General features: G+C 49.9%; 3 protein-coding genes across 3 annotated transcripts; 1 reads left to right on the top strand and 2 right to left on the bottom strand.

Moving 5' to 3' along the window:
- Positions 1 to 1,481: 1,481 nt before the first annotated feature.
- On the bottom strand, positions 1,482 to 10,038 carry MRPL21 (mitochondrial ribosomal protein L21). The gene is made up of 7 exons (XM_080911166.1): positions 9,824 to 10,038; positions 8,128 to 8,185; positions 7,211 to 7,296; positions 5,362 to 5,525; positions 4,766 to 4,818; positions 3,698 to 3,801; positions 1,482 to 1,709 (listed from the first exon to the last, which is right to left on the bottom strand). The coding sequence occupies exons 1-7, from the start codon at positions 10,023 to 10,025 to the stop codon at positions 1,645 to 1,647; spliced, it is 732 nt and encodes a 243-aa protein (XP_080767292.1). The 5' UTR covers positions 10,026 to 10,038; the 3' UTR covers positions 1,482 to 1,644.
- A 39-nt stretch (positions 10,039 to 10,077) lies between these two features.
- On the top strand, positions 10,078 to 30,148 carry IGHMBP2 (immunoglobulin mu DNA binding protein 2). Its single transcript, XM_080911165.1, has 15 exons — positions 10,078 to 10,284; positions 11,400 to 11,569; positions 12,978 to 13,167; positions 13,347 to 13,444; positions 15,862 to 16,025; positions 16,214 to 16,414; positions 17,683 to 17,830; positions 19,663 to 19,837; positions 22,508 to 22,690; positions 22,933 to 23,051; positions 23,465 to 23,559; positions 24,349 to 24,472; positions 25,537 to 26,385; positions 28,867 to 29,036; positions 29,405 to 30,148. The coding sequence occupies exons 1-15, from the start codon at positions 10,178 to 10,180 to the stop codon at positions 29,606 to 29,608; spliced, it is 2,997 nt and encodes a 998-aa protein (XP_080767291.1). The 5' UTR covers positions 10,078 to 10,177; the 3' UTR covers positions 29,609 to 30,148.
- Positions 30,149 to 51,203: 21,055 nt separating this feature from the next.
- Positions 51,204 to 52,169, bottom strand: MRGPRD (MAS related GPR family member D; the record flags this gene model as incomplete). Its single annotated transcript, XM_080912964.1, has 1 exon — positions 51,204 to 52,169. One exon carries the CDS (start codon positions 52,167 to 52,169, stop codon positions 51,204 to 51,206), a length of 966 nt encoding a protein of 321 aa, XP_080769090.1.
- Between the last annotated feature and the right edge of the window lie 751 nt (positions 52,170 to 52,920).

A 52,920-nucleotide genomic window follows, 5' to 3' on the forward strand; every position in this document is an offset into this window, starting at 1 on the left:
CCATGTCAGGCAAACACACAAGTACTCTAGGTGATCTAAAACACCTGTCCTCATATGCACACACACACATAAACAAATAGTAAAAGAAGCTGGACTGGGGATGGCTCTGAGTTCAGATCCCCAGAACCATGTATAAGTCACATGTTTAATCCCAGTATATCTACAGGAAACGGGAGGTAGAGACAGAAGAGTCTCCATGAGCTCCATGGTCAACCAGCCTGGCTTATACAGTGGTTAAGAAACTGTCTTAAATGAGGTGTAAAGAATGTACAACTCCTGAGAATTGTTCTCTTTAAGGCATATGTACCCTGAGGGGTCTGAGTTCATCACAGACACACGGACTAAGGGGTAAAGGGGAGGGAGATATTGAATGGTTGGATAGAGGTTGTGGGTTGCTGAGCACTTCACAATCAAGGCGTGTCTACCACCTTCCTACCTAAGCCAGTCAGCAGCCAGTCAGGGGTCTGTGAAAGAGGCCTGTTCTCCAGCAGCTTCTTCCCCTTTCGGGCTTCAGGGCAGAGCTGGCCAGTGGGATGCTGCCCTCTACTGCATACAGAAGGAGCTGCAGGGGAACCTGGGTGCTGGGTAACTGCTTCCCACCCCAATCCAAAAGCCCCACTTTCCAGAGTTAGACAGCTAGGCATGGTGGTGCATGCTTGTAATCCCAGCACTAAGAAGGCCGAGATGGGTTTGCGTCAAGTTCAAGGCCATCCTGGCCTAAGAGGAATGATACATCGATACCTACTGTGTCTCAAAAAACCTGAAAATCTGAGTGAGGGCCATTTTTTAGGAGCAGCTGGGAAAAGTAGGACAACTGTCACATGACTGACTGGTCACAGGTTACTGTCACTGGAAGTTCCTGTGGATGGCCTGCGCTTCTTCTCTGACTCCATGCTTCTGGTTTGGTCCTTAAAGTCTGTGTGACCTTTCTTGATCTTCCCCAAGGTGGGCCTGACTCCCAGGATCCCAGCTCTGGAGCCCCAAACCCTTTCTAGAATCGAACTCTCTACTCTTATTGTAACTGTGCTCCCTCCATCTGGGGGCTGCTGGACCTCTGTCACAGAACGATGGAGGCAAAGGGAGCAGCTGACACACAGGCATCTCCTGGCCTGTTGCAACTTTCACCCTGAGACAGGGTCATGGAAATCAGGCTGGCCCAGGACTTATTGTGTAGGTGAAGGTGACCTTTGACTTGGGAATCCTCCTGCCTCAGCCTCAGGGCCTTTTGCGTGCTCGGGCAGTAAGTACACTGTCACTTGAGCCGCATGCCCAAATCCTAGCAGCTGTCCCCAGTATGGGTCCCCCTTCTGCCTGCTACCTCTGCTAGGAATACCATTCCAGTCTATAGGCAGCAGCTTGTCCCAGGGTTGGGGCGGGCCTGGACCCAAGCTCACTGTTAGGGCTCAGGGTGACGTTTGTTCTGCCGTGGCTAATGTGCCCCACCAATCAGCGTGAACCGGCTTTAACTGCAGGCCACAGGCTCAGTTTCCGACAGAATATTTATTTGCTTTGCTTTCATTATCAGACAGGGTCTTGCTGTGTAGCTCAACCCAGCCTGGGACTTGTGACTCTCCTGCCTCACTCTCCTGAGTACAGACCTGAGTTATCAAACATCTCGGAACTTCTTAAACGTCGACTCTGCGGTCACAGCAAATGAGGTGCAATCTCAATGGTGTTAATCCGGAGGATGGTCTGTGGGTTCACAATGACTGAAAGAGAGAACCTTGTCATGAACTGTCTCATGTCCTTTGGACAGCTCTCTCGGGGGCTCAGATCAACACAATAGTGCATTCTGCCTGGCTGCTGGCCAGGTCCCTTGTTCCTACTGTTTATTTGATGTGTACCAATCACCTAGCTCACTTCATAGGCTCCACCTACAGTTGCAAATGGGGGCCCCAGTGGCCTATGCTATGGTCAAGAGTCTGCTCCTACAGCCACCCTGACCTTATTAAGGCTTCCTGCTCACTTTGAGTGAGGGATGGGAGAGGCTCCCTTTTAACACAGATTGTGGTGCTACTGACTTGGGTACACACATGAGCCTACATCCCACTGCCTAGGACTACTTCACAGTGGCCACTATTACTATTTTGGGGAATATGAGGGAGCTGATTTAAAATATTTGTTTAAATTGCATTTATTAAGTATGTGCATGCAAGTTGCCAGTGTGTCTGAGTGAGTGTGAGTGTGTATGTATGCACACACTTATCCGAAGACAACTTGGGAGAAACTAGTTCTTTCCTTCAACCATGTGGGTTCTGGTATCAGCAAGTGTTTTTGCCTGCCAAGCTATGTCCTTGGTGCTGGGCCTGACTTGAGACAGGATCTTGCTGTGTTGTCCAGGCCGGCTGGGAAACCCTGTAGCCTCCTCAGCTCACAAGTGTGAGCATCAGACCTGGCCTTATCTGCTGTGCTGCCACTCTGCCATCCTGGGCCCTTCCCTGGGGCTCCTCTGTTTTGCAGGGATTGATTGGTGTTCTCTGGCCTCTATCTGTTCATGGACCACCTACTGCTTTGAGGATGTCAGATGTCTACATCAGAACAAAGCGGGCAATGGGGACAGGCCATACCTATTAGGGCCTAGTAATTAGGTTCTCCCCCCAGGGAAGGGAGACTAACTCAGGGGCAAGGATACCAATGTTGATGTTCCCTCCTGCCCTCCATGTTCCACTTGGCCTTGGCACCATACCTAACACCTGGTACTGATCACCATGACTTCCACCACCCCAGGATTCTTGCCTAGCCAGACCAGCCATCCCAAAGGGAAGCAGTACCCTTAGAAGTCACTGTTAGATTTCACCTGCCCTCTCCACAGGTCAGCAGCCTCATGGCCCCACTCTTCCCTGTGGGAGAGCTTGTCTTGCTTCCTGAATAGTCCCAAGGTAGCTCTCAGCTGATGCTAAGGGCCCAGCTTGTAGCCTTCTCTCATGGGCACTAGGCACTGTGGCCTCACCTCCAAATACCCCTAAGCTGGCGGTTCCCCTAGCTTCTCTCCTCACACTGGTTCCTGGGGTTTCTTCAGCATCCTCAGCTTCCAGACTTCAGATGAGCCTCCCCAGTTCCTTAAAAGTCAGCCAGCTGGCCATAGCCTTGAGCACTCAGAGATGTTCGTATGTGGTACCTCCATGACACTGCTGGGACCTATTCCTAAAGGACTGATGCAGGTAGCATCATCAGTAGTGAGGATGCAGACTGCCTGGCCTGGTGGACTAACTTTAAAGAGCACAGCTGGCTCCCCCGCTTCCTGCAGAGGTCATGAACCTGTTCCTGAGCGTCTGATCATGCCTCACTTTGAATTACCTGTGATGTCGCATGCACAGCACATATGCTGACAACATGACACTGCCTACCAAGAGATTCCTTGTCCTGTTAGTACCTCAGCCCGACCTGTGCAGTGTGAACTATTCCCCGCACATGTGGGAGCTGCTTCCAGTTTTCGAGACAATCTAATATGCCACTGCTGTTCCCAGTGTCTCAAGGTGAGTGCCATGCTGGCTTTACAGCTGTTATATGGTCTGCATGGTGCAATGGGGCAGTGAGTGGTCCTGGGGACCCTTATCCCACAGAATGTTGGCATGGCTGACCCCACACAATGCTGGCGGGCATGACATCACCCGTGCACAGCCCAGCTACTTGGCAGGAACATGGTCACAACTACAGTGTGCTGGGAGCACAGGGCTCCAGGACGTCCCACACTTACTTTTTTTCTTCTTGAAGTTTTTCCTTTTCTTAAATTTCATGTTGATTTTGGGCCATGATTCTGTCTTTTCAATGACTGTGGCTTCAACTCGTACGAGATCCTTTCTAGAAAGATGGAAAAGAAATGACACCGTGACAGTGCACCTGCCTGATTGCCTTTCAACTTCACAACCTGCAGAAGCTCCCCAAAGATTTCCTGGTTTTGCAGTGGGGGTCTCATGCAGCCCAGACTAACCTTGAATTCTCTCTACACACAAGGAATGAATCTGACCTCTGACCCTCCTACCTCTGCTTCCTGTGCCCCACATATGGTTCACTCATTTTGAAACAGTGAGAAAGCATAATGAAGAGTATTAAAATATCTTTTAATCAGGTATGACTGGAGACACCAGTATCTGGGAGGCAGGCACAGAAGGATGGCCATAAATTCAAAGTCAGCCTAGTATACATTGTGAGTTCTAGTCTAACCTACACAGTTAAACTCTGACTCAAAAACCAAAACAAGACACAAACAAAAACCAACAAAGAAAAAAAATTTTCAATTAATTTTGTGGTGTTGAGAATACAATCCCAGGGCCTCAAACATAACCTGAGCCTAACCACCAGTCCTTAAGATGACCTAAAAGACTACACTGACTGCTGGCTAAAGGTGGTGCATGCATTTAATGCCAGCACCCAGGAGGCAGAGGCAGAGGCAGGTGGGTCTTCTATGAACTCAGGGCCATCCTGGTCCACAAAGTGAATTCCAGGACAGCCAGGGCTACATAGAAAGACCCTGTCTCAAGAAGGGGGGGGGGGGGGGGAAGAGGGAGAGAGAGAGAGAGAGAGAGAGAGAGAGAGAGAGAGAGAGAGAGAGAGAGAGAAGCTACACTGCAATGGATTAGTGACTGACTAGTCACCCAGCTTGGTGTCTCCTGGGACACCAAACACCCACTGAAATTGTACAGGAAGGTGTTGCATTTAACTTTTACAGTGATGTTTGAAAACCCCCACTGGGCCTGACCACACTGTGTTCAGCCTGTGAACCAGCTCAGCCCTGAACCAAGCCCAGGATTTAGAAGCTCATTACCTGAGGAGCGGCTTGCCGAGGAGTGTGAAGTTGTCTGCCCCAACCAGCAGGACCTGAGAAGATAAAATATAGTATGAATTCCTGCCTCCTCCCAACTTCACATAAACCACTGGGAGAGGGAGCAGGTGATGCCTACATGCTGAGACTGGACAGGAAATTGAAAATACAGAAAGCTCCAAGGCCCACAGTGGAGGGAGAGAAATGACCTCTGCAAACTCCTCTGACTTCCACTACCCACTGGAGAGGTAGATGCTGGAGGATTAGGAGCGGTTTGGTCTATACAGCAAGTTTGAGGCTAGCCTGGGGATACAAGAGACCTTGACTCAATATGCTGCTAGAATCTCCTAACCTCCCTACAACAGCAGGTCCTAGAAAGCTCACTCCAAGCTCAACTGGCAGTTTATGTCTGTGATGGAGGCTATAGATCAGTTCGGTGGACTGCCTGCACCAGCCCTAGGCTCCCTTTTTCTCTACCCCACACTGAATCCACCCCCCACCCACTGGCTGTGACTGTTGTTTAGTGCAGCTGAGAAAACCCTCAGCAATGCTCACTGGGTGCCACTGTCCCTGAGTCCACAACACAACGTGTGTCTCACCTTCTCCAGCCGAATCCTCTCTCCACACTTGATGTCCAACTCATTTTCAATTAGAATTAGGTCCTCGGCGGTCACTTTCCATTGGTGGCTGGCAAAGTGCACGACAGCAAAGAGCCGGCCATACTGGCCTGTGGCGATCAGCTCATTCACCTTCTTCACAACCTCTGCAGGACAGTGGGCGGCAATCACCGAACAGGCAGCTGGCTGTCCACTGGGCTCCCTTGTGAGGAGTGCTCCGGCAGTCTGTCCAGCCCTGCTTATCCACCCAGTAGGCAGGTGCTGGGTTGGGCTGGGGCTCTCAGGAGCACTGGCAGGAAGTGTTACTTCTGCAGTTCTGGATCAGAACCCTCATGTTTGTTATTTTTAATCAATTAAGAACCAGTGCACAAGCAGAACATGATGGTGCACACCCATAATCCCAGCATTTGGGAGGCTGAAGCAGGACTGCAGTAAGTCTAACCTGGACCACATCCAGGGTGAGGACTGTGAGTCTAAGAAGTCAGGACAGTCCTTCTGCAGCCCTAGGAGCTGGATTCTATGTCCCTGAGCTGGCAGGGCTTCCTGTCCCCCTCCCCCCAGCATCTTCCCAGTTTCCACCTTGTAATGCCCTCTTCAATACAAATCGCCAATTTGTTGCAATATCCTCTTCAACCCAAATAAACCCATTCAATGAAGACACAACTCAGTAATTAGGAACACAAGCTGTGTGTCTATATTGGGCAGATTTACCACTACACTCTCTACTACCCTCCTAGGAGATCCCTTATAACTTGCCAACCGGCCTCAGTTCCTTCCTCTCCCTTCCTCCTTTTCTCCTCCTCTTCCGTTTTACTCCCTGACTCCTCCCCTTCTGTTTCCTCTCCTTTTTCCCACCTCCTCTCGCTGTCCAAACATGTACTGACTTAACATAAATCTACACTGCCTTCCCTCCACCTTCCTTCTCTCCAAACTTGGTTCTCTGTTCCCATCATCACTGCTCTGGCTCACATCACAGTCTCTAGTCCACACCTTTGCCCTGAGAAGACACCCACTGAACATAGACCCCCAACTCTAGGCCAAGGGCTGGACACACAGGAAGACATAACAACCCCTGCCCTGGCGAAGGGCAAGGCCTGAAGCAGCTCCTGGCATCCCTAGTGAAGGCTCTATGAGGATGCACCAAACAAGCAGACCTCTCCGTGTGGTGGTTCCCTGAACAGTGAGTGAGCACTGACAGTCAGCAACAGAAGTGCTCCAGAGAGGACAGGCTGTACACAAATACTCTGTTCCTCATCATGACTTTCGTGGATTTTGATGTCTGCGGCAAGTCCTTCAACCAATCCGACCTCCAGGGTGACTATACTTAGCTTGAACAGGATCTCAAAAGGTACTTTAAAATAGCGAAGATGCCTTGCAATGATGGGAACTTCTGTTTTTGGGAAGCTGAGACACGACTCTTCAGCTGGCAACAGCCACACTGCCCTTTCCTGAGATGTAGCAGGCCAGACATGAACTTGTGATCCTCCCAATTGAACACTGGGATGTCAGGGTTGCACCGATACATAACATAACTAGAGATGGAGGTACACCCACTACTCCTCCCACCACCTGACTGCCTTGTGGCGGATGGTAGGGGGCTGTTTATGAAGAGAAGGCTCATCATAAATGTTGGTGCTTACCAATCAAAATAATGTGAGGTCTCATGTGTGCTATCTTGCTCTGTGGAATAATCACCACAGTGGATCATGGGAATGATTACTCGGTGCTACCCATTCATTTTCCTTCTTGTTCTATTCTTTTGAGAGACAGCCTTACTCTGTAGCCTAGGCCAGCCTCAACCTCCTCCTGCCCAGCCCCTGCAAAGCCTTACCTGCATGGTGTCTAGTCTCTTCAACAGGGTCCGGCAGAACCACTTCTTGCCAAGGTGGTGAACTCAGGGAAGTCTTAGGAACATATCTGCAAAAGTCATTTCATAATCACATATCACCTGCTCATGAAAGGCAGCTTCAAGTCCCCAAGGAACAGCTGTGCAGTAAGTATCAAGAGGGTGTGTGCAAGCTTGCTCTGGAGGGGTATAAAACCCACAACACTGATGCTGGCTCTGCATCACTAGCATTCCAACCCTCTGTCCCCAGGGAAGTCTGTAGACTTCAGACTAAGCCTTGACTATGTATGCCATTCACAAACACACAGGATAGCTCTGTACACATCTGTGCAATGAATGGACACTTTGTCACCATACCAGTTCTCAAGAGTCCCTAGGAACATAAACTCCATGGTCCATGGCCAGGCAGTGACCTTGAGGGACCAGGATTCCTTAGAATCAAAAGGCCTCTGCTGCTGAGAATATCCGCACAGCAGGGACACTGATATCTTTTGGACAAACTAGCTGTATGTCAGAAACTGTTCTGGGGTGGGTATGCATATATGTATTCTATGCACACAAGCATGCATTATTTCTGTTGGGGACAGAATTGTATGTATGTATATATGAATGATGTATGTATACACACTCATGCTGAAGGTAGAACTCAAGGCTTCAAGTACATTGGCCAAACATGCTATCACTGAGCTACGTAGAGATATTTGTTGTATTTTGTTTTAAAGGCAGGGTTTTTTCTATGTAGCTCTGACTGTTCATCTGCCTTTGCCTTTGCCTCCTAACTGCTGGAATTAAAGACTTATGCCCCCAAGTCTGCCACCACACCCAACCTCAAATGTAGAGATGTTTTAACTTGAAGGTAACATTTACAGATAAATCACCAAACCCACATTTTGGTATTTTACCCTTGTGGATACGAAGCACTCTGTGAATTGAATCTTCGAGAAGCAGACCAGAGGGAGGCTGTAAGAACAAGAGAAACATGGTGGGTAGTTACTGTAATGACATGCACAGACCTGTTGCTGATATACAGTTTAACCTACTATATTACAACCTGCCTCTGAAAAAAAGTCCAGGTGAAGACTGAAGATGTTTGGTAGGGAAAGTGCCTGCTATCCAAATGTGAGACATTGGGTTCAGGTCACCAGCATTAAAATAAAAAGCCAGGCACAGCACCGCCCTTCTGTTACCCCAGACCAGGGACTAGAGACAAAGAGATCTTGGGGGCTTGTTGATTAGCCAGTCTAACCAAATGGTCAGCTCCAGGTTCACTGAGGAACCTTTAGAAATAAGGTGAAGAGGGGCTGGAAAGATGGGTCATTTGTTAAGTGTAACTGATATTCTTGTGGAGGATAAAGTTCGGTTCCTATCACCCACATGGAAGGCCATAGTGCCTGCAATTCCAGCTCCAGAGATTTGTGATAAGCCAGCATGCTTCCATCTTAAGCTGGAAAGCCATCTTATAGTAAAGAAAAACTAGGTTCATTCCTGTCTATGACTAAATCTGTTTCTCAAGGCCTGGGTTATGCCCCACCTTATACTGCCAGTTCCCGAAAATGGCAGCTATGCCCTTGTTTCAAAGTTACTATGACCACCTGTTGTTACGACCACCTTGCAACCACACCTTTTGCTTTAGAAGGTTAGTATGACCAACTTGTTAAGCTTATGTTCGGCTTCTGTAACCCCACCTATTTGCCTGCCAATCCCACCCTCCCCCCTTTGAAAACCTCCTACTCCTGAACTATAGAAACCCTTACTTCATCCATGTCCAATGCTGACTTCCTGAACCCTGCCTTAGGCGAAGGCAGCCTGTGTACTCAAGTGAAAAAAGTTTGTTTTAATTATTTTGGCCATGATAATTTGAGTTGGTGGTCTTTCTCCTGGCAACTATGGATTAACATCTGACCCCCTCTTCTGGACTCCAAAGGCACCTTCACTCAAGTGCACAGAAAGGACACCCCCCCCCCCCACAAAACATCACAATAAATCTTTTTTTAAAAACATAGAAAACGAAAAGGTAGGAGACAATAATGGCCACCTGACACCATCATTTGCTTTCTGTACTGTCATTGCACCCACTGCACACATACACACACAAAACACATACACAGCTCAAAAGGTCTGGGTCAACTAAACTAAGGACACATGACTTAGTTACTAGTTATGCTTCAAGATGGCTCATTCAATGGTCTAAGGTCCTAACATTAAAATCACCCACTCCTTTCTTGAACATCATTTTTTTTTTTCTGATCCAAGGGTGGCTAGCAGCCTGAGGACAATTGTCCACATTCAGGCTCTACTTAGCAGCTTCTAAATCGCTTCTTTCTTTAGGTATGTATGACCCTGGGTAGGTCACTTCTCTAGGTCCTTTTGTGTCTCTGTACTATAGGACCTACACTTAAGTTTAAGAGCACTTGTCAGTATTAAACAGTGAGTTGAAGGAACCACGTTTTCATCTCAGGTACTCGTACTCCAAGTCCCGTGCAATATTCACGACGCTCGCAACCAACACACCAGGTACCAAGGCGAACTCAGACACACATGCGGCAGCCGGCGGAAGCACCGCTAGTTTCCTCCCTCACCAAGCCTCCCTGGTCTCACCAGGTCCGGGTCCTTGGGATGCCAAGACGCTACGGCTACACACAGACAGCAGCCGCCCGACGAAGCCGGGCAATGCCGAGGCCGCTATGGCAGCCGCCATTTTCCCACAGTCCAACCGGAAGCGGTGCGAACCTTGTGCGTCAACGCACAAGCCCAGTAGGGAACACCTTGAGGAGAGAAACAGGGATCCTACTGTAATCATTGGCTTGGCAAGGAGCACAGGAAACGGGCCGGTCGGGAATCAGTGTCCTGGCTCGCAGCACGGGTCCTTGCGGACTCTGGTCCGGTGGGAAACACGGTCCGACAGGAACACGGGTCCCATAGAACTTACTGGCTGAGCAGGAAGCATCAGTCATGAGCTGCACCGAGGAGCAGATGGCCTCGTCCACAGTGGAGAGTTTCGTGGCCCAGCAGCTACAGCTGCTGGAGCTAGAGCGGGACGCCGAGGTGGAGGAGCGCAGGTAGGTTTGATTGCGGGTCCCTGGACCTCTGTAGCTCTCCTTAGTCACCGCCTAGAACCGGTCTAGTGTTTGCTGGGTTAATGGGCAGCACACGGAGTCGGCCCTAGGAGAATACTGTATAGCGGCATCACTTCGGGGAGTCGAGGCAAAAGGATCGGGAGTTCAAGGTCATCTTTGGCTACGTAGCCAATTTGAAGTCAACTCGGGCTACAGGAGATCCTGAAGTGAAACCCACCCCACTTCACCCCATCCCACCCCATCCCCCAAAAGAAAGAGATTTCACAGGGTGATCAGTGCTAGATGTGGGGAGTGGGACAAGTTTTCCTCGGGAACCAGGAAAAGATAGATAGATAGAGAGAGAGAGAGAGAGAGAGAGAGAGAGAGAGAGAGAGAGAGAGAGAGAGCGCCTGAGAACAGCCTTTTAGAGGAAAGTCGATCGATGAAGCCTATGTTATGTATGGTGCCTGAGCATTCCTGAAGAGCTGTCTTGTTTCAGGAGAATATCACCAGGCCTGCAACAGATAGAGCCACCACTTCTGTATACCACAGTGCAATCCCTGCAAGGCATTTCCCTAAGGATAGACAAAGGCTGATGAAGTAACTGGTCCAGGGTAACCCATATGGAGGCAGGACTTGGAGCCAGTCTGCGATTACATTGGTTAGTTGAGAATCTGCCAGTCATGAGGAGTGAGAGTTTTTGCTGCTCTGTCTAGGTGACTATAGAATTATGTGCTAGAATTTCCCATACTCTGTCTGTAAAGGCATGTGATTCCCACACCATGTGTTTGCTGTGAGAGTGAAGTAATCTGCTTCAAGCTAAACTAGGACCTTGAACCACAGTTAAGGTGTTGGTGGAAAGAAGCAGAGAGGAAGTCAGGTATAAATGGGAGGGCCCCAAAAGACCCGATGACAGATGGCAAAGAGACATGATACAACTCTGGGTTGGCTGACCGGGAGCAAGCGAGGTGATGCTTTTCGTGGGAGCTGTGGGAGAGAAAGGATTGGAGTAGAGCAGATCCGCAGTTCCTCTGGGTCATATTTGGTGCTCATAAGCAGAACCCCTTTCCTACTTGTGCAGGTAAAACAGTGAAGCTGCTGTCCTTGTTGTCTTCTAGGTCCTGGCAGGAACACAGTTCTCTGAAAGAGCTTCAGAGCCAAGGGGTGTGTTTGCTGAAGCTTCAGGTATCCAGCCAGCGGACCGGCTTGTATGGACAGCGGCTGGTCACCTTTGAGCCCAGGAAACTTGGGCCTGCAGTGGTGCTTCCCAGCAACAGCTTCACCTGTGGTAGGTGTTTGGTGTAGCCTTGTATTGACCATTGCTGGTGGTCACAGCAAGCTTGTGCTCTTCCAAGGGCTCGAGGACTGACCCAGACAGTCCGGGGCTCTGCAATGACAACCTTTTAAGTACTGGTTTCGTTGTTGTTTTGAGACAGGGTCTGAAATTTCCTGTGTAGCAGACAATGACTTGGAGCCTTGAACTCCTAATCTTCCCGTCAACCTCCCAGGCGCTGGGATTATAGATCTACACCAGCATACCTGACTTTTTGTTGGTTTTTGGAGACAAGAATATAACTAATTGTATAGCCCCAGTCCATCTGGAACTGTCCATGTAGACCAGGCTGCACTAGAAGTTGCAGTGAGCTTTCTGTCTGTGTCTGTTGAGCTCTGGGATTGCAAGTGTGCACTACCACATTTGGCTGCGAATACACTACTTTTTGGTTGCGCGGCTTGGCAGCTTTCTCTTTGCAGTGTCTGGGATAGAACCAAGGCCCCTGGTGTGCTGAGTAGGCACTCTGGCCATTGCACTGCACTCTGGAGCTTTTTGACCACATGCAAGGGTTACAAGTTGGCCTCAGCCCTGGAAACTGAGAGACAGCAGAGCTGCCTGTTGCAGCCTGTTTTGAGTGGCGCCTTTGATTCTTTTGACTTCATAGACTCTTAACAGTTTCCAGTTTTCAGATGAGGGGAATGGGATAAGGAACCTGCTAGTGGGTGTCAGACCAAGGAGAACTTGACATCTTGACCTTGTTAAAGGAGCTACATTCAGTCTGCACCCTTGGCAAATGGGAGCAAGAATGCTTGGGGCTGTCAAGTGTGAGGGAGCAGGATGGAGGATGCACAGCGTCTCCTCTGAACCTGTGTGGAGTGACTGGACGGTGAGAATGATGGGTGGTGATGGTAGCAGGAACCGGGCCTCCATGCAGAACACCAGCAAGCTGAACTGGTGTGGTGCGGACACTGCTGTTGACCAAATCGAGGGACGTGGCTATTGTCAGTCTGAAGGACAATCTCAAGGCTCAGTCGTCACTCAGAAGTAGCAATCTTGAGATGAGGGATCCTCCACAGAGTAGAATTTGGGGAGCCTGATACACAGCTCAGCCTCTGTCCCAGGAGCGTTCCTGTCCTGTCCTTTTGGTTTTCTAGAGTCAAGGAGATTCAAGGCACGGGTGAAATTCATACCACACATATAAGTTAGCTTCAGGGAGAAAGGGTGCTTGTCACCAGGATTGATTGACAACCTGAATTCAGTACCCAGAGTCCACATGGTGGAAGGAGGGAACAATTGCCACAAATTGTCTTCTGACTCACACATGTGCACCTAACACAAAGATAAAATAAATAGATGCATGATAATTTGACATATACTGGAAATGCTCATATATTATAATAGTTAGCTGCCTTTGTTTCTGCAGGTGATATCGTGGGTCTGTATGATACTAATGAAAGCAGCCAACTGACCACTGGGGTCTTGACCCGCATCACCCAAAAATCAGTCACAGTGGCCTTTGATGAGTCCCATGACTTCCAGTTGAACCTGGACCGAGAGAATACCTACAGACTGCTGAAGCTTGCCAATGATGTCACCTACAAACGACTAAAAAAGTGAGAGTTCCTGACTGAAACCAGAGGGCCTTTTCCTTGGATGGGACTCATGGGCACCCTTACTTGTGTTGAGGGAGGGAGTGGCCTGTCTGTTAAGGAGGTGCTGGGTGCTTTCAGGTGATGGTGTCCCTGAACTGCTGTCCCAAAGAGCTCTTCATTTTGGCTCTGGTTCCTCACAGAGCTCTGCTGACACTGAAGAAGTACCACTCCGGGCCAGCATCCTCGCTCATAGATGTCCTGTTGGGTGATTCCACCCCAAGTCCGGCCACTGAAATACGTGAGGATTTCTAATTTAATTTTGTGTGTGAGTGAGTAAGAGTGGGGGTGTGGGGGTGGGGAGAAAATGGATCCATATGAGTACATTGCTTGGGGTACATCAGAAGAGGTCATTGGATCATCTGGAGCTAGAGTTAGAGGTGGTTATGAACTGTCCATCCATCATAGGTGCTGGGAACTAATCATAGGTCATCTGCAAGAGCAGTACATGTTCTTAACCACCGAGACATCTCTCCAGCTTTAACTTTTTTCTACCTGAAATGACGTAGGGCAGTGTGGCAGTCTGTTTGAACAAGGGTTTATGTTAAGTTTGAAATCTCTTGCCCCCTTCAGCTGTGCTTCTCTGAGTGACTCTGGGCTCTAGGCCATATTCTCTGGACTCAGTACTGAAGAAGTTCTCATTATAGAACTTGCTGTATAGCCAGAGCTGATCCTTCTTCCTCCGTCTCCCAAGTGCTAGGGCTGTAGGTGTGCACCCACACACTGTGTGTGTGTGTGTGTGTGTGTGTGTGTGTGTGTGTGAAACCACACACTGTGTGTGTGAGTGATATGTGCACGTGTTTGTGTGCACCTGTGGTTGATACCAAGTGTCTTCCTCAGTCTCTCTCCACTCTGTCTTTTATATGTTTACTACTGCCACGTGTGTTGTGTGCATGCAGAGATCAGAGAACAGCTCTGTGACTTGGTTCTCTCCCTCCTCCTTTATCTAGGTTCTAGAGATTGGACTTAGATTGTCAGGCTTGAGTGACAGTACCTTTACCCACTGAACCATCTTGAGACTCCAGCTTATTTTTGAGGCAGGGTCTCTCACTGAACTTGGAGCTCACTGACTAGCTAGGCTGACTGACCAGTGAGTTCCAGGACATTTAACCGAGCCCAGCTATTACATGGTGCTGGAGACCCAAGCACGAGTTCTCATGCTTGTGTGACAAGCACTTTACCCAGTGAGCCATCTATTCAGCTCCACACCACTCCACACTTTTAAAGTGATACTTTTATTTTTTTTAATTTATTTAAGATAGGTCTTGTGGCCTTGCAGTGGTGGCACAGGCCTTCTTTAATTCCAGCACCCAGGAGGCAGAGGCAGGCAGATCTTTGAGTTCCAGGCCAGACTGGTTTACAGAATGAGTTCCAGGACAGCCAAGGCTACTCAGCAAAACTCTGTTAGTAAAAAAAAAGAAGATGGAGCAGGAGGAGAGAGGGAGGGATGGAAGGAAGGGAGGGAGAGAGGCAGTAAGTGAGGAAGGAAGGAAGAAAGGTTTTGTGTAACCCAGGCTGCTCTTAGTCTCAATTTACATGGCCAGGAATGGCCTTGAACTCCTGAATACTAGGATTGTGGACATGTGTCACCATAAGCCACCTTAGAAATATATTATCTACCTTTAAGGGCTGGTGTGTCCTGATTGTAGCTGTTATCTAGTTAATATGTTGTGTGCTGTGGAATGGGCCAGAACCTTGAGATTTGGCCCTCATCTTCTCCTATGATGGTTTGCAGGCTCATTGCCTTACAAGTCCAGGTCAGCATCCTTTTCCTAAGAGCATGGCGCACTCATCCTCTGAGGTGTCTCTGGGACAGAGCGGAGCAGAAGACATTAGGGCTGGGGCGCCTGGTATATAAGTGTAAGAACCTGAGTTTAGATCCTCAGAATCCAAGTGATCTTTCTGGATGTAATTTTAGCACTCCTACATGAGATGGGAGGTAGAGATAGAATTTCTGGAAGTTCAGAGGCCAGCTGACCTGGTCTACACATGTCTCAAGACAGAAGACATGGATGGACACTTGAGGTTATCCTCTGACTTCCACAAGGATACTGTCTGTCTCTGTCCCCCCCCCCCACACCCCCACACACCACACATATGCATGTGTGCACAACAGATGACTTTTTTAAGGAATGCATCTTTAATCATAAAATGAGGGGAACTAAACAGCAGGCTGGGTATTGCTTCCTGTTCCTGGAGAACTCTTGGTTTGAAAATTAGAGCTTAGAGCTGTAGCTCATTTGTTAGAGCGCTCGCTTAGCATGAATGAAGCACTGGGTTCCATGTCTAGCACCGCTGACCCAGGTGTGGTGGTGTAGCCATTAATCCCAGTGCTGAGGAGGCAGGAGATCAGAATGTCAGGGTCATCTTCAGCTACTTAAGAGAGCTTGAGGCTAGCCAAGGTTATATGAGACTTTGTTTTAAACAAACAACAAAAAACAAAGGTACAAGCACACCTCTGTGCAGAGGCAGGTAGGTCTCTGAGTTTGAGGCCAGCCTGGTCTACAGAGTGAATTCCAGACCAGCCAAGGTTATACAGTGAGATCCTGTTCTAAAGAATGGAAAAATAGCAACTCTGCACTGTGCATCTTGCCTGAGGTGCAGCCTGCTCTGTGCGCTCCTTATTCCTGACTGTTGACAATGCTGCTTCTCCCACAGCCCCTCTCACTTTCTACAACACGACCCTGGACCCTTCCCAGAAAGAAGCCGTGTCTTTTGCACTGGCCCAGAAAGAACTTGCCATTATCCACGGGCCTCCTGGCACTGGGAAAACCACAACTGTGGTGGAAATAATCCTTCAAGCTGTGAAGCAAGGCTTAAAGGTGGGCAGAGGGCGGTGCCTGACATTCAACCCAGGCCACATTCCAGGAACTAGAACCCATGTGTTTGCTCCGTTACCTTGTCAGTGTTCATGCTCTGTCCTTTAAGGGTTATTGTTTGATTTACTATCCTAGCAAGTGGTTTTAATTAGGGAAGAAGTTGCTAGACGCCTCACTGTGTGTTTCTCCAGGTTCTGTGCTGTGCTCCCTCCAACATCGCTGTGGACAACCTGGTGGAGCGTCTGGCTCTGTGCAAGAAGCGGATTCTGCGCCTGGGTCACCCTGCCCGCCTCTTGGAGTCCGTTCAGCAGCACTCACTGGATGCAGTGCTGGCACGCAGTGACAACGCCCAGATTGTTGCTGACATCAGAAGGGACATTGACCAGGTCTTTGTAGGTATCATGGAGTCAGTGTCTCTGGGCATGAGTTTGCCTGAGCTTTAGTCGTTAAGAAGTGCATGTTCTGTTCTGCCCAGGTTCCTCCTGTTTATCTTCTGCCTCTGGTTGTTTGCTTGTCCTTTATAATCCAGGGCTGTAGATGTGGCTCAGGTACTATGGCTTCCTAGCCAGCACAAGGCCCTGGGTTCAACCCCAGCACCACAAATTGAGCATGGTGACTCAAACCTGTCATCCTAGCACTTGGGAGGTAGAGGCTGGAGGCACAGAAGTTCAAGGTCAACCTGGGTTGCACCGTGAGTTCAAGAACAGTCTGGGCTTCTTGAGACAAACTGAACTACTCTTTAGTTTGGACTGCTTGCTGCGGGTGGAGAATTGCACTGGGCATTAGTAGGAGCATCAGGAGTGTGGAGTAGGTGAGAAATGCTCCTGAAGAAAGTGTTGCCTGAGCTTGGGTGGCACAGGGCAGAATGTGTGCAGGTGTGTGCATACCCTTAGCTTTTATCTCCGGCACTGGAAGGGAAACCAGTGGAAGCAAACATTTCCTCGATGCCTCCCCGGCACTGCAGGTCAACTGGCTGGTTCTGGCAAGAAGAAAAATACTCAGACAAGTAGTAGTCCCTTCTAGAATCGTTGTCCCATTTTACCTCCATACCAGGACACCAGGCCTTGCAGAGCAAGATGGGGTGGCTCCAGGCTAAGTGGCTCAATTCCAGAGGATGGTGCTCATAAACTGGATCTCTAGTTCACATACCTGCCTGGCTTTCCTGTTTTCCTGAGCTGGACTGTGCTCTCCCGTCAGCAATTCCTCTGCCGCTCCTGGCACTGCTTTGTGTCCTCAGCACTGTGGAATGAGGGCAGCAGAGAGGATGCCAGGGCAGGAGTCCACCAGCTCCTTGAGAGAATGAGGATCTAGGTGTCACCCTGGGGGTAGATGGTGTGCATGGAGGTGGGGACAAGGCTAAGTGTGCTGCAACACACGGCATCACCCTGCCCACATGCAGGTAGGAGCGAGCTCAGGCTCTTGACATTTCCACCCAATCCCTAGCTGGTGCGCTCTCGTATGGAACACCAACTGTCTGTTGCGCATGGTCACAGTTATGGTGACTGTCCCTTCCAGCCCCTGTGTCAGGTGGGATGTGAGGCACTTAGGCAGTGGTGTGTTTCCTGCACAGTGATTCCTGCTGTTTAGTGCTGTCCCAGGGATGTGCTGAGCTGCAGAAGATGCACAGTCTTGTTGCAGTAATCATAGATTTTTCTCCTAGGGCAAGAATAAGAAGTCCCAGGATAAGAGGGAGAAAGGTAATCTTCGAAACGAAATTAAGCTGCTAAAGAAGGAACTGAAGGAGAGGGAAGAAGCAGCCATAGTTAAGAGCCTCACTTCGGCAGATGTGGTCCTAGCCACCAACACAGGTGAGACGAGCCCTCCTGCCAGCACAGCCTTGGCCATGTCTGCAGCAGCTGCTGCTCTTTCTGGGACTCAGAGCCTCCAGGCTGGGATTCACTTTGTAGGGAGTCTTGTAACTACAAAATCAGTGTCTTTCACAGACACAGGGCTGTGTGTGTGTGTGTGTGTGTGTGTGTGTGTGTGTGTCTGCACCCATGCAGAGGCCAGAGGAAGACATCAGGAATCTTGTTTAATTGCTTTTTGCACTGTGTCTCTAAGACAGGGTTTCTATTGAACCTGGAGCAGGGCCGATGGCCAGCAAGCCCCAGAAGTGCTCCAACCTCTAACCCTGATGGTGGCTTGGTTACAGGCACCTGTGGAGCCCCTCCCTTCTTTTTACATGGGCACTGGAGAGTTGAACTCTGGTCCTTATGTTTATGAGCATGTGTTCTTACGCACTGAGCCATCTTCTCCACCCCTCTCCCTGAAGTATTTAGAATATGTCGGCAGCCTAAGGGCTCACTCTGTAACCTGGCCTGGAACTTAGTTTGTAACTCAGACTGACCCCAAACTCCAAGTGATCCCCCTGCCTCCATGTCTTGAGTGCTGGGATTGTGTGTGCCATCACACTCTCCCTTTCTTTTCTGACACAGGCATTTAGCTCTTTTAGCTCTTCTTGTGGCACCTTCTAAGATTTACATTTTGGTTTTCACTCATGTCAAAGTGTTAATTTGCTTTGTGGTTGTGGAGAGGGGATGTCATGAAGGCTTGGTTTCTGTTTTGACCCAGTTACTTAGTGTTGTGTGCTTACCAAATAACTGGGGATTCCTGTGCTGATTTTCTGTTGTGGCTTTCAGCTCGGCTCCACACGTATCATTTACAGATGATACTTGACTTGGCCAGTCTGTTGAGATTTGCTTCTCCAGCCCTCCAGAATGTTCTGTGTGTACTCCGTGGGAATGGAGGCTCTGGTATTGGTGGGCTGTTGTGAGTGTTTGTCATATCAGGGTGTTGGTAGCCTGCTCTGCAGGCTCAGTCACTTCAGAGTGACAGGATTGGAGTGGCAAGTGTACAACCACGTGCTTCTCCAGGCTCACCACTTGAATCTCTGTGAGCGTCAGGTTAGGTTGTCTTTTTGATTAAGTACAAAGTTCACCATCATGAGGAAGTGGTCTCATTCATTTGTTTGGTTTTTTTGCTTTTTAGATTTTTTTAAAGATTTATTTTAATTAAATATATATGCACATGAGTGCAGGTGCCTTTGGAGGTCAAATATATCCGATCTCCTGAGCTGGAGTTACAGATGGTTGTCAGCCACCTTTCCTGGGTGCTGGGAATTGAACTCAGGGGCTCTGCAAGAGCAGTATTGCTGAGCCATCTCTCCAATTCCCAGTTTTTTTAAACACTTTCTGAGACTGGTTCTCATGTGGCTTCAGGCTGCCTCAAACTTGATTTGTATCAGAAGATGACCCTGAATTCCTTATCGTCCTGCCTTTTCTTTACAAGTGCTGGGACCACAGATGCGCACCACCAAACATCCTCATGTGGCTGTGTGTTCTTCCACTTGATTGTCTGCTAGTACTTGGGTTTTTTCGTCTCCCTTGTTTTAGTTGAAGTCCCAAATAGGATATTTTTATTTACTTTATGTGGGTGGACATATATAGAGGTCAGAGGACAGCTTGTAGAAGTCCGTTCTCTTCTTCCAGCACGTGGACCCTAGGGCTTGAACTCAGGTCATTAGGCTTGGTGGCAAGCTCCCTTATCCATTGAGCCTTCCCTATGACCTTCTATATTGTAGATTTCGTATAAGACTAGGTTTTGAAGCAGAAATGAATGAGCTTGGTTTCCTTTCCTCCAGGTGCATCCTCTGATGGCCCTCTGAAGCTGCTGCCTGAGGACTACTTTGATCTGGTGGTGGTGGACGAGTGTGCTCAGGCCCTAGAAGCCAGCTGCTGGATCCCCCTGCTGAAGGCCCCAAAGTGCATCCTAGCTGGAGACCACAAACAGCTGCCACCCACCACTGTTTCTCACAAGTAAGACACTGACCTGTCTGCTCTGCTGGCTCTTCCCTGCACTCTCCACTGACCCACAGAGACGGCCTCTGTCACATGGCTCTCAGCTGCATCGTTTCTCTGTGTGAATCTTTGGTGTCCACGCAGCTGAGCTGTGGACTGTGCGCTGTGTGAAGGTGGGGCTTGTGTCTTTCTCATCTCTGTGGCTTCAGGTCCCAGGGTGGAGCTGGATTGTCCTTGTGCTTACTGGAGACTTGCTGCTTTGAGAGCCTGGGAAGATGGGCAGGCTTGGTGGTGGAGCTAGGAGAATCTCTCTGGGCTGCACATGCCAGCCTGTGGCAGTTAACTCCCAGCCTGCTGTGGCTCTGCAGGGTGGCTGTTGGATTCCTTCAGTAGGACCTGTGGAGTGGCCCAGCTCAGCCTCTCTGCTGGCAGTCCCTTCACATTGCCTTCCGACCCTTTCACTCACTGTCTGCCACTGACAGCCTCCTCAGGTCTCAGTGTGCCCCTGCCTCGCTGTCCCCTGTTGTAGTATGTGTTTAATGTCACTGGGGGTTTCTACCCTGCCTTAGACCATTCAGTTTCCAGATAAAAGACACAACCTTATATTTATGATAAGTCTTAGACAACACTGGAGAGGGTGGGTATCAAAGCTCTGAGCTATTTTGTCTACTTCCCAGTCAATGACCCTGAGGTATGACTTGCTATGTTCTACCTGGGCTGCTGTCAACTCCAGCTGGCTAGCTCTCATGGCAGTTCTCACGACCCCCACCCCATGGCATCTTCTCTTCTCTCCACCTTCTCTCTCTTCCCATTATGGTCCTCCCTCAAATGTCAAGCCCAGGAACTGAAACTCCATCTACCTTTCTTCCACCCAGCTATAGGCTGTCAGCATCTTTATTCAACCAATCATTTTAAATTAAGGAGCAAGGTTACATAGTATCACTTGCTGTATGGGGAGGAGTTTCTTGTCCCTACCCTCCATTCAGATGGCCCCCTGTGGAGTTTCCTGCTTCCACTCTACTCAGCTGGTACCCTCAGTCCCTTTTTGATGTTCTGGTACCCTCAGTCCCTTTTTGATGTTCTCTTGGTTTTTCTCAGCTTGACTCCCTGACAGTGTCTTGTGATTATCTTCCCATGTAGAGAGCCCACTGTGGGCCTGTGTGCAAAGTCTGACGCGTAAGTCACCAAGAACAGACACCTCCGGCAGCCAGGGCCCTCAGCCTTGCTTGTGGCCTCTGAGGAGGCGTTGATCTGGTTTCTGATGCATTTGAAATTGCCTCTTTTCTGTATGTGTGAGTGTCTGGCTGTAAAAGAATCTAGGAAAGATGTTGTGTGGGAGCTGCCAGAGGGAGTGGGTGGCCCTGGACGTGAGATGCTCAGGTTAGAGTGTATTATAAGAAAGGTACTTCTAGCAATCCCTCAGAACCAGACTTGTGTGTGTCTGTGTGTGTAAGGGGGGATCTGTGAGGGGGAAGAGTGGAGGATTATGGGTAGCATGAGAAGGGCAGGCCTCTGGGCAGGAGTACCAAGGCTCATGGTGTGTACCTGGTGACTTCTGCAGCAGATAGTTCTGTCCTCAGGGAGCTGTGGGGCGGCTCTACCTGTGAGAAGATAGACAGTGAGACCCTTGGAGCAGCTGGGTGATATCAGGGCTGGGTGATACATTTCTAGGTTTGTCACTGTGGCAGACATGGCATGTCCTGCCTTTGGCCCTAGTTACTTTGGTGACAGAGGTCCTTAAGAATCAATTAAATCCCAGGGCTCATCAGGGCTCTTCCAGAGGACTCAGATTTGCTTCCCAGCACCCATAAGTCTATAACTCCAGGTCCAGAGGATCCAACACCCTCTCTGGCCTCTGTAGGCACCTATGGGATACAAAAGTGCAGCCAAACTCCTGTACACTAAAATAAAAAATACTTAAAAAGAATCCGTTGGTTCTCATCTTGAAGGACCTCATACATTCTCAGGGGGACTCTGAGGTGGAATGGGGTGCTTTACATGGACTTGGACATTTCATTGTGGAGAGAGCTTGTCCTTTGGCTGAGGTGGAAATGCTGGAGAGAATGAGTGCATCTGTCCCTGGACAGCGTGGGCCTGGGATGGCCTCAGCTGAGTCGGCCGGCTGTAGTGGAGGCTGCTACCCAGTGGAACACATTTGGGGCTTGATTTGTTTATTTCGAGACAGGGTCTCAAGTAGCACAGGTTGGCCTTGCATTCACTGTGTGGCTGAAGGCACCGTTGACTTCTTGACTTCCTGAAGACTTGGTCCAGGCACACTTCCCAGTGCCCAGGAAACAATGTAGGCTTGTGGTGTGCAGTGCTGGAGCCTTGGTTCTAAATGGAGCTGCCTGGTCTGAAGGCTTCAGGGAGGGTCTGTGTCTGATATACCTGCCTTTCAAGGCCACTGCAGATGGTGGCTCATGTTTCTTTTCCCATCTCTAAGCAGCAAAGTATCCTCAAATACCTCTCTTGTATCTTTGACATCTGCCAAGTCTCTGTTGCTCTGAAAGAGATGGATGTGTCCTAAGTTCTGGTGGTTATGTTTTCCACTGCAGCTCAGCCCAGCTTTCCCTTCCATCATATGGGAAGCCAGGGAAGTATTGGGTCCTAAGATGGAGGACCATTTCCGTCCCCTCCCAGTGTCACATCTGAACTCAGCATTCTTTTCTTTTCCCTTTTTGGACACAGGGCAGCACTGGCTGGGCTGTCCCGCAGCTTGATGGAGCGTCTGGCAGAGAAGCATGGTGCTGCCGTGGTAAGGATGCTGGCGGTACAGTACCGAATGCACCAGGCCATCACGAGCTGGGCCTCGGAGGCCATGTACCATGGAAAGCTTACTGCCCATCCCTCCGTGGCAGGACACCTCCTGAAGTGAGTGACCTTGCCTTTTGTGTTTCCTGATCCTTCTGCCTCACTTGGCTCCAGCCCCAGTTGGCCCTCTGTGTCCTCTTAAGGGTTTGGGATGGCAGAGGCTGTGAGAGCCACTTTCTAGATAGTTGTCTGGGCCTTCCTGGGAGCTCGACCCGTCTGGCAGCCCTTCTGTGGTTTTGATGGGAAGGACCGGTATTTTTGTGAAGGAAGTCAGTCTTACATTCTACCCACTCCTATGCCAGGGACCTCTCAGGTGTGGCTGACACAGAGGAGACAAGTGTCCCCCTGTTGCTCATAGACACAGCTGGCTGTGGGCTGCTGGAGCTAGAGGAGGAAGACAGCCAGTCCAAGGGAAACCCAGGTGAGTTGTGAGCCAGGCCTTGTCCTTCTCAGACTGATTTTTACAGCAAGTCACTCCACGGGCTGGAAATGATGCCTCAGCAGTTGAGAGGAGGAGGAGAAGGAGAAGGATTCTTCTAGAGGATCCAAAGTCAGCTCCCAGCTTTATGCTCATCCAGAGGCCCAACTGATGCCTGGGCTCCTAGACTGGGAGCCTTCCCCATACTCCTGAACATGAACCCAGCTGCTTGGTTCGTCTTAGGTTGAGAGTCTCTCTAAACCTGCAATACTCAGGTCCTATGAAGCTTATCTGCCAGGCCTGGTGACCCTCTGGTCAGCTAGTGTCCCTCAGCATAGGATCTGTTCACAACAAGCAGAAAGCTCAGGAACAGGCTGCATAGGGCCCTCACTGAATGCTGCCCTCTTCCTCCCCAGGTGAAGTTCGCCTCGTCACTTTGCACATCCAGGCTCTGGTGGATGCTGGGGTTCAGGCAGGTGACATCGCTGTCATCGCCCCCTACAACCTTCAGGTGTGAGGGATCCCCTTGTGTTTCTTTGTATCATTAGACTTAGCCTACTTAGCTGAGAGGGCAGGGAAGTTTTTTTGGCTATGAAGTCCAGGGTTATAGTGACCAGGTCTAGGGCCCAGAGGACACCAGAAGAGACCATCTGTGTTTCTGTACTTCACATTGCTACCATCCTGAAACAAGGACAGCCCCACGCTGTCCTTGTTTCAGGCCAGCATTTCCAGATGACATACAGACTGTGCTGATGGATCAGCTAGGCCCAAATTGTGTCCCCCGTCCCCATCCGGTTGGTAGGAGAAACTTGTTGCCTGCATAGTTCAAGGTCCTAAGAGGCAGCATCACCCTATTCTGGTCACCAGCATCACACGTGAAGCTGTCAGAAGCAAGGAGATGCCGTAATGCACAGAGAATGCTGCCACCTTCTCAGTCCCCTCTTCCTAGTATATGAGGTCTCCAGCGAAGTTTACACTGCTCTGTTGACATGTCCTCCCAGGGTGCTCCCTGACTGCCCAGGCTCTGCCGACCCTGAGGGTCAGTACCATACTCCTTGGTCCTGTGCTGTACGTGAGCTCAGGGCAAAGGCTAAGCTGTGGTGCTGCACATGCAGGAGAGTTCCACGTGCCCTCACAGTCAGCACACTCCCAGGCTAAGAAGAGGAAAGGCTACAAGCCTCAGGGCAGTTTGCTGCTGTTGTAGTCCCTGAAAAGTACCCACAGAGGCCACTCCCAGACATGACGGATCTTGCAATTCCCTGACTGGGTGATAACATCTCCACCCTGCTTTCTGTTTCAGGTGGATCTGCTCAGACAGAGTCTCTCCAACAAGCACCCTGAGCTGGAGATTAAGTCTGTTGATGGCTTTCAAGGCCGAGAGAAGGAAGCTGTGATCCTGACCTTTGTCAGGTCCAATAGAAAAGGTATGTAGCACAGCCCCTGTTTGAACCTTGTGCTTACTTAGCCTGGGAGTGTGCTGACTGTGAGGGCATGTGGAACTCTCCTGTGTGTGCAGCATCTGGGAGTGTGCTGAATGTGAGGACATGTGGAACTCTCCTGTGTGTGCAGCATCTGGGAGTGTGCTGAATGTGAGGACATGTGGAACTCTCCTGTGTGTGCAGCATCTGGGAGTGTGCTTACCATGAGGACATGTGGAACTCTCCTGTGTGTGCAGCATCTGGGCGTGTGCTGACTGTGAGGGCATGTGGAACTCTCCTGTGTGTGCAGCATCTGGGAGTGTGCTGACTATGAGGGCATGTGGAACTCTCCTGTGTGTGCAGCATCTGGGAGTGTGCTGACCGTGAGGACATGTGGAACTCTCCTGCATGTGCAGCACCACAGGGCTTAGCATCCTCCCTGAGCTCACGTACAGCACTGGACCAAGGAGCATGGTACTGACCCTCAGGGTCGGCAGAGCCTGGGCAGTCAGAGAGCATCCTGGGAGGACATTGAACAGAGCTTCTCAGCTTAGAGTCAGGGAAAGAAGGGCATGATTTCAGCAAAGGGAATAGACTCAGTCTGGCCAGGACTGGCCAGGGAGCAGGTGACTAGGATGCAGGCTGAGACATGGTGGACGCCAAGTGATTTAGTCACCCTATCCAGGCAAAAGAACCCCCCACCCCACCCCCATGCCCTAGAGCCTGTCTTTTAGCCTTGAGACATGGTTTTTGTGTGGCCAATGACTTGCCATGCATCGGGAAAACTGCGTCTAGGCACTAGTGTCTGACCTTGCGAGGCCTTGGACGCAGGCTGGAGGTGGATATGGAGAGAACTGGCTTTGGCAGAGTTCCGTACTGTGTCCAGGCATGGGGAAGAGGCTGAGCATCCCAGGCAACATGATTGCACAACTCAGGCAGTGTGTGCAGGGGTGTAAAAGGGCAGCTGCAGGTACCATGGCTGATGATGTGACCAGTCCTGACTGTCCCTGAACAGTTATTCTATTCCTGGCCTTGAAACTCTGCCTCTTTCACCCCTGGCCTTTCTTCAGGTGAAGTTGGTTTTCTGGCTGAGGACAGGCGGATCAATGTTGCTGTCACCCGGGCTCGGCGGCATGTGGCAGTCATCTGTGATTCTCACACCGTCAACAACCATGCCTTTTTGAAGACCTTGGTAGATTATTTCACAGAGCATGGGGAGGTGCGCACAGCCTTTGAGTACCTAGATGACATCGTCCCTGAGAACTACACCCATGAGAGCTCCCGAGGCCACAGCCGTGCCCCCAAACCCAAGTGCCCCACCACCTCCGTCAGAAAGCCTGGCAGTGATCAGGAGAGTAGACAAGAGGCCAGAGCAGCCACTGGACATGGCCACAGGAAGCCAAGCGAGAAGCCCCCGGGCTCTCAAGTCCAGTCCCAGCACAGCACCAAAGCAAATGGCTCCGACAGAACTGGAGGCACGGACCGGACAGAGCACTTTAGGGCTATGATTGAGGCGTTTGTGGCTAGCAAGGAGGCCCAGTTGGAGTTTCCCAAATCCCTGAGCTCCCATGACAGGCTGCTAGTCCACCAATTAGCTGAGGAGTTTGGGCTGAGGCACGACAGCACCGGGGAGGGGAAGGCACGCCACATCACCGTGAGCAGGAGGAGCCCTACCAGTTCTGGTGATATAGCCCCACAGCCTCCCTCACCACCCAGCCCCGCACAGGCTGAGCCTGAGCCTCAGGCAGAACAGCCTGCCGGACAGCCACAGGGCCCCACACAGCTGAATCTGAAGGCACTTCACCTGGAGAAGCTGCAGCGACAGCAGGCCTGCCAGGCCCAGACGGCCAAGGGTCAGCCAGGTGGGAGTGTGAGGCCACAGAAGGGGCCACAGAAGAAAAAGAAAAAAGAACCAAAAGGTAAAGGCACATCTCTCATGCACATGGTGCTGTGTAGTTCCTGTCCCATGATATATACCACCTGTCACCTCAGGAGGCAGTAGACTCCTTTGGTCTCGTGGATTTTGCTTTTCTATGACTCTTATCTTCCTGGCCTGGCCTTCCTGGGGCAGTTACAGGGAGGTCACCTGCTTGTCCCCAGAGCCCTGCAGAGGCAGGCAGAGAGAAGGCCTGGCACGTTTACTATTGCTTTTCCTGTGGGGAAGGGAGGCAGTTAGTGCCTGTGGGACAGGCGGGTTCTGACCAGGCACCGGCGCTCAGGGCTGTAGGCTTGCTGAGCACACCATTCTGCCCTGTGACAGCGCCAAGGTGGACTGCATGCTCTGCATTCAGCCTGCACTGTGCTCGTATCTCTGGGCAAGCCCCACCCCTGAGCTGGCTGGCATACATGTTCCAGCTGAGGGCAGATGAGCTGGGGCATAGTCTCCCTTTGAGGTAGGAGCATCTCGTTCATGATCCAGACCTTAGAGCGTCATTCTCAGCCGCAGAGCCAGCTCTCAGGTGTGGCGCTGCTCCAGGCAGGTCGTGGAATGGTTCCTGTCCTCTGGCTATGTGCTGGAGAGCAAGTCAACACAGGGCTGCCCTCCCACCAGGCGGCGAAGGGAGGAGCTCTTAATGAGGGTGATCCCTGCCTCGGGTGGAGAAGCACTGCAGTTATGCCTTGGCGAGCCCGCCACAAGGCCTAGGTGGTCTGTGGGCCCCAGAGTCCTCAGGACCTCACCTGCTCGCCAAAGGTCCAGGCTCTGTCAGTGCCCCGCCCAGCAGCTGAGGCCACACCTGTGGCAGGCATTGCTTGGCCAGTGCTCTTCAGGGCTCTAGCCATGGGTTGATGGCTGGCAGGAGTGATCAGCTGAATGCAGGAGAGTTGGGGGGGGGGCACCTTCATGCGCTATCTGCTCTGATCGCCTTGCCTGGTTCTTATTTTTTGAGCATTCTCACTGAGGGTGCTGCCAGAATGAGACACACATTCCCTAAGGCCCTCTAAGCCACTCGGTTCTACTTAAGATGTGGCCGGAGCCAGTGACTGGGTGGCTTCAGTCTCCCCTTTACATAGCTGTGGGGACTAGATCACTGGACACAGCGAGCTAGTAGAAGCAGCTGTCGTAGATGGACGCAGGTGCAGGGGCTTCTGGGAGACCTTGCTGTAGTGTCGGGTCGGTCAGTGACCACCGGACCGCAGCACCTGCCAGTATGTAGGGAGGTATATGGAGCCATGGACAGACCGAGGCCGCCTATGTGGGTGTGTGTGGCTCCTCCCAGAACTCTCTGTCCCCTGTGTTTGCACTCCTGTGATTTGGGGAGCTGCACTGTGTGTCGCTACTTCTCGACTCCTGAGCTTTCTCTACGGCAGAAATGAGGTTTCTTAAACACTGACACTGTTCGTCGCTGTTAAACATTTTTACATTTATTCACTGTGTATGCATGGCTACACGTGCCACAGCACACATGGATCAAAGGAGAACTGTGGGGCTCACTTTTCTTCATTACACAAATCACCCTCGGGTCTCAGGCCTGGAGGGTGGGCTCTCACCCAGTGAGCCAATCCCTTGCCTTCACCTGAGAAAGTGTTACCTGATTCAGAGCATGTAGATATATAATAATGCAAGTCAAATGCTTACTAATAAGTCATAAAAATGTGTTTTAGAAGTTCTTTGATATACATACAATTTTGCTATTATTAAAAATGAGAATAAATTTGCATCCAGTTGGATAGGCACTCATCTAACACAACATACAGCCCATGTATGAAATGATAAATCCTAAGGCATGCCGGGCGGACATGTCCCACTGTCTGGTGTCTGTGAGGACTGAGGCACCACAGGAGCTGGAACATCCAGCTGGTGACACAGTGGCTAGGATCTCAGCAGAGGCGGCGGCTTGAGGAGCACATGGGGCGTGTGTGTTGTGTTCAGCTCAGAGGCTTCAGCAGAGCACCACACAGCACACATTCGATTACGAATAGACTTTTGCTTGTTGTATGTGTTGGAGCCTTTCATGGTTGCTGAATTTTCTATAATCCCATCCCGATCCCTGAACACCCACAGTTTAAGTAAGACACGTCACTGTCAAGCATTTTATGCCTCTGGATGAGAGTTGAGGGGCTTCTGCTAGGGCCTGGGTTGGGCAGCTTCTATCCCTGGTAGTACTGATATCTGGCCTGAGTTCTGTTTTTGCCGTTGGTGTCACAGGGAGCCCCCCGCCAAAGGTTTTTCTGGATGGAGGAGTATGCTTTCAGAGGTATTTCACAGCCTGTTCTCCTCCCTCAGGCCTGGGCTGTGAGGTGGGCGGTGGGGTGGGCAGGCTGTCTGTCAGCTTAGTGAGGAGTCTGGCATTCTGGGCTTATGGTGAATCCCACCAAGGACTCTGGAGGTAGGGTACTCCACTGTCTGCAATGTCTGGTCTTCGTCCTCCCTTCCCTGAGCACTACCTCCCTCCTCCCAGGTCCAGCCATGGCTCTGCCCTATGAGGAGGACTTTGAAGCCCTAGTGTCGTCTGTGGTTAAGGCTGACAACACCTGTAGCTTCACCAAGTGCTCGGCCAGCACCACCACTCTGGGCCAGTTCTGCATGCACTGTAGCCGCCGCTACTGCCTCAGCCACCATCTGCCCGAGGTGAGGGCTCCTAGGTGATGTGGGCATCGTTGGTGGGGGAGGGGTAGCCAGACTGATCTAAGCCCCCCCCCCAACTAGATTTCTGTAAAAGCCAAAGCAGATGGTGATCATGATCTCCTGTGAATACTTGGACTCAAGGAAATCAAGTACATCTTTGCTGAGGGACAGCCACAGCAGTGGAAACTCAGGGTAGAGGAGGTCTGTCCATCCTGCAGGCCCCTCCCTGGGCAGCTGTGAAAGATAGACCTGGGGAAGGCAGACAGGCAGGTCCATGGTCTTGCACTAGCTTTAGGTGGTCCCTTTGATGCAGCTCTGTGGGCTGCGGCCTCCCTTGCCCACAGCTCACCCTGACTCTTGTGTTCTTTCAGATCCACGGCTGTGGTGAAAAGGCTCGTGCCCATGCTCGGCAGAGGATTAGCCGGGAAGGAGTGCTCTACGCAGGCAGTGGGACCAAGGATAGGACCCTGGACCCGGCCAAGAGGGCCCAGCTGCAGAGGAGGCTGGATAAGAAGCTGGGCGAGCTCAGCAGCCAGAGGACAAGCAAGAGGAAGGAGAAGGAGAGGGGGACGTGAGGCCACACCCTCAGGGAGGGCTGTGTGGGACAGACAGCAGGTGGGGACACAGTCCTACACTGGCCATTTCTCTCCTTGACCTAGTGTGTCCCTAAGTCTCCCATGGCAAGGGTGCTGTTTGCAAGAAGACATGTCTAGTTACCATCAGAGTAAACTGCCCTGACCGGCCAGGCCCCATTAATGCTGTGAGTGCCTTGCATGGCCCGCTAGCCATGGCCACCTTCATCCTGTCTTCTGTAGTGACACAGTGGATTGAGTGGTCTAGGGATGCGGGAATGGCTCCTCCAGGGTCAGAAGGCTCCTAGCCTGTGATTGCCTGGCCTCTGCTGCTTGGTGACTGTGGTGGGAAGGATTCCTTCCTGGGCACCACACTGCTCACCCTCAGACTGCACTCTATCTAGCATTCTGTACCAGTTGCTCATGGGACAGATATATTTTAGCATCAGGCTCTTGTTCCAGAATAATATAAATTATTTGCAAATTAAACTGTGCACATAGTGGCTGTTTGCTTGTGTCGGAGGTGAGCATCCTTTACTTCTGGCCTAGATGTCACCCTGCACATGCTGCGACTGGGCAGTGGTAGCACCCTGGGGCATCCAATCGTGATGGTGTGTGGGACTCAGCCTAGCAGCATGGTCAGGCAAAGCCATTGCTGGGGAGACGTCACGATTCATGGGCAAGAAAGGACCCCTCTCAGCTGACTTTCCTGGCCAGGAGAGAGCTTTAGATTAGGAAGTTTGATACCATGTAACTGGACAGTTAGCCCAGACTGCAGGGAGATGCTAATAGCCCCAAGACTGGCCAAGTGGGGCGTTTCCTGGTGGAGCCAGGGACTCTGCCTGCTCTCTGTAAGGGTCATTTTTATCCAAGCAATGGGAAGCACAGCTTCCCTGACCTGGACCCGAGGCTTCCCTTCTGGGAGCCTGTTCAAGCTGCAGTCACACTGCTGTTCCCCCAAGTGACTGCACACCTTGACCTCTCTGCTGTTGCCAGAGCAGGATCATCCTCTATTGTGTGGCTTGTGTCCTGCAGGTTGGACAGGACAATGGAGACCTGAATCAGAGCAGCCGTAATGTGTGCACAAGACATTGGGAGACTAAGTCTCCAACCCCTGCCCCTTGTCACTGTTTAAGAGGTAAACAGTTGGCAGGTGGGGGTACTCTTGATAATGCAACTGCCCACACGTCCCCCAGCGGAACTTCCTGATGGTACAGCTGCTGTTGAGTCTCCCAGGCCCAGGGACTTGTAGGCAGCACAGTCACCCATGTTCCTCACCCCGTCCTCACCCATTCACTCAGTTAGACTTCCTCTGGTCTATGGTGACCCCTCTACCGAGGGTGACATAGTCAGTCTCCCCAGAAAAAGTTATGTGACATTTCCTCCCCTCCTCCATGGTCACCTTCCTTGCTTGCTTCCTTGGATAGTTTGGGCAGAGCAAGGGGACATGGCTGTGGCTGCTCTTACACCAAGGGTAGCACTCAGTGTTGGAAATGCTCCACTGGGCATCACACGCATCACAAGCATGGTTAACTGTGATCTTCCCAAGATTCAGTAGGAATGTGGTACCATGTGTAAGTGTCATTCCAGGGGCTCACAGTGAACACTGTTTGGTCCCCAGACCTGTGACATGACCCATGATGGAGCCCAGGATCAAGCTCAGGGACGCAATTGTGGATCACATGACAAAATAGGGCAGACAGAGGTGGGCCAGGATCCAACAGGGACAGCCAGCTCTGCTCCTGTGTGGATGTGTAAATTAGAGGAAAGATACTTGGCTAGCCCTGATTCATCTCCAAACCCTCTTCCTAGTAATCTTTAGAATTAAATCCTCTTTTAGGCTGAACAAAGTCCATGTTAGGTTTCTGTCATTTGCCGCCAAAGACTCTTTGCTGATCCAGTTGTGCCTACAGCTGTATATCTTATTAAAACATGTTTTTGTTTAGGGGCGGGGTCAGCACACGCATGGGAGTAAAGTCACCAGCAGCAGTCAGTCCTCTAATATGGTTCCCAGGAACCACTCAGGCCGTCAGACTCACTGGCAGGTACTGCAATATCTGGCTTTTGCATGGGTTCTGGGAATCTAAATGTGGGTTCTCATGCTTGAAAGCAAGCAGTTTATCCACTGAGCTGTCTCTCCAGCCCAGCACATCTGTTGTTGTACAGGATCTGTCACTCTGTCATGGAGACTGTGCTGAACCAGTTCCTGTCCACTGGGGAAAGACTAGGTCATTGCCACTGGGAGCAGCTCCCATGTGTGGCACTCCGGGAGGAGCTCAGCTTGCACAGGCTGGGGCTTCAGAAGATGTGAAGTACCATCACACTAGTGTGAGGCTTCTGAAGGTGAACACACACACACACGCACACACACACACACACACACACACACACACACACACACACACACACACACATCTAGACTGTTCAGTTACCAAGCAGGGTAGAAGAATGACCATGCCATTCTTGGAAGTGAACATGTGTGGTCTTCATGCCAGTGCCTGTACCATGTCTCTACATCCCACAAACCCTGTCCTGGATGATCCACACCCCGTTGCTTCATTAAAATGCTGGCTTCAAAGTCTCTGCTTGTCATCCCAGAAAACTCTCATTAGGAAATGTGTCTGATTGCTTAAAAAATGTCTTATGGCCTGGCTGGGCAGGTCAGCCCAGGACCTGGAAAAGGCAGCCAGGTGTCTGGCCTGCGGGTCCTGTGAACTCTGGGTCATTGGGACACAGCCTCCTAGGAGGAAGTGGTCTATATGGGCTGGTTAAGAGTGAGAGATCTCTTGGGGAGGTCCCCAGGAGGCCATAGCCCTGCCTCCTTGGTATCGAGGCCCTTTACTCTTCAGACTATAGCCCCAGGTTTGTCTGGACTTGGACCTCAGTTTCCTCATTCAGAAAATGGGCTTTACAGGACCCACTTCATTGGATAGTTGTGAAAGTTAGAGTGGCAGATACTGGTGACAGTTTCACCAGTCTCTGGCTGGCATTACCATTGTTCTCTGGCAAAGCCACTGTGTAGGGGCTGAAGTGGCCACAGTTCCAACACAATGCTTCTCCAGCTGGTCAGGGGTCACCAGTGTGCCTCTGTAGGATCACCCAGAGGGGTGGCTTCAGTGGGCTGCTGGGTACCCAGCTGCTTCAGGAGGTTCCAGGCCAAAGTGACAATCTTGGCACTTACAGGGAATTTCAGTCTGTGCCAGGAGTTTGGCAAGAGCTGCAGCCTTATTTGGTCTGGAAACTTCTCGGAGTGGAGGAAATGTGAAGCAGGCCAGCGGACCTCTAATGGGCGGGCAGAGATGTGGCCATTTCCCAGGACAGGATCTGGACATACTGAAGATCTTCATCATGAGTCACCATCCCAGGGCACACCAGGCTCAATGCTACCTAATGTCGGACGGCAGACAAGGCTCCGTGCTCACCTTCCTGCTCTTCTCCTTTGGGCTGCCTGCCCTTCCCCACTAGAGCCCCAGCTCAGCGCTCTGCCTGCCCGCTGCTGCCAGGAGTAACTGTCAAGCTTCAACAAGGGCGGTGACCTCATCACACAGTTTACTCTGACAGATGCAGAATCCTACAGAAGTCAATATAGTCCTGGTCCCCACCCCACACCCTACCCTCACCCTGTCCCAAAGGTCTTTTGTGTGGCTTGTGGTTAATTCTTCCCACAGTCTCGGGAACCATGGATCCACTTTTTGTACTTGACAATTGACCTATTCTGGAAACTTCATTGAAGTATGTTCTTATTGCCTCTCAGTTATTTGACTTGGCACCCTGTGTCCAAGGTTTGCCCAGGTTGTATTACACATCAATCTTGTTCCTTATTTTCATTTCTTTTTCAACACATCAAACTGCCTTTATTTCAATATGAATCCACATTTTAACATTTAGTGGTCATGATCAGAGTGGGGAAGATGGCAACAAGCCAGGAGGCCGGGCCCACCGATTATCAGACTCGGTGACACAGAGCTACTGCTGAGGGTCTGAGGAGCAACACAGAAACCTGAATCCTTAGAGTCCTTAGAGTCAGTTCCTTATGTCCCAACTGTCAGGCTCCACATCAGACCTGATGGGTGGCCAGACTCACACGAGAGCCTTTCCAAACCTCTTCAGTGTGTAAAGCAAAGGGATTATGGGGAAAGAAACCAACTCAGAACCTTGTGCACTTAGGACTCGCAGCATGGCCTTTCTCTAGGTATAACAACCAAGGATTCTGAGCCCTGGCTGCTCAGTTACCTGTGAATGCTCTGTTCACCTTGAGACCTGAGCTCAAAGCTCATGGCTGATGGCAACAAGGCCAAGGACCTGGCACTCCCTTCCATGGCTGGCAGCAAGTGAATGAGCATGTCCCAGAGCTAAGTGATGAAGGCCAGGTACTTCCAATCTCACCTGATGGCTTTGGGCCACAGCACATGCTGCGTGGTGGTTGGCAACAAGGGACTTGAGGACTAGGGGAAAAGCAGCAACCCTGATAAAAGTGGGGAGACAGGAGGGAGTAGAGCAGTAGGGACAATGGCTTTGATGGGTCATCACCTAAGACTTAAGAAAACAGGGGTGCAGTCAAAGCACTCCCAACCCCAGCAGTAGTCTCATGGGTACTACCTGGAGCCTTCCCATTTATTCTAAGAGCCATCTTGCAGCTGTGGCAGGAGGGTGGGTAAAGGCAGACCCAGGCCATGTGCCAGTAGCAGGGTATTGTGTGACATGCTGGCTGTTCACAGTTGTATTAGCTGTGCCTACCACTCCCAAAGAAACTGACTTCAACACACCTTCTTAATCCCAGAAGTTCAACCAGGCAATTACACTTGACAGAAGATGTTCTGCAGCACAACTTAGGTATTTCAAAGGAACATCGTATTGGAACTGTCTGAGTGGGGCTTCCTCCTCAGTACTTTGAAGTCTACATATGTATCTAGAAAACTCACTACTGTGGAAAATGAAGAATTATGTCGGATAGGGCAGGAAGTGTGGCCTTGGTGACTAATTGGTCTAACATTGTCCTTCTGGTGGCTGTGGTAGCTTCATGTTCTGACGTCATCAAGCACTGGAGTTCCTGCAGGACCACTCTGATGTGCATTCCTTGGCTTTGCCTGCACTGTCATGGCTCTTGGATCCATGACTCCTTTTATACTCCCCATGATGCTCATATTGACTCTTGTTACAAATCTAACAGAAGAGATGCTTCTGGGTCTTTGGCCCACGTTCTATTTTAAGGCTGTATATTCAGGTTTCATCAATTGTTCTCAGAGGCCCAGTTATAGTCTCTGTCCACCTTGTTAGTGTTGGGTCTTCATCATCTTGTAGACCCCAGCTTGTGGATTGATGTCTATATGCAGGTGAGGGCAGGCACAAGATAAGGCAAGGCCTGTGATTGAACAGCAGAAAAAGAAAGGTGGGGACAGAGTTTTTGAGCGAAAGGAGAGACAGGAGGAGAAGGAAAGGAAACCAAGAGAAGAGAAGGATGACCCGGACACATGTGGCTTTAAATAGCCACAGGTAATTATTATATTATAATAGATTATAAGGGATGAATTATTACAGGATAATTTGTCTTATCTAGGTGGGCAGTTTATATCAATTGGCTCTGAGTTCATAGTGTGGATGTTTTTGTGGAGTGAGAATTTACTGATATAAATCTGATGGATAAATTACAAGCTCCTAGAGTTTTGCTTTTGTCAGGTTACTGGGAATTGTGACTATATCCACAGGGGCCAGATGATGGGAATGTGAGCAGGGTCCACAGCAGAGCCATGTGGTAGGCGGCCTCTGCATGGGGCTGGCGTGCCAGCGACCTGCCGTGGGGCTACCCATGGAGGTGGAGAAACTGCCTGGGAAAGAGAGGTAGCAGAAGGTAGTATGGCATGGTGTCTGGAACTTTCACATTTTTTAATATTTGCCGCTACACCAGCTAATTGTGCGGTTACCTACTCTTTGGGGAGGGGGGGTTAAAGAGAAGGTTCCTATGTGTAACCACTCTATCGTGGAACTAGCTTTGTAGACTAGAAATTTGAACTCAGAAATTCACCTGCCTCCTGATTGCTGGGATTAAAGACATGTGCTACCATACCCGGCTGGTCTTGTTCCTTTTTATTGCAAGTAATAACCCATTGTATGGAAGAATCATAATTTTTTAATTCACCCACCTGTTGGTGGGTCGGCATTGCTTCTGCTCTGGGGCTATTGGGAGCGATAGAGCTGCTGTGAGCAGTCCCTTTCAAGCTCCTCATTTTTATTTTTGAGCCTCAGTCTCACGTAGATTAGTCTGGCCTAGGCCTTGCTGTGTAGCTCAGGCTGGCCTCCCACTCTTCTTCAGACCATATCTTTGCCCAGCAGTGCCTGGTGCCCATTCCAATGTCATTTTCCTCACCATTCACCACACCCTGTCTCTTTAGGCTTTAGGTGTTTGCAAGTGATTATCTCTGATTTTGACTGTTCTTCCCCAACTCCTGTGGGGTGTGTGTGTGTGTGTGTGTGTGTGTGCGTGTGTGCATGCGTGCGTGCATGTGTGTGTGTGTGTGTGTGTGTGTGTGTGTGTGCGTGCGTGCGTGCATGTGTGTGTGTGTGTGTGTGTGTGTGTGTTGAAACAAGCTTTTATGTAACCCAGACTATCCTTGAACTTTTTATGTGACCAAGTGTGGTGGTTCGAATGAGAATGCCCCCCTATAAGTTCATCTATCTGAATGCTTTGTCTCCAATTAGTGGAACCATCTAAAAAGGATTAGGAGGAGGTTGTGTCTTTAGGGGTAGGCTTTGAGGTTTTCTCTTTCCCTCTGCCTACAACTTGTGGATCAGAGGTAAGCTTTCAGTTTCTGTTCCTGCTCCACTCCTGCCTGCCGCTGCTACACTTGCCACCATCATGCATGGGGTGTTGGAGGACGTTTTTTTGGGCACTGTGGATTCAGATCCTGATTTCTTCTGGCTGTAGTCTAGAATCTGGTATTGTCATTCTTATGAATGGCTTGACTCAATATTTTGTAAACTGTGTTTCCATCACCTTCTGATTGGTTAAGATCAAATGCCTATGGTCTTTAGTAAAACAAAACAAACAGAATAGTAAGGAGGGACTTCTGGGGACAGAGAGAGAGAGGAACTCTGGGAAGGAGTCAGGCATGGGAGATTCAGTCAGCTGGGCACAGAGGAAGAAGCAGGCTGAGAAGGAAGGAGAGGTAACTAACCAGCCATGTATTAGTATAAATGGGATAAGTGCAAAACAATGCCTAGCTATTAAAGTCAACAACTTATAAATAAATATAGTGTCGCTATTTGAGAACTCGGGCAGGCACGGAAAGGCCCAAGTTACAATCATGTTTTAGTTACTGTTCCAGTGCTGTGAAGGGACACTATAATGGGCTTGCTTACAATCCCAGAGGGCTAGTCCATGATCCTCATGGCAGGAAGGAAACAGGTCTGGTGCTGGAGCAGCAGACAAAGAAAGCAAATGTGACACTGGGCCTGGTGCAGGCTTTTGAACCTCAAAGTCTACCCTCAAGTGACACACATCCTCCAACAAGGGCACACTTATTCCAATGAGACCACACCTCCTAGTCCTTCCCAAACAGTTCCACTAACTGTGTGCTAAGTATTAAAATAAATGAGCCTATAGAGACCATTCTCATTCAAGCCATCATAGATGATGATAGATTAACTCTCTGAAACTGTAAGCAAGCACCCAGTTAAATGCTTCCTTTCATAAATTGCCTTTGTCATGGTGTCTCTTCACAGTAAGAGAACAATAACTAAGACTCCAAGGGATGACCTTAAATTTCTTATTCTTCTGCCCCACCTCCAAATGCTGGGATTACAGGGGTTTGGCCCTCATATCTGGCTTTGATATTTACTCTTTGCCAAAACATCTGAATGTACTGGGACCCTCCACTTACTCTGCTGTCCTGGCCAAGACTTCAAGCTCTCTGTTCTGATCCCTCTGTGGCCTCCTCTGCCCAGATTGGTCTTCATTCAGTCTCTGACTGACTCTCACCTGTCTCTGCCCTGCTCAGTCTCCTCATCCCTATTATGCCACAGTTTGATGCTGCCTTCAGTGCTGGAGGTTAATTATGGAGCTACATGCAGAAGGCTGTCTATTGGGGAGCAGTCTGGACCTCACAGAGAGCAGGAAGGGGAAGTGTACATTGTGTATGTTTCAGAAAAAAATCACTGATGACCACCTGTGGAGGTTGTCACACAGGAAGACTCAGGAAGCCAAAGGAGGTGACCAGGCCAGGTGGATGAGGAAGGGCAGTCTGTTAAGTATTCAGGAGGATATTCAGTGCCTGCCTCCTGTTCCAATGGGGGAGGGAATGGAGGAGCAGGGAGTTGGCTGGAAGGTGTGCATATGTAATTGGAGATGAGAACTGTGTGGCTTTCTATGTGATTCATACCTGATGCTTGGAAGTCTCAGCCACAAAGTATGAATGTAGAGAGTTTCAGGTCATTCACTGATGGCAATAAGGTCGATGACATTTGTCAATATGGGAGGCTGTGGGCCAGGACTGCTCACCTTGACCTCCCCATTCACCCTTGGGGTCCTTATCTATTCCTGTCTGAAGTAGATTTCCAGATCCAGACTGAGGTAGAGACCCATGGGGGAGTATTAGCTATAGGAGGCACAAGAGCCAGGACATCAAAGGCTGGTTTGACAGGCTCTCACCCTTGGGTTGACATTACTGTATTCTAACCCATGATAAAGAGATAAGATGGAAGAGGGTGCTAGGGTAGGGCTGAGCTTTGGCCACATGCTGATTCCTGAGCTCTAGGCCACCTTAGGACCCCTCACCTGATAGCTAAGAATCCTGCTTTGGGACAACATTGCCAGTGATAGACAGACATATGACCTGTGCTCCGTTTTCTGCAGTTCACACCAGTGAGAGAGAACAGGAACAGAAACTGTCCCTGTTCAGAGGAGAAAATGGTGACTAAGAGAAAGCAGCAGGTCAGCCCAAGTACATGTGGAAGGTTCAACTCCTGAGAGGTCCTGGTCCTCCCTGCTGCCCTCCATGAGAGATACACTGCTACTCACCTGTGCACCCTGAGTGCTGCCTAGGGGCAGGAGAGCTTGTGCCTACACACATGGTTGCTGTAGCAGTGGATGTAATTTCAAAGTCACGACTCACGGGCTGCAGAAATGATGGCTCAGGAGTTGACTGTCCATAGCTCAAGTTCCAAGGGTTCCGGTGCCCTCTTCTGGCCTCTGTGAGCATCAGGCCTACATGTGATGCACAAACAAAGTATTTTTTTTAAAAGACCACTGAGTTTTGGGTTGTTTGGAGTGACACAGCCAAGCAACAAAGGAACAAAATCTCTTAAGTTGAAGAGCCATGTGCCGTGTTCCCTTGTTTATTTGTTTGCTTTTGAGACAGGGTGGTTGGCTGAACAGATAGCTCAGTTGCTAAGAGCAGGGAATCTGACGCTCAGGCTAACCTGCAGCTCCTTATGCACACCATGTTGACCTCCATCTTTACAGTGATCCACTGGCCTCTGATCCTGGATGCTGCTGGACCCATGGCAGATGTTTTTCATGATGCGATCTTTGCTATTGGGCAATGTTGAGGAGTCCTGTATCCCTGTCAAGTTTGACCTACAGGTAGAGGGTACTGAAGTTGCATGAGAGGTGGGGAACAGAGGGCAGTACCTCTAGGCCTCACTGCTTGGCCTCACACATTGCAGCATTAACACATGCTGGTGGGAACTCAGGTTGTAATACTGGAGGAGGACCAACTTAGAGACATTGTGTCCCATCTCTTGCTGTTCTTTCTGCCCTCCCCATGCCTGGAGCCTGTCTGAAAGAGGAACACCTTGGACACAGCCTAAGCTCTTCTCTACCAGGCACTGCCTTAGGCCTGGGCAAGGCAGTGACCAAATCAGATGTGATCCCTATCCTGTGAATGTAAAAACATGGAGAACATTAGGTAGAGATAATTGCATGGGGGTTATGAGGCCAGTGGGAGGGGCAAGGAATGTGTGTTTGAGAATGTGTGTGTATGCATGTATGTTTGTGTGCATGTGTGTTGCACTGTTTCGTAGAAGGTGGTGAAGGAATGCCTCACTAAAAAGGAGATCTGTCACAGTAACCTGTAGAAAGTGAGGGTGGGAGCTTTTTACACAGGAGTGTGCTGGGCAGTGGAAGGAGCAAGTGCAAAGGTCCTGAGGTACAGTGGGGTTGGAGGAACAGCGAGTAGTAGAAGACTGGATAGGGGGATCATTCAAGCTGCAGGCAAGGCTTATGCAGAAGGGGCAAGAAGGGCCTCAAAGGAGGAGCCAGTGAGATGGATTTACAGTCAGTGTACCAATGGGTAGCATTCAGGCTCAGCACTGGAAAGCACATGTTAAATGCCTGCTGTATGCATGACCTGTGCATGGTATCAGGTGTCTAGTGGGTTATGGTATATCTCCTGGGGGCCTCTGACCAGCAGCCCTGATCCCGGTCTACAGGTCTCCTGGTGGGTGGAGTTTGCAGAGCATGGCTGGTCCTGGTAGAATACATGGTCCGAGAGACTCCTCCTTTGGCCACCCCCCATCCTGACTATTCCTCTAGAAAACATAGAGCCCATCCTGCCCACTCTACTGCCACGAAAGGTAAGAGATGTAGCCCGCAAAGCCTGTCTCCTGCCTGCACAGGCCCTGGGCAGTCCCTGCTGTTCCCTGGGCAGGCCATCTGTCCAATTCAGATGACTGAACACGTGGCCATTTCTTGGCTGTTCTCCTGTGCTACCATTGGCTGACAGCCAGGCCCTGAAGGCCCCTAACATATGCACCAGCACTGGTTGATAGCAAATCCTCCTCTAGGTCCCCCATTGCCCTGTTCCAGCTGCTCTCCCAGTACCACCGAGATCTCTCCATGATCTCAGAGCAGTGGGGCCTGAGTCCAGAGGCTTGAGGACCAGGAGCTCTGATGCTGAGAGGAGAATTTGGATGCTAGGTCTCCCAGCTCCAAAAAGAGGTAGGGGGATTCACCTTTCCTCTGCCTTTCTCTTCTTCATAGCATCCCCACTCCCATGGAGGAGAGTGAATATGCCCTATGAATGGGCTCTGGAGCTTACCATGCTCAGAATCCCTCCCAAATATGCTCATAGCAACGGCTCACAGGCTACCGTAGCCCAGCAGAGACAACACTAACACTAACACCACCGTCAGCAAAGACCTTTTTTTCCAAAAAGATTCCATACACAGGTCCTGGACAAAGCTTTGGGCTGCTGAGCCTGAGACAGGAAGTAGTACCCCATGGGGAAGGAGAAGGGCTGAGAACATGCAGGTGGGAAGTGGGTGGGGCAGGGGTGTCTCCCACCTGCTTGACAACGGGTCCCAAGGACACCCCTTCACCTACTGAGCAGGTCCTAACCATTGCCTGTCTGTCCCAGATCTTTTGCTCCTGCATCCCCCTCACCTGTGGTCCGGCAGGTGACTGACCTCACATGTGTAGATGTACCTACCATTCATTGTTGGAGAGCTAGAGGGACCTCTTGGTTTGTCTACCCAGCATGGAGCCTCACAGTATTGAGTTAAAGCAATACAGACCTGGGGTGCCTGCCAAGAGAACCCCTCCCACCACAAGCCACATGACTCTGGTGAAATGTTCTCAGCCCCCCCCCCCCGATGCTGGCTAGGGGAGCTGGCCTCATGCCTTCCTGTCATGTCCAAGATACACAACTACCTCAGAGAATCTCCAGGTAGAGGGAGTCCTGCGTCCTGCATTTATGTTCAGAGCGACATTGCAAACGGACAAAACATAAAAAGCAGAAAGTTTGGGGTACTTTCCAAGACAGCCCATCTGTTGTTTTTTAATAAAGCAAACAAAAAATGTTGCTTTTTTTTTCTTCTGTGTGTTTGTGTGTTTGTGTGTGTGTGTGTGTGTGTGTGTGTGTGTGTGTGTGTGTGAGAGAGAGAGAGAGAGAGAGAGAGAGAGAGAGAGAGAGAGAGAGAGAGAGAGCAATCCTTCTGCCTCAGCTTCAGGGATACTGGGCCACAGATACACACTACCACATGTGGCTCAGACAGTGGGTGGCTGTGTACATGTGCCTGAGGAGGCCGGAAGGCAGTCCATGTTGGGTGTCTTCCTGAGTCACTGTGCATCTTTTATGGAGACAGGGATCCTCATGGAACCTAGAGTCTGTTCATTCACATAAGTGTGTGGTCAGCAAACTCCGGGGACCCTCCTGTCTCTGTCTCCCCAGACCACCATCATGCCCAGAGTTTTAGGTGGATGTTGGGGATTTGAACTCAGATCTTCATGCTTATAATGCAGGCATTCTGTCCACTAAGCCACCTCCCCAGTCCAAGAATGGTTTACCTTTTAACACCAGATGTCATAGCTCTCCAGTCCCTGCTCCTCCTGAGTCCCTTGAATGGATTTTTTTTTTTTTTTTTTTTTTTTTTTTTTGCCTGTGGCTAATATCCTTCTCTTAGTTGACCCCAGCGGTTTTGGAGTAAGATTGTTGAGGCCAGATTAATGTGGCTGCCCCACCCTCACTACAAGCTCAGTCACATTTGAGGTACTGGGTGGGGGCCAGCCTTCCATATGTGAGCTTGGGAAACATACTTGGCCCATGATGGAGTTTTAGCCCTGGGAGGGGGGTGGTCTCAGAAAGATCCTCCAAGGACAAACCCAGTATCCCCAATCTACACTGAGATAAACAGAACCCTAGGGACATGAGAAGGCCCTCAGCAGCTTAAGGGGATAAGGGACAAGTGAGTCAAACCCCTGGAAGCCATGGATCCTGCTACATCCTTCAGGTCCTGCAATGGCAGAAGACACAGCTCCTGCCCAAGGAACTCAGTCCCATATGTCTCCTTAGCTGGAACCTTGGAATGGTGGACAATCAAAGGAGCCTTGGTGGCAACATGCAAACGAATCCTTAACAGTACACACCATCTAGTAAATGCAGAAATAGCCGGTTCCAGCAGCACCCACAGTGGGAACCCCACAGCCTAGTGTGGTGGGCTGGGCCTCAGGTCTTGTATAAAATGAGGGTGACCACTACCGCCTGTCACCCCACCTTGAGTAAACAGCTGACATTAGTCCCAGCTAGCCTTGGTGGCTAGTTGCTTAGTGTGACCTCCTGCTTCTCTTACTACCCCTGGTTCCCACAAGGTAGATGCTGCATTGGTGAGTTGCACAGGCTAGTCACATCCCTGTGTTGCTCAGGATAGCTAGCTCTGCTCCGTTTCCTCAGTGCCTCACCCCAGCATAGAGCAGGCCAGCAACAGAGCCAAGGCAGGGGGAGGAGCACTCCTCAGGCTCACTTAAGGACCCCGACTCCACTAGGCCTTGGCTTCAACTCAGGAGCTGATGGAATGCAGATTCCCGCAGGAGGCTAACTTTGAAGGGAGCTGGCAGCGAGCCACACCTCAGGTCCAGCCTGCCAAGATCCATGGCTTCTCCCTAGCAGAAGAGCCCAGGTGTTTCTCAATGTAGGGGGTAAGGGGTGGGGACGGGGGTGGCTCTGACCCCACAGCTGGTTCTGCAATATGCCTGGGGCTTACCATCAGCAGATCCGGGCCCCTGAACTTTCTGATTAGCTCCAGAAAAGTGTATGTGTTTTGTCCAAGAGGACACTTATCCAGGTCATCCAGCAGCTGTCAGGCCCAGGAGATTCATGGGAAACATGGAAGAAAAGGATCCACCCTTCTCATGGGGCCCCTGAGCTGGTAGAATGGAATCTGAGAAGTGGGAATCTATTATTCCACCAGAGATAGAACTCTGCCTGGGAGTCAAGCCCACAGAGGAGCTGAGCCATGAGAAAGGAACATTTCCTGAGGACGTGCTCAGGTCTCCTGGATCCAGCTGAGCCTGAAGTCATGCTTGGGGTTTTCAGTAACTAAGTAGTAAGTCTTCTTCCCTCCATGGGGCTGTCCCTTCCTGCTTCTAACAGCTTGGTCTCATAAGTGCATCAGTGGTCACTGCCTTGGTCATCACTTAGTGTTGCTGTCCTCTCAGTGGCTGTCCCTGCACACATTTCCTACCAAACACTGAAAACACTGAACCAGCCACTTTCAATTAGAGGTCACCCTAATCTACTAGGATCCTGCCTTAGACAGTTACACCTGCCAAGACCTTAGCAATGAAAACAGTTTTCGGAGATGGTCTCAAGTAGCCCAGGCTGGTCTTGAACTTGCTATATAGTTGAAAAGAAAGTCATCTGGACAGGTGTTCCTGTGGACTGTACTGGAGTAAGGACTCAATTTACTTGAGACTGCGACCCTTCCTGAGAGGACAAAGAATGTAGTGGTGCTTAGAAAGGGGACTCAGGGACTGAAGAGATGGCCCAGGGATTAAGAGGGTCTCCTGCTTTTGCAGAGGACCTGACCTTGATTTCTAGCCCTCTCACTGGGTGCTTATGACAACTAGAATTCCAGTTCTAGTGGGATCTGCCGCCCTCTACTGGCCTCTGCAGGTACTGCATACACACAGTAAGTACACACACACACACACACACACACACACACACACACACACACACGTTTTTAAAAGGTGAGGAGAGATGGGGCTGGAGAGATGGCTCAGTGGTTAAGAGCACTGACTGCTCTTCCAGAGATCCTGAGATCAAATCCCAGCAACCACATCCCAGCAACCACATGGTGGCTCACCACCATCTGTAATGGGATCTGATGCCCTCTTCTGGTGTGTCTGACGACAGTGACAGTGTACTTAAACAGTATACTTATATATAAAATAAATCTTGACACACATCTGTCTTAGAAAGCTGAGGCAGGAGGATTGCTGGAGCCACAAGCCACAACTTGAAAGTCAGCCTGGGTAACACAGAAAGACATTTATCATATATATATATGAGTATGCTGTAGCTGTCTTTAAAAATGGAGGGGGGGAAGGAGGGAGGGAGGGAAAGAGGAAGGAGACGTGGCTCAGTTGGTAGAGTGTTTGCCCAGCAAGCCCTGGTTCTATTCGCAATTCTACAATTAGGCTTGGTGGTGTGCACCTGTAACCCCAGATATGAGGAGATAAAGGCAGGAGGGTTAGGAGTTCAAGTCTGAGCTCCTGTCTCCAAAAAGAAAGTGATGGAGAAAGGAGAAGGCTGGCTGCCAGATGTGGGGAGGGCCTAGGCCACTTAGTTCAGCCTTTTTCCCACACAAGTGTGCTCACAGAGGATATCTGAAAGCCTCCTGCTATCCCTGTGTGGGGTATGGTCTGTGTCCTTGGCAGACAGTCTCTGGGTCTTCTTTGTGACTGTGCTGAGTGGGAGGGAGAGACAACCATGCCAAGCTCATTTCTTCTTCCTAACGTCATCTTTGAGCCTTTCCATCTATCTTTGGCCCAGGGCTCTGCCATGGAGCCTCAGGCTGAGTGAGCTGGAGACTCATGCTGAGCTGCCTGCAGAGCCTTAGGAACACATCTGAGCAAAGAGACTGGAGGGTGCAGACTGGATGAGAGCCCTGAAGCACCCCATATGCGATTTGCTATTTCTGCTCTCCTCTGGGGCCCCTTTCCTCTCTGATCACTGTCAGGCTACAGCAGACAGGGAGTGGGAAAAACCTAGTTCCTCTGCAGAGAGTCTCCTCAGAGGGCAGGAACGAGAGAGAGAGGGGGGGGGGGAACAGAGGGAGGGACAGAGGAAAGGAGGGAGAGAGAGAGAGATCTGTGGTGGGCAGCCTGTGGGTGGAGACACAGGGTCTACAGGGTCTGCCTGCTGGGTGCTGCCATTAGCCTGTCCCCTCTGAATTTTCTTAATCTTCTTTCCCAAGGGCAGGCTCTGAAGTGGCTTTATGAGCAAGACCTTGCTCACAGTAAGTGCTCAGGAATGTTTGCTAAATGAACAACAGACTGAGGGATTTGTAAACTGTGAACTCAAGAGTCTCTCTCTCTCTCTCTCTCTCTCTCTCTCTCTCTCTCTCTCTCTCTCTCTCTCTCTCCCCCCCCCCCCCGTGGTACTGGCACCAAACACAGAGCCTCACACATGCTAGGCAAGTTCTCCACCACTGAGTCACTCTTAGCCCACTAAATGCTCTAATTTAGCCAACTACAGAAGTGTATTGTGAGGGATTCCCCCTTTCCTTCTCCTAAGCTAGCCTTTGTAGCAGGGAGATGTTTCCTCGGCTTTGGCATAGGCCATCCCTTAGGGTTTTTAGCCCAGATATGCTAACAATGTATGAGGGTCTGAGATGTCTGTTTACTGGCACTCTGGGCTGCTGGTAACAGTAGCTCCAGCCGACAGGACCCTCCCACACTCGATGTCTGTCCCTGGCTGACCTGTGTGTGACCAGCTGAATTGAAACGGGGCCTCTTCTGCTCTCAAGTTTTATGTGACCCCAAGCTTTTCCACTGAAAGAGGAGATGCTGAGGTGACAGTGAGGTTTCACACATGACATCAGTTCCAGCCATGACAGTGAGGTAGGACAGGAGATGAGATCAGGGCAGGCTGTAGGTCATGGAAAGCAATGAGATGGGGTATTCACCAGAGAGGACTGCTCAGACATGGGCTTAAGCTAATAGAGAGCCTTGATTAGCCAGCCAGAGGTTAAACTGGATGTTCAGGATCCTGGTGAAGCTCCAAGCCTTTTTTGGGGTGAGCTTTTAAGCACAAAACAACCCCATGATCTAAGTTTACATACTTCAGTTAATGAGAACAGTTAGCCAAAGGCAAAACTGCAGAAGCCAAAAAACAAGGCTAATACATTTAGAGGCTTTTCTAGAACTGTGGACTTTGATGGGTTAGGTCATTGTTTTAGTGTTGGCAGGTGGTGCTGTCTATGCACTGAGTTTTATGGCCTGAATGGCATTTACACCAGGGAAGTATGCTAAATCAGTTGCAATAATGTCTCAGGACCTACTATCTTCTGGGGCCCTGTTACAGCAACTGAGGCTGCAAAGAACCCAGAATACAGGAAACCATGATGTGTTTCTTTTAACCATTTTAGGTTGTATGCACTGATAATTTTATAAGTCAAAAGTTTAAATTATTTTCTGACAAGAACACTGAATTATAGTTCAAATCTTAAAACATGGTTGATCACATTTTGTTTTGTATCTTATTACTATTAGTTTTTTGATTTGTTGTTGATTTTTATGTATGTGCACCTGCATGTCTTTATGTGCACCATATTGCCCTCAAAGGCCAAAAGAAGGCCTCAGATTCTCTGAACCAGAGGAGTAAATGATTGTGAGCTGTCGTGTGGGTTCTAGGAAGGAAACCTCTGCAAGAACAGCCTCTGGGAAAGCTCTAACCCTATCTTATTGTGTGTGTGTATGTGTGTATGCACATTGTGGGGGCTAAAGTTATGTTTTAAGTTCAAATTATTATGCTTAAGAGATCTATAAAACAAAAATATCTCTAAACCTCTAAGCCCCACTTGCCCAAGGACAGAAAACTTCCTGAAATTCCGGGCAATGTTCATGTAAGATAACAAGCCACAAATTTCTGTAAACCGATGAAGAATGCCCCAAAGGATGTGCTGATCATACAAAGGCAGGACGTACATCAGGATGTTTGCTTGACCCCATTGGATGAAGATGGGCAGTATGTAGCCTTGTGGAATTTGCCTTTATAGGCACCTGACTAAGTTAACTCGTGGCCATCCTCTGGGAATCCTGGGTATGGACCAGGTCAGTGTCCATTCTCCTGGCCAATGTTTAATAAAGCTTGCTTCAAATTTGGTCTTACTCTCACCCAGTGAGGTCAACAGCACGAGTATGAATGTGTGTGTGTGTGTGCACACACACGCACTTGTATGCATTGGTGTGGGCACCAACCAAAGCAGCAGAAGAGCCCGAGATCTTTTGGAGTTGGAGTTATAAGCAGTTGTGGCTTGTGTGTATATGATGTACATGCTAGTATAGGTGTGTGTGTGTGTGTGTGTGTGTGTGTGTGTGTGTGTGTGTAAGAAAGAGAGAGAATGGGTTAGTGTAGATGTGTGTGTATGGGTTAGTGTCTGTGTGAGTGTATGAGTGTGTGGTGTGTGTGTGTGTATGTGTGTGTGTGTGTGTGTGTGTGTGTGTGAGAGAGAGAGAGAGAGAGAGAGAGAGAGAGAGAGAGAGAGGAGAGAATGGTTAGGGGTTAGCATAGATGTGTGTGTATGGGTTGGTGTAGGTGTGTGCATGTATGTGTGTGAGTATGGAGGTAGACATTGCTATATTTTTTCCATTGGTTCCACTTCACCTTTATGTTTTTGAGGTAGAGTTTATTGAACCTGGATTATAGTGGAGGCTTAAACATGTGAGTTAGAAGAAAGGGAAGCACTCTGGAGAAAGTAAAATACACCCAAGGCATGGGTGTTGGCTTCTAAAGAGAGTAGCAGGAGGTAAGACTACTCAAGTGTAGGCTGATGGACTCAGGCCAAAGCTGCTGTGATGTCTGAGCATTGGCCACACACTCTTGGTGGCCTTACTCTTCTGAGAGGGGGATTGTGAGGTGGCTCTGGGCATGTGTTGGATGGGTTAAACCCGATAAGGTGAATTCAGGAGCCCTTAGGGCTGCTTAGGGACTTAGGGCACATCCCTTCCTGTCAGTGGAGTTTCTAGGAGATCCCTGGAGGATACAGGCTCCCAGATGGGAGGGGAAGGCCTGTGCAGTTAGTTTTGGATTCTCTATTTCTTTGCCAGCAAGGGGCTTTAACAGAATTCCTGGGTGAGGAGCTCCACTTCTGTCTTGCGTCCCCAGAAATTTTCCCATCTTTCACCTTGCCTCATGATGACCTTAAAGGGGGATCACTGGGTGAGCATCTGATTCTCGATGCCTCTTCTCTCTCCTCAGGCCTGGACAGCACCTAGCTCCTCCGGGAAGCTTGCAGCATTCCAGCCTCATCTCCCACCATCCGATCTGGTCCTCTACATGCGGTGCTTACGCTAGGGTTTCTGAGAGGCCTGGGATATGACAAATCTCCCATCTAGCTCCCAGCACTTTGTGACCTGGCCTCTAGCCCTTGCTCCAGCAGAGCGATGGGAATCACTCAGGTCACTATTGGACCTGGATCAAGAACAAGCAGGAAGCCTGTAATCCCAGAGACTCTGAGGCAGGAGGATTATATATAGGGCCCTTTTTGGTACCCTGTTAAATTTAGCTAGCCACACTCAAACTCTGTTAATTTAACTACTGTCACCTAAACTAGTAGTTTAGAGTGGAAAATTATTAACAGCTACACCTGCATAATGACTATACAGGTCTGATGGAGACACTATCTCAAACAGTGAAGAGAAGCTGGCTGTAAACTCATAATCCCAGTACTCAGGAGGTTGAGAGAGGAGGATAGCAGATAATGGCCAGCCTAGGCTACACAGTTTTAAGACTAGCTGGGGCTACATAGCAAGGCTCTGTATCAAAATAAAAAGTAAAAAGAAGGCTGAACCCTATGGTGGCTCACAACCTCCAGTAACTCCAGTTCCAGGGGCTGTGACACCTTCTTCTGGCCTCCACAGTCACTGGTCACACCTGTGGCACACAGATATACATTCAGGCAAAACACCTGTTTAATGATCTCTATTTGGTGGTAGCAGTGGGGGTGGGGGAGGGGAAGGCTTGAGACTAGGTCTCTCTACAGAGCCCCTGGCTGTCCTGAAACTCACTGTATAGACCAGGCTGGCCCCAATTCAGGGATCTGCCTGCCTCTACCATGCCTGGCTTAAAAATAATCTTTTAAAACAGAAAATGACTGGGGCTGCCACTCACTGTTAGCGACCCTGCTGAGTGTCTGCACAGACCCAAGGGGGGTCGTTTTCCTAATTGAGGGGAGAGGGCTCCAAAAAACCCAGATCAAACAAAGCCCATATGCTAAACAACCCAATGAGATTCTAGAGAGGGTTCCTAGGCCAACAGCTGGGCTGATGTGACCACTGAGGTGACCTTCAGGTGGAAAGCAGGTGATGCAGAACTTTTCACTGAATAGTGTCAAAGTCCAGGATTTGGAGACCAGTGCCAGGAGGGTCAGAAACACAAATACCATTTTTTTTCTTCTTTTCTCTTCTTTTTTAATTTCGTTGCCATTTACTGTTAACATGTAAGAAACATACAGGCTTATAGGGTCCAAGGTGACATTTTGATATATGTACATACAGTGGAGTGACCAGCATCTCTGTCACCTCAGTCAGACATGGTACACTGGCTTGTGCAAAAACCTTCCAGATCCTCTAGGAGGTGGCCTGAAGAGCTTTGCCTGTTCACAACCTTTCTGTCCTGACCCTCTCTCTTTTCAGCCTCTGGCTGCCATGTTTCTGCCCTCTCTGGTCACAAGGTTAACCGGCACAGATGTCTCAGGGGACAAGGGGTACAAAAGAACCCCATGGGCCAAGTCAGGGCTGAAGGGTGGACCAGGGGTCAGGTGAGGGATGGGGAAAGTTAGATGTAGGTCAGAGAAGGTGGCATTCTCCTCTCTGAGTATCAATCAAAGCCATTGCCACCGTAACCAAGCAGCACAGAATTCCCACAAGAAACCCTCAGAATGAAGCCTGCAGGAATTCCCTTACCAAAGGAGGATGGTAAGGGTCTGAGACTGCTCTTCCTCCCTCTTGCACCTCCTCTTGGATGCATGTAACCCACTCCGGTTGTCTTGGTTTAGGAAGTGTTAGTAAGAGTAGGTTAAGTAAGGGGAGCCCTTCATCTACAGAACCTCTGGAAATTGTCATCCAGGCTGAGGATGGGCTTTCAGTGATGTGGCTGTTTTAGGGTCACCTATATTTCTGTATGTAATGCCAAACTACATTTCTATAAGTAACCCCTGACCCACACTTCTATGTGTTAATTGGTTCATCAGACTGTGATTAGATGGACTTGTTCCTTGGTCTTCATCAGTGCCCTCTCTGGGATGTGTGTCACATCATGTCTGGAAAAGTCATACAGTGTGCTAGAGGAGCAGTGACATGTGCATCAGAGCCACCACTTTGTGCACTAAATGTTACCAAGTCCAAGATGCTGTGCTGTTCAGCTTTAACTGTCAACTTGACACAACCTAGAATCACTTGGGATGAAAACCTCAGTGAGAAATTGTCTGGATCAGGTTGTGGTCATGTCTACGAGAGATGGTCTTGACTGTTGATTGACACAGGAAGCTCCAGCCCACTGTGGGCAACACCATTCCCTAGGCAGATAATTGTGAACAGAACAAGAGAGGATACAATAAGCTAGCTGAGAGCAAGCAAGCAGGGATGAAGCATTTGCACTCTTTCTGCTCTTGACTTTGTATGTGATGTCACTAGCTGCTTATATTTCTGCCTTGACTTCCCTGAAATTATGACAGTGATTTGTAGTTGTAAGCCAAGTAAACAGTTTCTTTCCCTATGTTGTCTTTTGTCAGATAACTTATCACAGCAACGGAAATGAAGCTAGGACAGATGCCATCTCAGGAAAATAAAGGAGTTAGGAAAGGTTTTTTTTCCACCTGCATGATATGTTATCGACACCGGGAGACTCCATTTTCCAACCACTCTTCCCAGGACCGGACCCAAAGCTAGGATCTATGTCTAAATAGTTAAAGAGAAAGAAATATTGCCTCACCTCCTAGTTTAGATTAGAAACACAAGGTGATAGCAGTGGTCCCCATGGCATAGAGGAAAGTGACCCTAGCATTGTGAGACGCAAGGCCTTTGCACTGAAGGTTTGCTGGGTACTCCAAGTGTAGGGAAGGGCTGGGAGGGGCTTTGGAGGAGGTCCTAGGTGGGCTGCCTTCAGATCCCATCATTAGTGCACGTGGATGGTGTCTCTCTGCCCTCTGGCTCAGGCTCATCCCGAAGTGCCCGCCTCAGCACCACGCCCAGGGTCTCCTGCAGCCGGTGGCTCTTCTGGCTGCCCACAAGGAAGTAGATGACTGGGTTGGCGCTACTGCTCAAAGACGAAGAGAAGCGTGATGAGCAGACATACAGGAGCCTCGCATCCTGTGGCAGGTCCACCCAGTAGAGTATGAACCAGTTGATGCCCAAGGGCAGAGAACAGGTGAGGAAGACAAGGACGGAAGCCAGGATGACCATGTACAGCCGCCGTGGCCGCCGTCTCTGCAGCAGGCTGTTCTTCCGCACACGGATGAAGATGATGGTGCTGGTCAGGACCATGACAGGCATGAAGATCCCCAGGATAAGACTGTTGAAAACCATGTCCACCATGAAGCACTGGTGTTCGTCGGGATGCCAGTATTGAACACAGAAGAAAGAAGCCAGGAAGTTCATCAGGAGGGCCAGTGCCCAGAGCGAACCACAGACCACTGCTGACAGGTGCTGGGGCTGGTGGCACTTATACCAGAGGGGGAAGAGCACCGAGAGGCAGCGCTGGGTGCTGATGGCTGTCAGCAAGCTCAGGCCTGATGTATAAGCGAAGTACTTGATTCTCCTCATCGCCTCGTAGACCCTGGCGGAGATACTGGCTGTGAGCAGGGGCCCTGTTTCCAGACTGAGCAGGGAAGCCATGCAGAGCAGGAAGAGGAAGTCGGCCACCGCCAGGTTGAGCACATAGACGGAGAAGGGGGACCTCTGCACACTGTGGAAGCTCAGTAGCCAAATCACCACGGAGTTGCCCGCCATCCCACACACACAGGTGACCATGGCCAGGAAGGTCACTGAAAAGTAGACCCAGGTCACAGGGTTCATGGTGGGGCTGATGGTCAGACCTAGGGCTGGGCTGATGTTAGGAGTGTAGTTCATTCCTAAGGGAGGAAAAGGAGTCCATGTTAAATTCTGTGTTATGGACTATCAGGGCTCCCACTGTGCCGGAATCTACCGTGGGACCAGACAGAAACCAACCCTGCTACATACACTCCACCTTTCTGCCAGCTCCAGTTTCTTTTTAATTTCTTTCTTTTCTTCTTCTGTTAGCGTCCAAGAATTTGGGAATAATCTACTATGAAACCAAGTTTAAGCCAGCAAAAAGTAGATTCAGAAGCTAATATATCAGGGAGATGTCTGGATTTGGGATCCACAACGTATTTGTTACCAGAAGGCAAAACAGAACATTTTAAGACAAAAACAAAACAAAACAAAACAAAAAAAAAAACAGAACAAAACAAAAATCAAACAAAACAAAACAAACAAACAAAAAAACCCCATGGATTGTGTGGGGTAGGGGCATCCAGTCAGGCTCATGCATACACTGGATATTTCACACCTGCTATTTTAAGTGGCTTCCTGTGTATCAAGTGTCTCAGGTGGCTTCCTTAATAGCATAACCTGCCTCAAGGCCAGCCAATCAGAGTTCCTTTGGCAGTTGTGATCTCAAACACATTATGTAGACCAGGCTGGACTTGAACTCAGAGATCCTCCTGCCTCTGCCATTTGCCATCTGTGTGCTAGGATTAGAGAAGTGTGCCACCTGGTTCTCTTTCTTTGTTTCTTTCTTTCTCCCCCCTCCCTCCCTCCATCTATCCCTCTCTCTCTCTCTCTCTCTCTCTCTCTCTCT

Source organism: Micromys minutus, assembly GCF_963924665.1.
Source record: "Micromys minutus genome assembly, chromosome: 2".
Lineage (NCBI taxonomy): Eukaryota > Metazoa > Chordata > Mammalia > Rodentia > Muridae > Micromys > Micromys minutus.

What these genes read in the sequence shown, in the direction of transcription:
- MRPL21 (XM_080911166.1), bottom strand. Translation starts at nt 10,025, where the DNA reads ATGATTACAGTAGGATCCCTGTTTCTCTCCTCAAGGTGTTCCCTACTG. An exon ending in AGTGCTTCGTATCCACAAGG is followed by an intron (nt 7,297 to 8,127) that starts GTAAAATACCAA and finishes TGACTTTTGCAG; the next exon opens with ATATGTTCCTAAGACTTCCC. An exon ending in CTCGGCAAGCCGCTCCTCAG is followed by an intron (nt 3,802 to 4,765) that starts GTAATGAGCTTC and finishes CCATCTTTCTAG; the next exon opens with AAAGGATCTCGTACGAGTTG.
- IGHMBP2 (XM_080911165.1), top strand. Translation starts at nt 10,178, where the DNA reads ATGAGCTGCACCGAGGAGCAGATGGCCTCGTCCACAGTGGAGAGTTTC. An exon ending in ACCTACAAACGACTAAAAAA is followed by an intron (nt 13,168 to 13,346) that starts GTGAGAGTTCCT and finishes GGTTCCTCACAG; the next exon opens with AGCTCTGCTGACACTGAAGA. An exon ending in TCAGCCACCATCTGCCCGAG is followed by an intron (nt 29,037 to 29,404) that starts GTGAGGGCTCCT and finishes GTGTTCTTTCAG; the next exon opens with ATCCACGGCTGTGGTGAAAA.